Here is a 72,089-nt window from a genome sequence, read left to right on the forward strand (position 1 = left end):
TGTTGATGGAAATCAACTCACATTCCAGTGAAACCATCTTTCTGGTGCTGTTGGGCTTAGGCTATGGTTCCTCATGAGGGACTAATGGAGACAGTCAAATACCAGTCCTCCGAATTGCAGGGACCACACGTACCACTTCAAGGCGTCCTTCTGAAGCCCCCCGGGTCACTTGCCTGCTTTGAGGGGAAGTACTCCTTCCCGTCCTTGTGGTGGGGCTGCCTTAGCGCCAGCGCTCTTCTCTGTAAAGAGCTTCCTCTCTCAGCCCTCTACTTCCTTGTCTTTCATAGGCTGGTGTTTATTTCTCCCCATGCAGTTTCACAGTCTCTTAGGATGTGCGGATGCTTGGCATCAATTCCACCATCAAGGGCCTTTGTGGCGGCAGAGTCTCATTTTAATGTCCTTTCACTCCCAGTCTGTGCTGAGCATCTGTCTAACGCATCGGTCCAGCCTGGATCATGGCGTCTCACGGCCGACTGGCAGGGCCATCAGATTGGGATGCAACTTTGGTAACCGACATGTCTCAAGAGTCTGGGGATTCAAATGGACAAACATCAACCAGAATGACTCACGTCTCATTGACTCATGTCTCCACCTGCTCAAGGAGGGCCTTTTCCTTCCGAAGAGTCCCCTCAAATAGTCAAGAGCCTCTAGACAGTTCATGTTTGGGAAAGGAAGCATGCCTGGTCCTGTGGGCACCCCTGCTGCCCTGCAGTGGCCGTTTACCTGATGGGTTATTTTACACCCAGTACCTACCACATCGGAGGCACCTCAAGATAACAGTGCAGAAGGGGATACCAGAGGGACAAATGCCTCTCTTTCCTTTGGGACATCTATCACACTCTAACCTTTGAATCTGAGCAGTACAGCTTGGGTCCAACATCTTAGTGAAATTTTTTGCACATATATCTCCCTTCACACACTGGTCCTAGAATTCAGTCATGAGTTCGAAATCTCCCTCAATTTGAGGATGTTACCATTTGTTAGGATCCTGACCTTTCCTCCCTACTCTCTGCTCAGGCTCCTGGCCACCCTGGATCAACCTGGCCCCAGTCTCTGCAGAGAACAGTCCCTGGGGGAGAGGAATCTGGAGCAGAAAGCATCTGAGGAACACACAGGACCAGCAGGGGCACCTGTGAGCAGATCTGTGTCCAGAGCTCTGCTTTGGGTAGCTGAGGGGGGGGGGGATACAACTCAGTGGTAGAGCTCATGCTTCATAGCATGCATGAGGTCCTGGGTAGGATCCCTAGTACCTCCATTAAATAAGTAAATAAAAATAAACCTAATTGCCTCTCCCCCACCAAAAAAAAAAAAAAACAAAAAAAAAAAACCCACAAACAAAAGCAGACCTCTGCTCTGGGACAGTCCCTTGAATGTACTGCTGGAATCCTGGCCACAATGAGCTCAGAGAGATGGGAGCTGCAGCTGCGGTGAGGCTTGGGGCCGTGCAATGGACTCGGAATCCAGCTCTGTGCTGGGCAGCCAGTGTGCCTCGCTTCAAACATCAAATCCCAGTGTTCTGCCGTCCGAGACATCCTGAACCTGTCACAGCATGTAGGCGCAAAGGAAACCACATGAAAAGAAATTCCCTTTACCCAGGCTGGGCTGGGCTGACTTGTTTGTTTGTTTGGTGTGTTGTTTTCTTTTAATGCTTTTCAGGATCAAAGCCCTTCACTGGATTTTTTTTTTTGGTGCAGTGGTGAGAAATGTAGTCTCCAAGCAAAGGTCATTGGACCAGACTTTGGGATTTAGTGACAGGGGAGGCTATAATTTTTCTTGCTGGCAGCCTTGGGCCACTGGAGAAAATTATAAAAGAGACACTGTGCCTCCCTGGTGCATGGCTGACACCAGTGAGATAGAATGACTAGAAAGTGACGCTGAGCCTACTTACAGGTAGAGATGTTTGCCTACATGAGGGTAAAACAACTTTCAGGACCAAAATGAACCATCAGGGCAATGAATCAATGGTGCTGGAATTTTTAATATTTATAGAATGTTTTCTTGGATCTGAATGCTAAAAATCATCCCTATGCTCATGTTCTACATAGAACTGTGCTTCAGGAAATTGAACCAGGCCACTTTGCAGTCTCACACGGCCTTAAGTGGGGACCTGGCCCCTGACATGGTGATCCTGGCATGCGCACCATCTACAGTCCCAGGCCCCTGAGCTGGCCTGTTTGCAGCTGGACTGGGCTGGGCTGGGCTGGGCAGGCCAGGCCCAGGGACTTGAGGTAGCTTCTCCCTGATACGGAGTCGGGGCCCAGGCAGAGTAGACAGAAGATATCCTGCCTGAGCAACCACCGCTGAGCCTCCAGGGTGGGACACAGCTGTGGGGAGCAGCTCAGGACCCCACCTGGCCTGCTGCCTCCTGCTGTGGGCGATGGGGGGGGGGGCCCAGGTGGAGACCGGCAAAGATGCAGCCATGGCCAGACTATGAAACAAAGAACAGTCACTGTGCGTGGTTTGGGATGGAAGACTGTGAGTCCTGGGCCGACGCCAGGCACCCAGGCCCCCTGAGAGTCAGTGGCGGCAGCTCCTACCATGAGAAGACAATGCGTAAGGTCGGCTCCTACTTGATTTATAAGCTGGAAACAGATCTGGTGCCCTCAGGGTGGTTGAAACTGCTTTCATAAACCCCGGCCCCCAGCATCAAGTGACTTCCACACAGGCTGGAAAGAGTCTCACGCCAGCAGCTGAGAAGGACTTCAAAGGCTGCCAGCCATCACTGGAGGCCTCTCCTGGGTGCCAAGGACTAGAAAATTGCCCTCTTTCCTGACGGAATGCTGCTTTTCCTCCCATTACCAATTCAGCGTTGACGCTAGCTTCCCGATGATGACATCGAGGCCATGGGGACTTCACGTCCTTGCTGTGGTGGCTCCAGTGATGCTATATATTGGGCTGGAAAGAGCTGAAGCCTGGAAGCTGGGAAACCTGGGACCTGGTCTTGGCTACAAAGCCAGCACTCTGCTCCTCAAACCTTAGGTATGTCTCTTCATCTCACTGGGCCTGGCGGATGACCATGGCCCCTGAGGAGCTGGAGGATGCACTTTGGTCTCTTTGTCACTTGCAATTCCATGTCTGGTGATGAGGGTGAAAGAGGGGTAGGTCTCAGGTTGACAGCCCAGATGTCACAGCTGACACCCCATACCCCAGGATTGTGGGCCCACTTGGCCCGTGAACACGGTGGGGGTTTGTGCTTGCTTTGGTCCAAGGGTCTCATGGGACTCAGGTGAGATACCACATGTGAAAGTTCTCCAACTCCAAAGGGGAATCTCCCTGGTAATAGGAATACTCACGGTGGACCGCAGTCCCAGGAAGGCAGGGTGTGCCCGCTGCTCCTGTTGTTGGAGTGAGTGGCCACAAGCCCTCCTACCCCCGTTGGTGTGCTGGGGCTTATTCAACAGGAAGGGGATACAAGCAACCGTGCATCATGATTCTTGAAGGAAAGTGTGCTCTTTCATCCTCTTTTGCTCTCTCAGTGACCCGGAGCGTGTGGGTGCAGGGCATTGCTATAAGCCAATCCGCCGTGTTTGACAGATAGAAAAGCAAACGCCCTGAGAGTTGTTCGAGGTCACAGGCCACGCTTTGGGGAACACTGGGCCTGAGGCTGACTGCCTATCTTCTGGTTCAGAGCTCTTTCTCTTTCCTCCCCTCTCCTCCCTCGCACCCATTAACCAACAGAGGCTTTGCCAACAGAACATCAAATATGCAGACTTCCCCCAGCAGGTGAGGAGACATTTCTCTTTTTTTCACTCACATCTTACATGCTGGGAAGCCACAGCCAGAGGGGCAGTATCGTGAAACACTCAGTTTCCCTTCTGAAACAAATACATATGTTTGTGCATGTGTGATGGGAAATTTACTTTAATTTCAGAATTGAAGCATCTCCTGGATTATACTAATGATAGGCCTTAGAATCTGAGTTATTCTGCCTTTATTATCACAGACCTCTTTCTTCCCTAGAGATATTTATACGTCAAAGAGTGAAAAAAATGGAAACACTTAGTGATCAAGAATGAATATGGTTTAGGGAGAAAAATAGGGAAGAACGTTTATTCTCAGGGGGTTGATGTCACTACCTGCCCATATCAGCAGGGTGGTGACACAGTGACTGCCCACCATCACCGGATGATGGCTACAGCCTGGGCAAGTCAGCAGCCTTCCCTGAACCTCTCCCAGACTTCAGGAGCAGAAGTGTCCTGGGCTTCTCTGCAGCCCATTTTGGGGGGTCCGGGGGGAAGGGCATCAAATGAACCATCCACACACAGGTGATCATTCCTGTAGCTCCTTACTTTCAGAGCATTCGGTACAGAAAAAAAGGAATGAGTTTTATGCAGAAGCTGCTCTTTGTATCTCCAGAGTCTTGCCTGATACATGCAATTGGATGTGTCTCATTTTCCTTTTAATCTGCAAGTAAAATTCTTCACTGTCTCCCGAGCAGGATGGAGACTGAAAAGCAAAAGTGTGTCTTACCAACTATGAAAACCTGAGCTCCTGGGGCTTCTACTCAGCCTGTCATGACTCAATCCCATTTTCCTGAACGGCTTGTTTAACTTTCAGAGGGTATCAGATGTCCTGTGGTGTAAATAATATTTGAACAAGAGGGAGATTATTAAGTTGCCAACTAAAAAGGCATTTTACAGATACCCCATTACCCTGTCTAAATACCCCTACTATTAGTGCGCTTGGAAACCTCCTCGTATTAAGTAATCATTTTAAAACAACACACATTGTTCAGTGGGAGGCACCCGATTCCAGCTCGACATTTAGCACTTAAAGGAGTTTAGAGACTCCAGACGGCCTTATCAACTCTCAGACAGGGGCACTAAACGTCAGGTGGGCTGCTTCTGCCTGGAAACCACAGGCTAGAGCTTGGATGAACACAGGCTCCAGTTAAGTGCTTAAAGTATTAAGAGACTCTAAAAACAAAGTGCACACCATTAGCCACATTGGTGCTGGCTTTTGATGGTCTACAATGTGTATTTGCGGCTTGGTCTTTGTCAAAAGTTTTTTTAAAAGCGAAGAGGGTGGGGTGGAAGTGACATGCTTATAACCCTTCTACAGGACATAATAGAATAAGAAGGGCCCATTAATGAGTCTGGGCCAGTGAGCATTTCTAAACATCTGATTTTCCCCTTTAAACACAATTAGGTCTAAGAGGCCACCAGAAGGGGGACAAATACAGCTCTAATGAGAAGAAACTGCTGGTATGTATTCACTAGACAATCAGAAAATGTGAATAAAAAAAGCACTGGATGAGAAAGTGGATTTTTTTCACACTTAAAACTACAGAAGCCAAACTTTGATCTCTTGTAAGAATAGTGGATGGAAATTTAATTATTTTTGTCTTCACTTGATCTAGAACATTATTTAGATGGAAGAAAAAATAATCTTCCATGGGGTAAGACACAAGGTTTTTCAAAGTACTTTTGCTCCTACTGTCTTGATTTGAGCCTCAAAAGAGCTCCGTGAATTGGGTACAACTAGGTACATTTTACAGATTGGAAAATAAAGATACCAGGTCTGCAACTCTCTCTGAATGCTCAACTTCAAGCTTGCCTTTTGGGCTGGGGCCGGCGAGAAGTAGCTCTAGAACAAAAATACAGGCGACCTGGCTCCTAGTGGAACTTCAAAAATTCAAACCCAAACCAAAACAAACATCTGAGACATTCTAGGGAGATGCTCTTTTCCTTGGTGATGGACTAGTATGGCTCCCTCAACTCACTCTAACACCCAGGAAAGAGGATCATTCTTTAGGCTTTTGTCCCAATGTCAAGTCAGAGTTCTAGAGTCAGAGAACCTTCACTTAATCCCACTTCAGCAGATGGCACTGACCTTTGGTTTTTCCCTTGAGAAAACTCTTTGCATGATCATGAAGGTTAATTATGATATGGGTAGAAGATGCTTGACACACACTATGGGCTCAATAAAGAATTGGTTCCTCTGTTCCATGGTGGTTGCCCTTGGCTCATGTGGATTCCAGAAGAGAGACCCTAAAAGGCAATGCAGTTTCCTTGTGGTCTGAGACACTCTCATTTTTTTTTTATTGAAATATAGTTGTTTTACAATATTGTTTTAGTTTCAGATGTACAGCAAAGTGATTCAGTTATACATATATGTATATATCTATATTCCTTTTTTTAGATTATTTTCCATTATAAGGTATTACAAGATATTGAATATAGTTCCCTGTGTTCTACAGTAAATCCTTGTTGTTTTTCTATTTTATATATGGTAGTGTGCATCTGTTAATCCCATATTCCCAATTTATCCCTCCCCCCACTTTCCATTTGGTAACCATAAGATTGTTTTCTATGTCTGTGAGTCTCTTTCTGTTTTGAAATAAATTCATTTGTGTCATTTTTTTAGATTTAACACATCAGTGATATCATATGATATTTGTCTTTGATTTATTTCACTTAGTATAATGGTCCATCCATGTTACTGCAAATGGCAATATTTCGCTCTTTTTTATGGCTGAGTAGTATTCCATTGTATAAATATACCACAACTTCTTTATCCAGTCATCCACTGATGGACATTTAGGCTGTTCCCATGTCTTGGCTATTGTAAATATTGCTGCTATAAACACTGAGGTGCATGTATCTTTTCAAATTAGAGCAACAGAAACTCTATCTCTTATTTGGATGGTGTAGTTATGCAAGCAGTCATGCCACCCTGCCCCCACTTTCTGACTGATACCGCACACACGCAGGCCCTACGTGGCATGAGATAAGGCGACATAACCCACTATCCCCATGATCTTTCCACACGGCTGTACTTCCATCTGTGAGAGAGAACATGAGACTTTCACTCCCAAGTCTAGCTCTCTATTCCAAATAATCAAATTTAAATAGATGTGTTATACTTGAGTTTACCCCTTATCACTGAATCAATCTAGTCTTCAATTTAGATATTAGTTTATCTGGTATCTTTTCGTTTTCTGTTTTCAAGACATGCTCTGATAAAGGTACTCTTTTTATGCTCTGTCCCAAAGAGTCAGCCCCATTTTGACCACTGATTCAACAAATACTCCTCGAGCACCGACAGTGCAGGCAGCAGGTGCTCTGCTAGGTGTTAGAAAGAACACTGTGAACAAGATCGCCTGCAGTTCCTGTTTTCATAGGGCCTGCTTGCATTCTAGAGTGAGAAATGAAGAGATAAATAAAATAAATCCAGGTTCTGATCTGCTCTTAAAAATATATATATATAGAAAGTTGAGAGAGTACGAGTTAAGATTCCATGAGCAGTAAATGCATCTCCGAGGGGGGACATTCAAGCTGAAATCTAAAGGAGATTCAGCAACACTCTGCTTTCAAACCAAGCCTGAGCCAGGTACATAGCGCAAACAGCTGGCTTCTGCTACAGTACCCTTAATCCAGCAAGGATCTGGCTATCATTTCAACTTTACACACGCACACACAGAACCTTTAAATACACGCTTTTCCTCTGTGAAGTCATGAACTGATGTTTCTCTGAGATGATATTTTATAATGCAAGACAAATGTCAGTTAGGGCCCAGGACTGCTGAAGCTCCAAGCCTTCCAAAAAGCCATTTCTGGAAAACATAAATCATTCCGTTGGCTTTCATGATAGATGTTAATGTGGCAAAGGTTCATTCTTTACCTCATGCTCAATCATTCTCAGCAGCGTCTTCACTGGCCTTACATTTTCTGTAACTCCAGGCAGGTTTTAGAGACTCTGGAAAGTCCCCTAAATCATGAAGATGCGCCTTCCCTGCTTAGAAATGATTTGTCAAGGATTTCCCCTAAATGGATGGGCCGTGGGAGCAGCAATCTCCCAGCTCCCCGTGGCTCTGAGAAAGACAGCTGTTTTCCTAAATCGGACTCCATCTGAATTAGCCTTGTTGTGGTGGGGAGGTGGGGTGGGGCTGGGGGTCCTGAGACTACAGATAAGACCACAGAGTCAAATCCTATAAGCAGGGGTTTCCACCAGAAGCTGTGTTGTGAGATTAGGCAGATTTTTGTCTATCAAGGCAGTGAGTGAAGGAAAGAGCCAATAAGAAATATATTACTAGGGCGTCTTCTTGTCTTCTTTCATTGCTATTTGTCCACTGATTCCATGGAAATTGTTAGCTTTGGGGCGATGAGGCAAACACCCTGACATGATGAAGGACACGCCTGCATATGAAATAGTATCCCTTTGAACACGTGCTTGAAAAAGGCCAGCTAAATTGGTGGAAGGCCCATGTGTACCAGGAAAGCGCTACTTTGGGGCATTTTTTAATTATTTGACTTCTCCACGGGGAAAAGAGAAGCTTGACTTCTGTGCTCGGATGTTGTATGAAAGGAAAAGATAATGCTCATTTTGTTGCCATATTAGATTATCTGAGGATTGTTTATTTTCCATTGCTTCTCCAGCAAGGCAAAAGGGATCTGGAATCCTGGTTTGCACTGAGCATGTCTGTTTTCCGTGTCTTTGCATAAGACTGCATGGGAAGCGGCCTGCGTGTTCTGCCCTAAATGGACTTACGACACCCTGAACAAGGCTCAAGATCTTTCCCAGGACTGTTTTTGATAGTCACTGCTTGTGACGTCATCAGTGACCTGGGCATCTGATTTGATCCCAGGCTCTCTCAGGCCCCAAAATACCAATCCCAGTTCTTGCAACACAGACAGAGTCAAGTTTTAATGGGCTTGTCCTGGTGCCATATCTAAGCCTGGAATCAAGTTTGACGTTCAAAGCAAAGCTGAAGTCACCATAACCCTATAGAATGACTAAGGCCATTAAAAGTTGCACCAGGATTTCTGTCGCCACAAAGGGCAGACAGGTTTTTTAGGTCTCTCTTTTCAGACAACACACTTGTAGCATGGTAAGTGGAACACAGATTACTTGGCTAGAGGTGGTAAAGCACTGAGTCATCCCTTCAGCAAAAAAACAAACAACAACAAAAAAACCCGAGGAAAGGCTGGGACAAGGAACCTGACACTGGTGGCCTCTCAACTCTGGGGCCACGTCTGCTTAGACCTCGAAGGCAAATTCCCTGTGGGTGTGAGTCCGGCTCCACATCTCCAGTGACGTCACATTGCTAGAGGGTTACCTGGTGGCAGGGATTTAATCAAAGCTGGGGTTACCCCTTGAGGAATCGGAGAACCTGAGCTTTGGAAGCTGAGGAATTTGTTCCTCTTTTTCTCTGGTTCGTAGCAGCCTCGCCTGTAAATTGTAGATGATAAAAATGCCGACAGCTCAGGGAGCACGCGATCGTTGGATCAGATACCTCCTAATAGTAGATCCATCCCCCTCTCCCTTCCTCCACCTCCATTTGGAAAAAAGTATATTGGACGAAGATTCTTTTAAAGCATCTTCTAAGGCTAGAAAACTGATGACTTTTTTAAGAAAATGTCATTGAACAGCATCTCTCTACTGAATATATCCATATATTTGCAACATATAGAAGTAACTTTGCTTACAGTTTCTCATTTACCCTTCCTGAAGCTTCTGCAGTGTGGATATCATAATCATCACATTTTACAGAAGGGAAAGTTGACATTCAAACAAGTTTATCGACTCACAGGAAAATCACACCTTGGATCTCTGCAGGAGCTGGGGTTTGAAGCTAGATCAATCTCATTTCCAACTCTGTATCCCTTCTATAGGCCCAAGTTCCATCTGATAACAGCAGATTGTATATTCTAAAGCAAATCCAAGAGAGGCAGAGTCAGATGGCAAGATCAGTGGTTATCAAACATCACAGCATTTACGAGAAACGTGGGATGCTTACTAAACGAGGAGTCCCAGGCCCCAGCCTGGAGATTCTGACTCAGCATTTTTAGGGAAGGGCCTGGGATCTGCATGTTAACAAACTCCCCAGTGGGGTTCAGTGGTCCACAGTTCCTGACTGGGGAAACACACCTGGACACCCTATTTGTCAATGTGTCCCCACAGCCTGCCTCCATGACAAAAAACCAGGACACACCCAGAACCATATTTGCTCTCTAGGAATGGTACTGAGCTGAAGAAAGACAGGTGCCCCAGTGTTGAGTTCTCTAAACATCTGAGCCCTTGGTTGTCACACGTGCCATGGAAAGTCACGGGCCATCTCTGCCCACTGCAGCCATCCTGCTCAGGGAGGGATTTCCACAGCACAAGCGATTACTTAGTGCTGTAAGTAACTACTCACAAACGATCCATGTCCTATAACTAAGTGATGGACTGAAGAAAATATCTAGATTCAGCCTTTCTTGAAATTTATAGTTGTTTTTCTTTTTCTCAAAAAAATGTGGGGAAGAATGTTGATTCATTTGAACTCCCAAAGCTCTGATCATGAACAAGTCTCCCATCCATTCCAGAAAATATGCAACTCTGTTCACTTCTCTGAATCAGAGATATCCTGGGACCTGCCTGCAGAGGGCTTCGGCTGACTTGCCTGCATTCACAGCCCAGACCATCCTCTTAGAAAAAAATCTGTTTTAAATCACAGGTGCTTCCCAGAGGAGGAGCCAACCGCAGGCTCTTAGGACAGTGGTCCTCGAACTCTGGCTGCCTCAGAATCCCCCAGGAGGTCATGCGAATAGAGACCACTGGCTTCACCCCGCAGATCCAGACTCAGCAGGCCTGGGTAGGGCCCCAGACGCTGCTTTCTCACAAGCTCTCAGGTGACGCCAGTGCTACGGGTCTGGGAACCGCAGTCTGAGAGGCACTGCCTTTGACATTAATTCTGAGCCAAAATCAAGACCTTTAAACTTCCATAGCTGTGAGGAAATAGAAGTCCTTTGCCTCAGTTCCAGCTTGGGGAGAAGAGGCTTACTCAGTTAACTCCTGTTAACTGTGTTTCTATAAAAGCAGTCAAAGAATCTGTGGTAATGTTTCTATGAATGCTTGGATGAGCACGTATTTAGAAAATAAAGGTGTGAATGAATGAAGAGACAAGCTCCCAGTGGAGCTTGCTCATGTCACAGGCTGTCTGTCACTGCAGAGGTTTCAGAGACATCCGGGGGCCTGGTCTTTATTCTGTGTCTGGTTGACAGAACAACCGCGAAAGAATTGCATCTTTTTCATCCAAACACAAGGAGATCTCAATGAATGAAACAACCCACATTTTGGAACTTCCTTCCTGAAGGGCTTCTCCATGTGTGTATTATGCCACATATGGCAGTGCTTAAAAAACAAAAACTGACACTGGAGTTTGGTAAATCTTTCATCATTTCCTATGCATACAGTTAGGCTAACGGGTCTCTGGAGTTTAGAGAGCCCTCCTCATTTGGTGGCCCAACAGCTTCCCTGGGCATCTGTAGGTCTCCGGACTCTGGAACTTCTCACCAAGGGTGGTGTGAGTGTCTTCCATCATTCTTCAGTTCTTTAAACACCCTGGCATAGATATAATAGTGTTTGAGGATTTAAAAATTCCAAATCTTGAGGAAAGGCTTGGCCATCGGTGTGTTAGAAGCATAACAGCTTCCCTACCCCAGCGCTGGGCTGCTGGATGCCTTGTTGGGCTCTCAGCCTCATCAGTGTTCTCCTCTGATGCTGTCTTTTCACCTGAAGACAGTGGTATGAAAACCAAGTTGCAACTGGGATCAGAGAGTCTGTTACAGATTCATTTCAATGTTTTAGGTCGTATCTTGAAATGTCATGAAGTGGCAATTGCTGGAGCAGATGGTCTTGTTTGAAAACGGTATTGACAGGCCACATTTCCTACACTCTTGTAGGCATTTGGGCAAGATTCAGAAGCTGGAAAATGAACAAAGTGAGGTGTTGACACTCTGGGTCTCGTGGTATAAAGCTCTACCCCCACTGCAGACAGGGATCTGTGGACCTTTTGTTTTTAGGAAAACACTCTCTCAGTCTGCAAACAGATTGCATTGTCCCTTAGAATTAATACTCATCCATAAGAAATGAGTGTGCATATGTGTGTTTGTTCCTATAGTTTAACTGTTATGATCTTTTTGTTTACACGTAACAGAAAGCATTCTCCCTCATTGAAATTGGATTAAGAAAAAAAGGAGGGGAAGTAAATGTATTAGCTTGTGTTACTTTATAACTCAGAAGTACGCAGGCTTCAGGAACAGCTTGCTCCAGAGCTCAAATGAAGTCATCAGCATGATGTTTCTCTCTCTTCATTTCTTGGCCCTACTTTCACTAGTCAGAGTGCCAAATGATCCTCTGAATATAACAGTGGAGATCAAATGCTCACCTCTTAACCAACCTCTGTGGCCAGAGGAGCTGAGTTACATGCTGCCCCAGACCACGTGGGCTGAGAGTAAGCAGAGCTGAAACCCAAGGGAGAACTAGCGCCATCACTGGAAGAAGAGAAATGGATAGAGACGTGCAGGCAGTAGCTACCACAAATGGATAACAATGGATGATCAGAAAGGATGAAGACATGGGGAAAGCTCAGCAGGGACTGGACTTGAGGAACCCACAGTACCCTGGCCTAGTGTGCTTCCATGCCTCCAGCATTACTGTGGACCAAAATGTTTAGCCTTTGGTAAATGTGAGTTATTTTGTCTTAAGATTTCATTGCTGGATAGAACTACGGGTAAGAAGTGAAGGTCACATTTCATGGCATTACATTCATAGAGTTAGGATCAGCAAAGCAAATTTCCTCTTGCCTTTCCGATATTATGCAGTAAGATAACTTTCTTTATTTCCTTAATATCATTTTCTCAAGGAAGATCAGATTCATGTTGCACTTCCTTGGTTACAGCTCCGGTCATGAGATCCCACCACTTACTTAGCCTGTGACCCTAATTAAGTCATTTAAACTTTCTGGACCTCAGATTGCTTTCCTGTAAAATGAAGAAGTGGGTTAAGTGATCTCAAAGTCTCCTGCTAAGTAAACAAATGTGGTGGGAATCCCAGCTTCAGCCTAAATTGCCTTCACTCTTGGGATTCAGATGTGACTAGCCATGCCTGGGAAACTAAGAAAGCAAGTCCTGGGGAATCCTAAGGAAAGAAAGAGCCAGACAGAATCAGCTAGAATCATGGTCTCTCTCACCTGGGTTTCCTCACAGACCCCAGCTTCCAGCAACGCATTTGAGAATCTTTTGTATACAGAGAGAGCAGTAAACAAATGAGATGTCCCACTAAACTGTTACAAGAATATGTATCACCCAGAACAGGAAGGGGGTCTTTTCTCTTTCCCACCATAACACACCATACAGTGTGGCACACTGAAGACTCCAGAACATCTGCTCCAACTAAATGTACAAATGGACACACAAAAATCCCTCTCATTGAAAATTTGCAAGCCACCTCTGCCAACCAACTCTTCAAAAATCTTCAGATGTGAACATCTAGTTAAATATAATGGATTGAAAAATACACATTTAACTCTGCTTCTTCCCTAAACACCAGTAAAAGGATGGAAGAGAATTTTCTAAAAGGCCCACAGGGGAAAAAGAATGGAAAAAGAGACCACCACAACCAGATTTTGAAGGCTGGAAAGTGAAAGGATGACTGGTAACTGACTCAGAGGACCAGAGACCCTGAACTCTGAGCCCCCGCGGAGGAAAGACAAAAAAGACAAAAATAACTGTATTCACACCAGGCCACAACCACTCAGATAACCATGTCAGCCAGTACATCTGGAAGTGGGATAAAGGTGACACTGAATGCTTTTTGTTTGGCATTCGCTTTCACCCCATGGATATACCATAATTTATGTAATACTGTTTATTTAATATTTTAACATTATGTAGTTATTTCCTCCCCCTGCCTTTTTTTAATGTCACAAATTATGCTACCTGCAACACCCTGGCACATAAAAATTCTGCATGATTCTCTAATTATTTCCTTACGATAAAACCCTAGGAGTGTTCTTACTTCAAAGACTTTAAACACGTTTAAGGCTTTCACAGCTACCGCCCAAACACCCAGGGAAGGTCCGCGCGAGCGTTGGCTCCCAGCTGCAGACGATGACACCCCCACCTCCTCACACCCATGCCAATTCTAGGGGTCATAATCCTTCTCAGACTTTGACACCCTGATATGAAAAAGTGTACCACTCTTTAATTTGTATTCCATTGAATGATAATGAGGTTTATAGCATTAAATAACCCATTACTGGGTCCTTATAATTTTTGAGAACTGCTGTGCAATATCCTTATGCCATCTCTTCCTTGGATTGTTTTACTCTTGCTATTTTGTGTTAACGCTTCATGTAATACAAACACCTTTTGCTTATATGTAAAAAAGTGTTACATTTTCCCATTTGCTACTTACATCTAAGCTCCTTTTAATGCTAAGAGTTTCTGGCTTTACATGTCTCTTTTCCTCAACATGGTAAAATTCATTCTCATTTTGTTTGGATGGAAATAACATTGAGCATGAGAAGGTAGGTTTTGTCAGTAAGAAGATGGCCTGGACATTCTGGAATCTGGAGTGGAGACGTGGGTCAGAGAGGCATTAAAGGAGAGACATGAGAGTATGCTCAGTCCCTCTCTGTGGGAAGGCAGAAAAGACACCAGAACGTGTAGAATTTCTGAAGATTGAGAGGGAATAGAGAAAAAAAAGGATGTTGGACAGAAAACAAACTTATGGTTACCAAAAGGGAAAGGGTGGGGCGGGGGGATAAATCAGGATTTGGGGACTTGCAGATACACACTGCTATATATAAATATATATACAGTATACATAAAAGAGATAAACAACAAGGACCTACCATATAGCACAGGGATCTATACTCAATATCTTATAATAACCTGTGATGAAAAAGAATATAAAAGATATGTGTGTGTGTGTGTGTATAACTGAATCACTATTCTGTGTACCAAAAACACAACACTGTAAATCAGCTATACTTCAGTTTAAAAAAAAAAAAAAAAGGATGTTGGCTAACCATGAACAGCCTTGCAAAAAGCTTTATAGCTACCTGGCAAGAAAACGGGGGCAATGAGTTAAAATGTAGGGTCCCAAAGAAAAAAAATTAGACATGATGGTTTTCTTAACTTAAAAAAAAAAATCTGACTGATGTAGAAGCAGTTTCTTTAAAAGATTATTAAAGGTGACCTTCCTCTCTTTGGGGACCCCCCTGCACTGCTTGGTCAGTTTATAATTTTGTGCATCTAACTCTGTGGCAGAAACAGTTAAGAGCAGACCCTCTATAGACCCCACTGAATGTAAGTAGCTGATCCAGGTTTGCAACCACAAATTTCATTTGGATCAATTCATTTCAGCATCCCTGAAGGAGTTGTTTTGTTTTATTTTGTTATGTTTTTTAAACTTAAGATTTTGCTAAGAAGGCCCCAAAAAGAGCTTAGAAGAACTGAACCATATACAGAATGAACTATGGACCATGTACTAAGTAACCACAGATAATATAAAGGTGTAGCTAGACCATGCTCATTAACTATTAACTCTGCAGAAGGAGTGGGGAAAGGCCAGCCCGTGTTCCTTTCTTTTGTCAACATCCCAATGCTGTTTTCACCCAGGGGTCTGCCTTTGTGTCTGTCCCACACCAGTCCATTCCTTCCACTGATATGAGTCCCCATCTTACTATCCCTTCCTTTAATTGCAGATGATATGTTAATTGCACAGAGTTCTTAGAATTCAGTCTTAAATTTAATATATGCTATTTAACTCGGTGTCCACTGAGTTGGCAGATACTCTTTCCATTTGCTGCTGAAATTCTGGAGATTCCTTTCATTCTAAAGCAAATGTATTTTCTGCCTCCTAAAAAAGGCAGACTTCTCTCTACTAAATAATGGGAAGAGGTTATCAATCTTCCAGATTTTTGGAGGGAAAACATCACACCTCAGTCTAATCTTCCCCCATTAATTATGCAAAAGCAACTTAGTTGGTTATTTCCCAAGCCCCACTATTTAAAAAAAATTTTTAATTGATATATAGTTAATTTACAACACTGTGTCAGTTTCTGGCCAAGCCCCACTGTTAAGAGTCCTCTCCCCTCACAGAGAGGGAGCAGAGGCTGTTAGCTTGTGTTCACTGGGCTTTACCTACTGCTCTGTATGACAAGTAACTTTTGTTTTACTTGGTTTACAGATTCCTAACTTGTCAAGGTGATAAATTAGAGCATGAAATTAATTCTAAACCCCAAATCCTTCAGATAAAAGATCGTTGAGACCTGAATGGACCTCTGACTGCTCTTGTTCCTATGCAGTCTGAACTTTCTTGTTCCATTAGGTGTTTCAGTACAGAGGGTCAGTGTGACACTGTGATGAGATCTGTCAGATGTTTCCCATACTGGGGCAAAAGGAGACAATGACAGTTAAGGAGAGATATGGTGAGTGATGAGTCAGACATATCAAGGCTCCGTGGAGTTGGGATGAAAGTGACAAGAGGACAGAATGGTGGGTCAGGAACAGTGCTCCCAGCTAGAAAGCCTTTCCAGGAGGATGGATTGTTGTACTGCCCAATATTTTATGGACCTGATCAGATTCTTAATCATGTTCCCACAGACTAAGTGCAGACTACAGGAGGGAGTGGGAGAGGCATTTTATAAAATAAATCAATGGGAAAATTAGATTCACTTCCCCACAGTTCAGCTTACAGTTAGGAGTGAACGTGGGGGACATACTTGCCCCATAAAGTAAGAGCACATTGTGACCTAGATTCCATCTGAAATCAGATCTTAATCCAGAGGTGCAGGGCTGTGGAAAACCCAAGGTAGGGCAGATTTTAATCCACTTGTAACTTTTTTTTGTGATCCACTTTGATTTATTATTGACTTTGGCACTGAGGTCTGTACTCTTGGCTCCCTTCCCAACACGCATCCTATGAGCTCTTTCTTACTAACAGAATCTCTATTTTGCTCTCCCCCTTCTAAGTGGTCAGGTCCTTCATGGGAGGCTGGATGCTACCAAACAGGGAGACCTGAGCAGATGTCTGCTGAAGGGCATTGGAAAGCAGACTTCAGTAAGACCCCGTGCGGGTGCTTGTGATTCCAGAATAAGGGACCCATTGCAAGCATGGGCTCCCAGCCCAGGACCTGGACAACACATTAAGGATGCAGAAGAACTGAAGGCATCTGGGTCCTTGATGACAGTGTTGAGACATCCAGACTTTCACTTATATGAAGAGAAATGTCCTTATAATCTAAGACATGGCTCACTGGGCTTCCTATTACTTTCAGATGCAAGTATCCAGCTACAGTTAGTGTTTAATTTAAACATCATCAGTGGGTAGACTGCTCATCTATTTTATATGTTCATTTGTGGCAGAAAAAAAAATGATTCAAATGTATCCTAGAACACAATGAGATTTTTCAGTGATCTACTTAACAAGAACAGAAAACATACTTTGGTGCCTGCTTTTATCAGATATTTGCTTAATTTCAGAAGAGTGAAATTTATTCTCTCTTGCATGTGGAGTTCAAAAATTACATTTTAATTTTGCTTGTAACTCTGAAGTTGTTAGCATACTGTGATCCAGCATTGCCAGACTGAGCTTACTCAGCTTATTAAAAAATATTGGCAAAATATTAGCAACATCTGATATACTCATCATATATTTAAGAGCTATTTCGTAAATAAGATTTCTTTATTGGCCAAAGGGATTTTTCATGTGGAATTTACACCATAACCTTCCTATGAACAACCAATGTGTATCCACGTTAGTAATTAGGTTGACCCATGTGAAACTGTCAATTTTATAGGTTAAAAATAGTCAATGATCTTCAATTGCACATGGTTCATGATGTCATCAACCTACAAAATTGGAACTTATCCATTCTCCCTGTCATTACAAATCACTCTGAAAAGTCTGAGGTATAAAGACCATGCCTTAATAAAATCGATCATTTCTACACCATTAAACAACAGTTTTCAATGTGTTCAAATGTATCAACAAGTGACTAGTTAAGTTCATTGCATTGACTTTTTATCAAAGCCAGTATTCTTGTGATTTTTTTCCCCCATAACATGTTGGGGCTGCCAATATAAAAGCTACATTTTTTTTTTGCTTAAATTTGTTATGTTTTAAAAGCAACATAAACTTCAAAAGACTTTCCGCTGCATATGCCAGATGTTTCACAATGTAATGATCTTCTCATATTTTCCTGACTGCCCATGTCATAAGTAAAATATAATAATATCCCCAACCTTCCTTCTCTCAGTTTCATTGTCTCAGGCTCTGAATAAATTCATCAAGAGAGTTTCTTGCTCATTCTCAGCTTCTTCTCTGAACTGTATTTTTAGAAGGGTATTAATTATCTTTTCATTAAAGACTGAACAAAGTTTAATAATCCTTCCCCAGGTGGATCTGTCCTATCCTTGTAAAGATGCAATTTACATCCTGCTTTAGGTGCATTTAAATGATCAGACTGAAAGCTGGCTTGCCAGAAGACCTTCAGAGCTGTGCTCCAGTGGACACTAAGCGCTATGAGCTTAGTCACTGAGCCCGCTGTGTTCCCTGCTATACAGGGTCTGACTCCAGTGTGGATATTCAATAAATATTTATTAAAATCAAAGCACAAGTGAAACTTCTCCATGGTACATTAAAATTGGGCCCGCCTATCTTCTTCATTTGAGGTTGAACCATAGGAAATTGCTGTTTTTATGAGACCAAAGGACTGAACACAGGCAATTTCATATGGTTCAACCTAATAAGAAATAGAGACCCAGAAAATTTAAGGTTATAAATTTACAAAGGTATTACATTATTATTGACTATATTCCCCATGCTGTACAAATTTTTGTATGGTGACAAATGGTAATTAGACTTATCCCAGTGATGACTTTATAATGTATGTATAGTATACTGTATTATATGTATAATTTATATACATATTGTAATGTATAATGTTGTGCACCAGAAACTAACATAATGCTGTAGGTCAATTATACTTAAAAAAATACAACCAAATAGACAAACAAACAAACTCAAAGACAAAGAGATCAGAAATGTGGTTACTAAAGGCTGGAGGAGAGAGAATTGAATGAAACTGGTCAAAAGGTACAGATTTCTAGTTTTAAGTATGGAACAGGGATGTCACATACAACATGATTAACCTCATGAACACTGCTCTATGTTATATATGAGAGCTGTAAAGAGAGTCAATGCTCAGAGTCCTCATCACTAAGAAAAAAATAACTTTTTCTTTTTCTTTTATTTTGTATCCATAGGAGATGATGTTCACTAAACTTATCGTGATAATCATCTCATGATGTATGAAATCAAATCACTATGCCATACACTAGAAATTTATCCCGTGCTGTATGTCTTACATCTCAAGAAAACTGGAAGGAAAATAAGATTATGTTTCCAAAGCTGAGACTGGGATACATGCTGTTTCCATGTGGCCTATTTATCCAGGAGGAAGAGGCTGAACCTGCTGTTGCTGTGATCACGCTCGGCTGGCCATCTGTGTGCTGTCTGTAGTGCACATGACAGCAACATGGCATGATGGGAAACCAACAGTCCAACACCCCAGGGAACAGGCCACTTGACTTTCAGGGAGGGGCCAGCCTCTCTGCCTTTGCTCAGCCTGGCTGGATGCCAGCTGTGCTGCCCGCCTCGTGTGTGAGAGAACACTGGCAGAGCCAGCAACTGGCTGTGAAGTGCTGCTAAGGTTACAGAGAACTTAGAGGTCACCCGTCCTTCCTATACCATCTTAAAGATGAGGATGCTGAACCTGGGGAGATGAAGCAGTTTGCTCAAGGGCATGTAGTTGACTCAAGGTCACGTAGTTGCCTCAAGGTCACAGAGCTTGCTCATCTGGGGGTAGCAACTCCAGGCAATGGCCTGTTGTGCTGAGGAACTCAGATTCTTCACTATCTTTAATGGTGTGGGTTTCATGCCCTGCAGACCCAGAGGGATAGCAGATCTGGTGCCCTTCTGATCAGCAGGGTCTGCCTGTTTCCAAAACAGCCTGCCCGTGGACACGTTCTCCTGGCATGGCCACTCTCTCCATCAGACCCTTCCATGGCCCCAGCCAAGAGCCCTCCTTGTGGAATCAAAGCACCTGGTCCTGATGTTCTGAGCAGTTCTCCTGTCTGCTTCTCCTGCACCTCAGGCTTCTGCGCCTCTCCTCTGGGTCTCGCAGTTCCTGCCTGTCGGGTGTGGGCAGCCCCACTCACTCTGCCATCTGATATGTGCCCACAGCCTGTTTTCAACCTGCCTGGCTTCTGTCCAGCTTCTTTTCCTGATTCACGTTCTTTGTCTTTGCCCCAGTTCTGAGTCATTATCTTCCTCTAACCCCTATACCTATTGAACCTGTCAAGCTCTGCCCCTGACTTTCTGTCCCTACGTCCACAGCAGCCTAAACTCCAGTGGATGCCAGCTTCGCCACTCACAGGGATGCCTTCTTTAGAATTCACCTTGATTCCTCCTCCTTGGGTGTAAGCTTAGCTCCACAGAGACATGTGGTGAAACATGGGGGTGTTTGGTGAAATCGAAGAACACCTACATTACACACTCTAGTGTATGAAGCACTTACATAAACACATTCAGTGCCTCCTAGAACTCTCAAGTCAGACTCGTAGTGGGCTTGAGATCATTTGGAAAAAATTCCAATTTGTTGACACTATCTCAAAGTCTGAGTCTGTAGTTCTACAGGTTACAAGTATCCGTTTTCTTAGTACTCCATGTGGTTTTGACCAACAGCCAGGTTTAGATACCACAAATGCAGTCTACCTTCATCTCAGAAGAATGATTAGCTAGCGTCCAAGTAAGCATCACCTAAGTAAGAAAACCTGCTGTTCTGAAAGGCCTTACTGTGGCCATGCTGGGTTGAGTATCTCTCACTGTTGGGATGGCTGTCCTGGTCTGAACCGAAGCCAAATTTGGGCTAACAGATTATAAACAGAATCCAAATAAATATAAGATTCAACAATAGGACATTCTAGCGCTCTTGTCAGTACCATAGAAAAATCTCAACAAATTTCAGTCATCCTTCTCCTGGAGAAAAATTATATTTTTATCATTTGGGGAAATTCTAATATTATAATTGATCAAAGGACAATAAGTCCAAAACTTCATTATTTGTCTCCAGCAGGAAAACTCTTGATGGTTAGAAATGGGAAATGGGGAAATGTTTTTAAGACTTAACATCTTTGATTCTTCTTCTCTTTCTACCTTAAAACTCCAAGCTTCAGAGAGGTCAGTGTTTCATCTACAAAATGGGAGGATCACTGTTTCCACCAAAGCCAAAGCCGAGTTGGCTTCATGGGAAAGAAATGCTCAACTAGGGGTGCTTTGATGACATTCTGAAGCCATCCTCATCCTGCTGGAAGGCCCTCAACACGGGCAGGTGAGTGTCATCTAATTCTGAGATCCCACTGAGGCAAGAAGTTCATGCAGACCTGCTTGGTCATATACAAGTTGATTTTTCATAGCAAAAAGCATTGAGACAAGGCCGACCCTTTTCAGGCACTGTGGGGCTTCGAACACCTGTATTTATATAGCAAAAGGGAGAAAGAACTGGAAAACACACAGGCAAATGCACTCATTGAGGTAGAACCAAATGCTTCTTCTTCTGTTAAAGCTGCAGTGGGACGGCTGCCCCCTAGAGTATACTACTGAGGAACAGGTGCTGAAGCAAATCTCCCATACTACAGAGTGTGACAATTTGCAGTGATGAGGACAGTCATTCCCCAGGTGCCAACCTTTTCTCTATCTGCAGCCTCCACTAACCCTCTGAGCCACCTTGACACTCCTATCTCCACAATGCAGGAAACTCTTCCAGTGAAACCTGAACAAGGTCAAAGTGTCAACCCTCCACCTTCACGACTCCAGCAGCATGGCCAGCAGTGAGCTGGTGGTTAGCAGTTACACCAGACAAGCCTGTTCCTACCCAGTGATTTCTGGAGAGGAGAGCAGGATCTGTGTCAAAGTAAATGTATTCACTTAAACCACCAGGGCTGGGCTGGACACGAAAGAGTCTCCTTGTCAGGTCCACCTTGAGAAAAGGCATGATTTTAAACAGCAGCAGAAGAACCCTTGTGCCCGCAAGGAGGGGAAAAAAAAGATTTAGGGAAGCAGGAAGTCTCCCAATACCCCAGAGTAGCACCAAAAGTGGGTGAAAACAACAAGAAATAGGCTTTATCACAGACACAGGAAGTCAGGATGGTTCACAGCCCTTCAAAGGCAGTTTCTAAAGCAGTCTGGCCTGAAGCCCTTACGTTTCCTGTGCCGGTTGGAATCAGGAAGGACAAGGTGCTTCAAAGGCAAGAGAAAAAGTTTTAAGTAGGTCACTCTGTGTACTGGACCCTGAGTAATGCTGGCTGCTGGCTGCTGCCTGGTGCCGGAGCCCACATCACTCTGCATCTGATCTGAATTTGGTTGCCTCTTTGGCCTGTCAATGAAACTGTGGCCAGGATTCATCCACAGAGACCAACCAACAGAGGCACTGCCCCAGGGCTCGGCACCGTCCATCTACACTCGCCAACATAGAGGATCACAGCCGGCTCAATGACCAGGTTTCCAATCCAATTTCCACTAACTGTAGACATCCTCTTTAAATATTTAAATAGTTGAGAGTATAAATACAGCTCAAACCTATTTCCTGCGTCTGTTTCCCTGTCTCCTCTTACAGCAAAGTGCTAGACCAGCTTCAGTTAACCCAGGTATGAGGAAGGTAACGGGATGGTGCAGGTAAGCGGTAGCTCATTTTCCTGAGAACGGAGATACACACCCCTTCCATCAGCAGTTACCACCCCTTGTGTTTAATTCTTCCCTTTATCCCACATACTACATTTTCTGTAATTCAACCTTCAGATTTATTTAACTCCCTTTTTAAAATTTATTTTTATTTTCGTTTTTAATTTTTTTATGGAGGTACTGGGGATTGAACCCAAGACCTCAGGCATGCTAAGCACAAGCTCTACCACTGAGCTATATCCCCACCCCAGATTTATTTAACTCTTCAGTTCCAATCTGTCCAGCCATTCAGTATTAACTGACTCCTTCCTATACTCCTGGCACTGTTACCCTCCAGGGAACACTTGAGGGAAAGCTAGCTGAAGTAGCTTCGAAGATGCAAGTCAATGGTTTTGGGGAGTTACAGGTAGAGACTGAGATAGATTGGAAATGGAGAAATAAGCTATATGCCCTCCCAGCATCCAGCATCATAATTTGGCTCCATTTTATTGGACGCACTAATGCTGAACATCAGACATAATGACATTCAAATGTTCATATCCAAAAGCAAGTAAACATGAGTCTGGGATTATTTGCCAGTTTGGACACTTCATGCCTTGTTGCCCTTACATTACAAAATAGAAACTTGACCATCATTCAAAGGTAAAAAGCCTTTGGAGACCTTTGGGTGAAAAATACCTTTATAGTATCCAAAAATCATGTATTTCATATTTACTGTTAAAGCATCTTTATCCTTTCCCTGTGTTACATCATGAATCCTCACTAATGGTATAACAGATGTAATTATTTCACAAGAACTGACATGCTTGCTTGCTTTGGAAGCACCCAGAGGACAGACAAGCCGGGAGCTCTGTATAAACCACATATTAAGAGAAGTGAGAAGGAATGAACACATGCACTAAGACTAGGGCTTGTGTTCATACTTGGAATTTGTAAATTACCCATAAGAACGAAATGCTCTTCAGCTAAGGGTCCTTTTACGTGAACATTTATTTCCTGTACATAAAATATGCTGCCACTTTAAAATATTACTTGTTTTCAATGTTTAAAAAAATCACAGTATTTGCCAGTAAGTGGTGGCTATAAGGGCACAAACTCGCCTTTCAATAAAAAGTTCTTACCTGCTACATTTTCTAAACGTGTAGGAGTCTAGGTTATTTGCTTTGGAGGGTGTCTTGAATGCAGCTGGAGTGAGGCCAAGGAACTATAAAGCAGAGAGAGATGGAGGTGGGGACGCGGAGGGGAGCAGATCAGCTCAGTTAAAACGAAAGACGCAGCTGACATGGCTCCTCCCAGCTTCAGGGAAATTCTCTCTCTCTCTCTCTCTTTCTCTCTCTCTCGTGATGTCTCCTCAGCCCCTCCTCAGGCCCTCTGCAGCTGTCCTTCCCTGTGTGTTCATTTCCTACCCATCACTTCTGCTCCCAAGTGTCCTAGAAAAAGAGGGCCAGACCCCAAGTGGACTTCCCTGGTGACATTAACCAGAGTTCAGCTACCCCATCAGTCTCCTAACGTCAGAGTGCCTCAAGGTCTGGGCAAGAAACATGCCAAGAAAATGATCCTGCTGAAAGCATTGCGGCTTCACAGTGAGGCTGCTTCACCCAGACACCCCGTCTCAAATTCCAGGTTCCCCTCACCCTCCCGTAGGCCACATCCCTCCTTCTTGCTTTATTTTTGTCCTGAGCACATTTTGCCGTCTAACCTACCAGTGATGTGCTTAATTATCTTCTTCACTGTTTGGTCTCCCCCCTTAGAAGAGAAGCTCCATGAGGGCAGAGACTTTGGGTCTGTTTATCCACTTCAGCATCCTCAGCACTTCATCCATTAATACATACTGGTTGCATGAATAAATCAATAATTGACTTGGTCATTTTTAACAGAGTTGATCCCCTGGAAGAATGCTTTTGGATGAAAGGATAAGCCGCTTCTTTGGGGAGACTCAGAGCAGGACTCCCCAGCAAGATGTCCCGTCTCAAATAAAGCAACATTTTTAATTGAACTGAGGCTGGTCTTTTAGGAAAACTCATTTCTAAAACTTGAAGACCAAGCCACATAGCAGGAGAGGCTCAGGCCTTTATCTGATGTATCCTCAGCAAACAGGCAAGTAGTCTGGTCAAAAGACAGAAAAAGTTGTTAGTTTGTGTTTTAAGACACCTTAACCATTTCAGAAGATTAAAAAGAAAATGAAGAAATAGCACTTGCCTCCCCAGGAAACTGACAAGCTTTGACAAAGCTTTCCAATATTGTTTGCTTGCTTAAAATTGGTTTTTCTTTATTATCTGTAAAAGCAAAAGCTATTAGACAAAGGAAATTCATGTTGAGTGTCAAAAACCTAGGAAATACATTAATGTATGAAGAAAAAGCAAAAATTGTGCCTAATATTGAATTTTAAAAAGAAAAACTGTTGAAATGTTGATGCACTAACTCCAGTCAAATATGTGTGTAATCTAATGTGCTATATCAAGTATGTTACTTTTTTTTCATTTCCTATCACAGAATATATCATGAAAATTTAGTTGATATCATTTTTTGATGATGAAATTGGGCAAGAGTAAAAAAATGTTAGTGCCAGAGGAGTGTAAATTGGTTCAGATTTCCTGTAAGGTAAGCCTTAAATCTGCTTACAGTGTATGACTTAATAATTTAACTTCCAGAATTTATTCTAAGAAAACAATCAGACAGGTAGACCAATCAATATGTAGATACAGACATACCCAGATAAGGATGTTCGCTGAAGCTGTATTTATAATGGTGAGTTTGGAATAAATTGGATAACAAATGATGGTGCTTTCATATACTGGAATACTATTAAAAATAATGCTGTATATCACTAATTACACCGTAACCTGCTCTTTGCTGCCTCCGCATTCCTGATCCTCCCACCTGCTCTACTGTTTTCTCTGAGCATGAATCCCTCAAACACGCTCTCTGATTTAGTTATTCCTTATGTTCACTGTTTATTGACTGTGTCCATCTGCTAGAATGTAAACTCAGAAAGGACGGTGGTAAACATCATTCTTCTTTGATGAATCTCAAAGTGACTTGTTAAGCACTGTGAAACATGCTTTGAGATGACAGAATGTCTTTCAATTTTGTTCCCCCTTTTTAGGATTTTCAGTAATGTATGTCTGTTCTGTTGGGACTCATAAAGGAATTTTTTTCTTTTCATAATCTCCTCTTCAATTATAGTAACTTAAGACTTTTTTTTTTTAAAAAAAAAAGGTTCCAGGATTTTTCTTTACAATAAATAGTTCTACAACATCTTCTAAAAATCATAACAAGGAGTTTTTTTGAGACTGATTTTTCTGTTGTCATCCTATGTCTATTGTGTTTTAAGGAAATGTAATGTAGAAACATTGCACCATGCAAGCCAAATAAAACCTGCTAGCAAGGCTGGTTTGCAGGGGATAACATTTGTATATTACTTCATCATAATATGCCATTTGATCAAATGTCCTGCTCTTATGCAGAACTGAGACAGTCTTCCTCCCAGTATCTCTCACGGTACGTGCACTGTTATGAGACAATCTACGGGCCAGAGCTAGGAGGCCATGTCAAAAGGCCAGGGTTCAGTGACCACAATTCTAGCAGAACTAAGACTGGGGAAGGCAAAAGATTCAAGGGCTATGGCAGGAGAAGCTGGCCAATAATTTGGAGAGTTCCAACCTGAGGGGCGTGCAGAACCCTGCTCCCACTGCTGCCCAAGGACAAGTTCTGAGTTAGGCCCATATTGCTGGGGGGCTCCGGGAACTTGAACACGCATGTGCAGAGAGCCATCGGTGGTACTGAACACGTGCCCATCATTCAGATCTGAGGTTTTGGAGACTGCAATAATGCATCCGCATATGCTAGGATTTTCTAGAGTTTCTGGGGCACATCAATTGGAGTCCACGACAAGAAGAAACAATAATAGAGTTAATATTTATGGCTTTTGTATTAAGATATAGTAGGTCCTGTACCAGGGGCTTTACAAACACAACCTCATTTAATATTAACGACAGAGTCCTATGAGGTGGTCATTGTGGTTTCTCCCTATCTGTAAGTGAGGAAAATAAAACACAGAGAGTTTAATTAATTTATCCAAAGTAGCACAGGTAATCAATGGTGGAGCTGGGACTCTGAAGGCCTTTGTACTATTGAGTGAATCCAAGCTACTGCGGGGAACCCGAGCTGATGATCAGTTTCCACTCCTCATTCAAAAAGCACACGAGCAAGGATCCACAGTCTACCAGAAAATGGGGGAGCAATTTGCATTTCATACACTTGCCTCTAAAGCTCTTTCCATTTTTTCAAACAGTCCTGAAATTTCAATGAAATTAAGAAGCGTGTAAAGTATGAGCTGGCTCCCGTCTGTGGGACTCTGTTATAGGCGAAGTGGTTTCACCATTGTCACTTGTTAATAAGTCCGTTATCTTTTATGTCCCAGAAAGAAAAGATTCTTTTTCAAACGTGACTTGGCTTCTCACATTCTGCTCAGCCAAAAGGTAATGCTATTCTGCTCGTTCTTAGTGAACTGAAAGGGTTCTGAAAAAAAAGGGACCAAAACCCACACCCATACGCTGATAGGGGCTGAGATCAAGTAAAGCTCCCAGAATCATTCACGGTGTCGCCTGGGAGCCGGGATCTTGCTTTCCCCTCACAGAGCCCAATCAAAGAAACATGACCACACAGATAAAGCCATGCCTGTGCCCGTGCTGACTCTGAAGTCGATGAAACTGGCGCTCTCACTCTCTGGCACTGGTGGGAAAGGAAAAACTCGACCTAGATTATCATGAAATTATTCTTGATGCCACTCGCAGGCACTTCGGAGCCAACTGATGCGGCCAACAAAGAGGGTCTGTTAACCTGGGACCTGCTCCGTCAGTCTGATTTCAGTCATTTTCAGCAGAAGACTGGGCATGGTGGATGGGGGAGTGACTTGGAGGGAACGTTAGCAGGGGCAAAAGAATGAAGAAGCAGCATGGTACTACTTGTAGCCATCCAGCATATTCTGGAGGGTTTTAATACTCTCAACATAATCTGGGACTTAGTCATCTCATAAGATAACTTCTTTATCTTGGGTTTTCCATGATGCATACTGCTGCCACACTAAAGTCCTCCAACAGTGGAATATTTCAGGCCACATATACGAATATGGTTTTGTTCTTGCTGAAAAATATATCCCAACCTGAGCCCACGTGATTGTTCTTTTCCACTGTCTCTTCCCACTCAGTTCCTTATTCAGCCTTATTCTAGGGAGCTCCGAAAAAAAATCTCCTCCAGCTATCTCAGCCCTGCCTGCTGCATATCTCTGCTCTGCAACCTGCAAGGCAAGCTGACTCTCCACTTAGCCTGTAGGAAAAGCCTGGCAGAGCTCCCCAGACACTAATGTGACCATATGCCCTTGTTTGCCTGAGAACACGTATTGTTCTGATGTAACTGTTAGTAGCACCTCTTTTCCCTCTCAAATGTGTCCTAGTTTGAAGATAAATCATGTGGTCTCTTAACCAATGATCCAACTGCCAAATCCATAAGACTCCCTTCTGTTTTTGTATAACGTGACAACCCTGTGGTACTGGGCAGTGTAACTGACTCCCACCACCATGAAACTTCTTTTGTCTTTCACGACACTATCCTCCCCTGTATCCCTGTTTCATCAAAGCTTTCTTTGTGAGCTTTTCTTCCTTTCCTCTTAAATATTGGTGCACCTAAGATCTTATATTAAGGCCTATGCCTTTTGTCCCTTTATATGATCACCTTGGGCAATCGTCTGTGTCCATGTCCTTGTAATCTAGTGACCCAGTTTTATCTCTCTCTCTCTCCTTAGCCAAGACCAGTCTCCTAGGTTCCCGTCCCATGTCTTTTCACTTGAGAGTCCCACAGGTATCATGAGATCAGTGTATCCAAAATTGAGCTTCTCACCTCTCCCCTCAAGTCTGCCCTCCCCATCCTCACAAATCGTGGGGATCGGCACACGTTCTACGTCCACACCAGAGAAATGACTTCATTGTTTCCAGCCACGTGCAGCCTGATCAGCCGTATGCCAGCCAACTCTCAGATCTATGGGGATAAATGATTGTTGTTTTAAGCCACTGAGTTTTGGAGTGATGTTTTTGTAGCAAAAGCTAACCGATGTAGAAATGGTTCTGGAAAAGAAGTGCTCCCGTAAGAAAAACTCATTATGTGTTCTACTGGCTTTAGGGCTAGGTAGCAGGAGGCACAGAAATGCCTACAGGAGGCTGAACAGTGGTGACCACTTACCTGTGGTGGAAAGGCTGTTACCTACGACAAGTTGGAAGATAAACGAGGTACTAACTGAACTTTCGGACTTGGGCAAGATAGTTTTTTTTGAAGTGTTAAAGGCACGAGATGATTACTTTCAGCTGCATATGAATAAAGATCTACAAGAAAGAACTGCCAGCCTGAATGAAATGAGACTGAGAAGTAGCAAAATGTATAGCGCTTCTGGGCCCCTAACCTTCTACAGGGAAGGTGGTGGTCTTAGAAAGCAGGTGAGTTGCCAAAATGGGAATATTTCCAATGTCCTCTCCAGAAAGGGTCAAGAAAATTGTAGAATGGGGAACCAAGATCCATGAAGAATAAAGAACTAAAATGTTGCAGTCAGGAAACAAAACCCAGGTTTAATCAAGGAACATTCCCTACTAAGGGCAGGAGGACCTGACAGCATTTGCCAGGTGAGATTTCAAAATTGCTACAGGCCAGTGCTTGGTGTCTCTTTCTTCCCTTTTCCCAGTGGGAGTGTTTGTTGTGATTATCATGTCCGCATTTTACCTTTATATGTTGGGCATGTCTGGGGCAGATAACTTGTCTATTAGTTCATAGGTCTCTGAATTAAGAGGTGTACCTGGACCTGATACAGGTGATGAAATCTTAGACTTTGATGCAGTGATTTGATAAGATTTGGGGGTGCTGGGACGCCAGTGAGTGAATTTTGCATGTGGGATGGATGTGAATAATTATGGCCAGATGATAGACTGTTGTAAACTGAGTTATTGCCCTCGATTCTTCACGCCTCCTGCAGCCACACCACTGCTGTATCCTCGTGGTGGGAGGAGTTCACATTCCTGCCCCTTGACTTTGTACACAGTCCTACGATGCTCTGGACAATGGCAACAGGTAGAGCAGACAGTGTGCCCATTCTGATCCTAATCATAAGAGGCTTTGTGTGTTTCTTCTTGCCCTCTGGCCCTCCAGCCCTGCCATCAGAAGGATGTCTGTCTAGCTTGCTAAATGGAGCAGAATGATGGACACATGAGGCAGCACTGTTTCATCTAAACCACAGACTTTCTGTGAGAAGCAGAGCTGCTCCCGCTAAGTCCCACCTAGATCAGCCAAGCCACAGCCAAGCTTCTGGATCCATGAGAATAAATAATAGTTGTTTTCAGACACTGAGTTTTCTTATAAAGCATAATCACGGTGATAGCCAATCCTCAGTGCCCCCAAGCCCACCTCCCCCACTTTCTCACTTTAAAAACCACTTCCTGTTGATCCTACAGCACATCCTTTTTAATCCACTGTCCTCGTCTGTACCACTTCACCTGGTTCATACCAAGTTCTCCTTATCCTTCAGTCCAACCTCCTCATTGCCACCAGAGCAATTTTCTACCATGCACCAGTACTATCCCTCAGCTTAAAGCCCTTTGGATCCTTCCCGTTGTGTAGTAGGAGTCCTGGGAGCTGATGGCTTCATTTGGTTCATCCATTTTTTTCTGTTTGCTGCAGATCATACTTTTAAAATACATTAACATAAAGGCAAGCACAAGCCCTGCAGCTTGTCACAGCTGCTTCTACTTCCCGCTTTTTCACCCTCGGCCCCTTCGCCCATTTACATGACACTCCTTGTCGCTACAGATACCTAGGTAAGTGTTTCAGTGTTCCAGGACGGCCACAACCAAGCACCACAAACTAAGTAGTTTACAACAACAGAAGTTTATTTGCTCCCAATCTTTCCTTGCCTCTTCCTAGCTTCTGGTGATAACTGTAAATCCTCAGCATCCCTTGGCTTGCAGGTACATCACTCTAGTCTTTGCCTTTGTCTTTACATAGTGTTTCCTCTTCCTATAAAGACACTGTCATACTGAATCAGGGCCCACCCTAACAACCTCATCTTTACTTGATCACATCTGCAAAGGCTATTTCCAAATAGTGTCACGTTCACAGGTGCTGAGAGTCAGAACTTCAATGTGTCTCTTTGGGAGGTAATTAACTCAATTTAGCTCACAACAGTAAGTAACTGGCATGTAGAATGAAGCACAAAGTACATGCACAGACCTCTCCCGTCAGTCCTCCAGCTGCACATCCACCTTGAACTCTATAACAGAACCACTCCTCCTGTGGACCCAGAGTGGACTAAGCCATCCCTCACCTCAGTACCTTTGCTTGTGCTTCTCTTTTCACTTCAAAAGCCTTTTCTTCCTCCCCTGGTCTCCGTGTGAATTTTCATCCTACCTTTAAGACTTATTCAAATCTTATGTATTAGGCAAAAACTTAGATTTCTCCTGTTCTTTTGGAGAATTAGTTGCTAATTCTGCTTTTAATCTTAGAAGTCCTCAGAATCTTCTGTCACTTGTCATTACATTTCTTTCCTGGGACACACAGTTGGACCAAGGTGAGTTCCACCAGATTTCTTTTGGAGAAGATGTCATTAACATGCCAGTTTTTGCCTTATGTGATGGGTCAGCTGGTCAACCACACTGCAGTGTTCTCAGGCCAGTGTATACTGGGTGCATTTTTATTTATTAGAAAATATATTCTCTGTCTTCCAAGGAGAGCAAGCTAACTAAAGAAATTAGACTCATGTAAACCAAGTAAAGTGCACTTTTATAAACAGACATGTCATTGACCCTAATCTCCCCAGGACCTGCCAAAGAATCTAGGAACCACTTCCATTGCAATATTTAAGAAAGACAAAACACTAGTCAAAATTGTCTGTTTATCCTGACATAACTGTCAGGATTTCAAAACTTCTATCAGGTCTCTGTGCAAATCTACTTCTATTGAAGTATTTAATAAATTCCTGTTTGTGTTGAATGTGTAAATCAGCTTAATAAAAAATTCTGGCTGGAAGAGTTCACTGAACCACACTTCTACTAACTGTGTAGACAGAGCCTACCTCTTTCCTGAAATGAGAAAGGGTGAAAGTGACTTTAATGAATGCCCTCTTGACATAGATGAGAGCAGGATTAAGAGAAACTGACAATAAGAAGTGGTGAAGCACACAGGAGTAGCTACTATTACTCCTAGACAAAAAGAGACGAAAAAGGAGGCAATTCCCAGAGCTGCGGCTATAGCAGATGGCCCCGACAGAAACGGTGGCCTTCAGCACATGAACACAGAAATGCAGCTCCTGCCCCCACGAGGCCCCCGTACACTCTAGGGACAGATAACAGAAACCCTGACCTCTCCTTTCTCCCACCTTCTGATCCCCTCTGGTGCTTTCCAGGGGTTGAACCTAACCAAAAGCCAGAGGGCAATGGAGCCTGGTGATACAATCTTTAAAGGTCAGCCTCTGGCGACAAAAGATAGGGTAGAAAAAGTTGGAACAGATCTGATGTGCATATAGAGAAATCCAGTACACAGACTTTAATCCAAAAGGATTGCTTCTCATTAGACTGGCAGGATAAACTGTGCTGTTAAGAGGAAGTGAACCAGGTTAAAGATTGATAGATTGTGGGAGCTATAGGTTGTGAAGCGCTTAAGGGTCACCTAACCCAGTCTTCTCACTTTACAGGCTGATGAAATGGAGGTCTTCAGAGATTAAATGACATGCTTAAATTCACCTTTGAGTTAATAACTGAACTAAGACCAAAACCCAAGTTCTTGTTTCCCTGTCCAATGCTGGCTGCCCTATCCATGAAACTCAAATTCTTTCTAGCCCTGTGAGTTTCTAGTGATCAGTTTCATCAGGAAGCACCCAACAGAACGCAAAGTTTTAGGAATTTTTAAGGAGAAATTCTCAAAGCACCTCAAAAGACTTTAGCTACAAACTGTGTTCTAAAGACTCACATTTTTCCTACCATTGGCCAAACCAGTTGGTCAGAATAACACCTGGTTTTTTATTTTTCGAATTAAAATGTGAAGCTACTGAATCAGCTTGTAAACAAATCCTTGCTCTGGGTATCTGGAAAAGGCAGAGCTTTGAGTTCTTGGTGATGTTTTCTGTTTTGTTTTCCACTCCTCCCCCTAATTAGGTGCAAGACAAGAGCTGGAGCCATGTATTACCTAGCTACCGAATTTACATAAAATCCTGAGAATCGTTGTATATAACCTCTTGCTTACTATTTTCAGATTACACTGATAGGAAAATGATTCAGGGTATTGTATATAGGCATCTGACTTTCTGGAACACCCTATCTCCCTTGATCTGGCCAGATTCTCATTGACCAATATTCAAATACAGTCCAAAACAAACCCTACATCTAGATAAGTCAGTAGCTTCAAAGATTACTCTCCTTTAACGCACAGCTAAAAAGGGAAGTAAAATGGATTTATTCAGTCAGCAAATGTTAATTTAGACCTTACCATGAACCGAGCTCCATGCTAAGTGCTAGGGATCTAATGAAGCATAAGACACAACCTCTGTCCTAAAGGGATTTCTAGTCCAGAAGGGGAAATAGACCAAGAAAGCACATTACTGAAGATGGATATGAACACATTTAATGAGAACACATGTAAGAAAGAAAGAGACACATTAAATAAGAAATTAGTTTCGGCTGCAATTATTATTTTCCCAAAAGTGGAAGAAATTTCATGAGTTAAATCTTGAAATGTTAACCTGATGTTAAGCTATTTTCAGGACATGTGGAACTGCACAGTGGTTAAAAAAGACTGGGCTCTGGACATGGACCGCCTGAACCTAGACTCCAGCCTGACCTGGCAGAAATGAACCCCGCTATGCTCAATCCTTTCTTCTAGAAAGTAACGATAATTTTTTAAAAGTGCTTTAAATACTATATATGCTCACTCATACGTGGAAGCTAAAACAAAAGAAAACAAAACACGAGCTCATAGATACAGAGAAAAGACTGGTGGTTGCCAGAGTAGGGGATGGGAGTGGGCAAAATGGGTTTAGACTTCCAGTTATAAAATATCAAGTCATGGAAATGTAAGGTACAGCATGGTGACTATAGTTAATAATGCAATACTGCATATTTGAAAGTTGCTAAGAGAGTAGACATCACAAGAAAAAAAATTTTTGTATTTCTTTACGGGGACATATTGTGGTGATCATTTCACAATGTATACAAATATGAAATCATTATATTGCAAACTTAAAACCAATATAATATTATATGTCAATTATGCCTCAATAAAAAATAATAAAAGTGCCTTCTGTATTCAGATAGAAGTAGGAAAGTTGTTCAGTGTTGTTCAGACGGTGGCTGGTCTGGTTTGTGCAGACAAACTATTGAAATAGTTGGCTGAAATGTTTAGATCCCACCCAAAGATTGGCACTGCATATTTGACCTTATTAATGTGTTTGTACAGTCAAGGATTACTTTGAAAAAAATCTGAGAGACTAAAGATTCTCTTTCCAAAAACGTACATATTTCTGGAGGTTCTTATCTTAACCCCTAAAGCTAGGATGAGAACCTTGTTTTATTCACTTACTTATTTTTAATTAAAGTACAGTTGATTTACAACATTGTGTTAGTTTCAGGTGCACAGCAAAGTGATTTGTTTATACATGTATATGTATATATCTTTTTTTTTATTCTTTTCCATTATAGGTTATTACAAGATTTTGAAGACAGTTCCTCGTGCTACACAGTGAATACTTGTTTATTTTGTATACAGTAGAGTGCACTGTTAATCCCATGCTCCCGCCCCTGCCCCAGCCTCTTTGGTAGTCTCTTGAAACTTAAAAGCCTCTTGAAATGTGGCTATACTATGAACTTGCTAGAGTTTTTTATTTTATTCTTCCAACTTTATTGAGGTACTGTTGACATATAAAAAATTGCATCCAAAAATCATATACATTTAAGGTGTTACAACATGATGCTTTGATACACATATGCATTGTGAGAAGAACAAAATGGTGACCACCACCAAGCTAAGTAACATATCTAACATATCTAACACTTCACATGGTTACTTTTCTGTATGTGTGAGAACAATTAAGATCTACTCTTAGCAAATTTCAAGTACACAATAAAGTATTATTTTAGTTGCCATGTTGTACATTTGATCTCCAGAATTCACTCATCCTGCATAACTGAAACTTTGTACCCTTTGACCAACATTTCCTTACTTCTCCCACCTCTGCCCCTGATAAGCACCATTCTATTATCTGCTTCTGTAAGTATGACTTTTTTAGATTCTAGATATAAGTGAGATCATGCACTATTTGTCTTTATGAGTTTGATGTACTTCACTTAGTATAAAGTCCTCCAGGTTCATCCATGTTGTCCCAAATGACAGGATTTCCTTCTTTTATAAGATTGAATAATATTTCATTGTATATATAAACCATATTTTCTTTATTCATTTATCTGTCCATGGATGTCTAGGTTGTTTCCATATATTGGTTATTGTGAATAATGATGCAATGACCATGAGAATGCAGAAATACAAAATTTTAAGAGCTCCAACATTAGGTGCATATACATTTATAATTGTTATGTTCTTTCAATGAATTGACCCCTTTACCATTATGTAATGTCCTTCTTTGTTACTTGTTACAGTTTAATTTAGATTCTATTTTGTCTGCTATAAGAATAGCCATTCCTGTGCTCTCTTGGTTACCATTTGCACAGAATAATTTTTTTTCAACCCTGGATGTTCAGCCTATGTATGTCCTTAAAGCTAAAGTGAGTCTCATAGGCAGCATATCATTGAATCTTGTTTCTTTTTTTTTTTTTAAATCCTTTGAGCCACTCTATGTCTTTTGATTAGGGAGTTTGCTATTTAATAATTAATAAAATATTTTAAATTATTTAAAGTTTTCTTTAAATAATTCTTCCTCTGCTTGATCAAATCTGATTTTGAACCCCTCTAGTAAATTTTGCAATTCAATGATGGTATTCGTCAGCTTCAGTATTTATGTTTGGTTCTTTTAAAAATCATTTCTCTTTATTGATATTCTTATTTTTTTAATGTATCATTTTTCTGATTTCATTTAGTCATCTGTCTGTGTTCTCTTGTAACTCACTGAGCTCCTTTAAGAAGATTATTTTGATTTCTTTGTCAGGCAATTAAAAAATCTTTTTCTTTTGGGTTGGTTACTGGAGATTTGTTTTCTTTTATTATTCATGGTTTTTGATTCTTCATGTTTCTTAGAGGTTTGCTTTGTTGCCTGCACATGTGAAACAGCAGCTACCCTTGTGGTTTTTATGGCCTGAGAGACCTCGTTTCTGACTTAGTGGAAAAGCTTCTAGTGTTTTCCTGCTAAGTAAGATGAAAGATTTGGGCTGATGTATATATATTTTTTCATGTCATGTTAAGAAAGTTTTCTAAATTCCTATGTTTTAACATGGATTGTTGATCAATTTTATTTTGTGTTTTCTGACCATTCTTGGAAATGATCGTATGACTTTTATTTTAGCTTCATCCATATGATGAACTGTGTTAATTCACAGCAAGAATTCTGAGCCCTCTAGAAGCAGCCACCTCTGTCTGCTGAGATAAGTCCCCTCATCTTCAACTGGCAGAAAGAGAAACTAAGAGAGAGGAGGTATTTTTTGAGCTGTTCAGTAATCATGCTGAGTCTTTGCTGTTTCTGGCTTATTTCTTAGATATGTAAGCAAAGAGAGAACTGCCTGGCTAAATGTAACTGCATTTTTATGACTCTGTAAAACACCATATCCCCCACCACTGCCCCCGCTCTCCCTTTGGCACATGCACAATCAGGCTCAACTTTTGAAAAGCAACGGCTTAAAATCCTCATGTCTTAGGAGACCCGTAACAAGTTAAAATGCTCCTCAGCCAGTACTGCAGCGCCAAAATTAAGCACTATTTCTTATTGGACAGCACAGAACAGAGTACACGAGTATATCCAAATTAAATGCAGACATGTCTCAGCTTGGGAGCACCATCCAATTCCAGAAGTGGGAGATCAGCTTTATTAACTAAGCCACCCACAATCCCAGGAAGATGGCGGGAATTAAAACCAGACTTCCCTTGTGCTATAAATTTGACTTCTGTCAGCAAGGGCAATTATACTCTGAAAAATCGAACATCTTCTTGTTATTTTCTCAATCCATAATGTCACCGTCATGAAGAACTGAGTTTAACAAGGTGTTCCAAGTTCTCTTTCAGGTGACAAAATGAAATAAAGGCTGAGCGTTCTGATGTCTGAGATTTCATTTCTTCATTATTACAGGGGAAAGCTTCAGAGAACTCTAGAAGGGGGAAATGGTGTAACCATGTTGAGACTCCACCTCAATCATTTAGCTCCTCGCAAAAGACATTCACATTTGGCGATAAGCCTTAAATTCTTATCAAGACAGGAGTGGAGATTAAATGGTCAGACACATGCTAAATGTCTCATTTATATCATGAAATTAACCAAGATGACTCTTGTGAAAGTAGCAATCAGTTTTGCAAATACTTTCCCTTAACACACACACACACACACACACACACACACACACACACACACACACACACACACACCTCTGAGGCATGGATGAAAGGAAGTGATGTCAGCTTGAAGCCAGCCCTGAAATTCTCCCCATATCTTTTGTCCAAATGATGCACCTTCTTTTAACTGACTCTCTTTGTATCTGAGGTTTGGAAGGGTTCCTAAATATGCTTTAATCATTCTCATATTCAAAATTACAATCCTTTGAAATGAGATTGGGGAAAAGAAGATAAAGTTATTCAAGTCTGGTGAGTTACCATGTCTCTAACTAGCTTCACAGACCAAAGGCCTTCCCTCCGTCAGTGCCCCATGCCCACCACTGCCAACTCCACCATCTCCACCAAGACTGCCCCCCACCACCTACACCCCCAGGCCTTGTGCTTTCTCTTGTATCTATCTCCAGAGGCAAATGGTGTGACTTGGGCTCTAGGACAGAATGGAATGATGACCCAGAGGTCCAAACTGTCAGAAGTGGGCAGAACAATACTGCTTGGGGTATCAATGTGATATTATTGTCATTTTAAGAGACAGAGGTTTTTTCAGGATAAACTTTAAAAAAAATTCCTGGGCTCCCTGCCCTGGGGCCTGGGTGAACTGTCAGATTCTTCCCCCTCTGCACTGGCTTTGCTTTGCTATTTATATTACGCTTAACACATATCCTTTGCGTTGCTGTTTCAGCCCACTTCCTCTTGCTGTATCTTCTTTGGTGGAGATGGAACCCAGCTGGTGACCCAAACCCTTTATAGAGATCTCCGTCTTAAAGATGCTTTTCTCTGACTACAAAAAGGCTACCTTCAAGCCTTCCAGCCTACAAACACTCTCTAATGACAGTGATGAACATGGCTTCTCCACATTATTTTAGGTATGTTTTATTTTTCTGATTCTGAACATGGGATCCTTCATTGGAATAGGGACCAGGGAGATTAGAGGAGAAATGCAAGTGATGGAAAGATAGCCTCACCACTCCTTAATAAATGATCAGAACCCTTCACGGTGCTGTGGTGATTTTACATAAGAGAGGTCACTCTGAGGCTGTCACCTATGGGCAATGGAGGAGTTTCTTAGCACCACACCAGTGTTGAGATGCACCCTGATCTACTGAAATGCTTTCCTCCCTAACTGCTCTCTCTCCTCAACCTACCTCCCTGTCTCCATGCCCCTTCCCTGCTCTGTCCCTGCCCCTTATCCCCACCCGTCTTGTCCTTATTCAGCTGTCTAGGAAGTCATGGGCCAAAAGCAGGACCAGGCAGGATTATGCCCATTCTCTGGAGAAATAGATTCTGGACTAGGTATCAAACTTCCATACATTCTCTGAGGAATCCCAACTGAATAATCTTACCTTTGGGAATGCTTCCATCCCAAGTATTAACATAATCCCTGATTTGAACCTCCTCCACAAATGAAAAGCCCATTTTAAACACAAAACAGATGGGAACTTTCTCAAAGTCTGGTCAGCTAGAATTTCAAGTTCACTCATGGCTTATAAACTTCGTCCTCTCAAGGGTCACCTGGTGGGCTTATGAAAGTAACAGACATCCTCTGTCTATGTTCCCTCCTTCTGGCCTTTGTGCCATTTGGTCACGTTATCCTCATTCTCAGTGATATACAGGGTCCAGCATGGGCAGGTGTGGCTTCCAGAGCATGATGAAAACCATAGATCTTCTGGAATTGGCTGGGAAGTGTTAGCATGTGTGAACACAGACACTTGTGGGGAAATGACCCGCCAAGGGCTAGCCTCCGAGGTTGCTTAAGGTGCTATGAGATTCCTCTCACGGCAGGGCCAAGGCCCTTCGGGTGTTTCCATGGCAGCACAGATGTCTCTGGTCAGGGCTGGAGGGAGCAAGAGTCATCCCCTCCACACTAAGCCCTAGACATCCATCCCTACGGTAACTGATGTTGATTGTTTTTTTTTAACTGTTTAATCTTTTTGTTGGGGTATGGAATTAGGTTTAATTTAATTCTTTAATGGAAGTACTGGGGATTGAACTCAGGACCTTGTGCATGCCAAGCATGTGCTCTACCACTGAGCTGTACTCTCCCCCTTACCCCGGGTGTTGATTTTTAAACTGGGTGTTGTTCAAATCAGACGTTGTTGCCTCTGTGGCTCTGCTTCCTGGTTCCCCCTGGCTGGAGAGGCTGTGTCTTGCAAAGGAGCACAGCCACTTCTGCCCTCCTTACGCCTTCGCCTCTATTTCCACATGTGATCATAAAGGAAAGGTGATGATAACACAGTCCTGAACTGTGACTCTTCAATCTGAGCCAAATAGGTGCACCAGAGAGACCTCTGAGAGCCGCTGTCGGAAGTCTGGGATCAGATGTCAGCAAACCAGGGATGTGTGGGAAAGCACAGCAACGAAGCGCCCAGGATTCACTGCCCCACGCCCCGCTGCCCTAGGCTTCTGTGCTTGCTTTCCTGGGAGCACATTTACTCCTGCCAAGGAGTTTTTAAACTGTTCCTGCAAGGCTCCCATAAGAATACATCCTGCCACTGCCAGGAGCTTAGCCGAAAACTTTATTTCCAGGGATGGGTACCTATTTATGTAGAGGAAATGTTCCTTTACACCCAGTGAGAACACCAAGAAAGTTCAAATGAACAGGTGGACTTTTTTCTGAGCTCTACTTTTATAAAAACAAAAGAGAAATGATAAATGAACAACATGCTCTGAAGGATAAATTCTACACAGTAACTCTGGAATCCGACGTTGAAACAGACTTAACAGTAGATTCCCAGTTTCTTCCACTTTCTTCTTCTACACCGTGCAGGACCTATGAGCACTCTTGAGCACTGTGGAAATTTGAGAGCCTTCTGAATCATAAGATGAGGAACAAAAATCATTTCCAGTGGAATTTCTAAAGTCTTTCATTTACTTGAAATTTTTGGAAATTGGTAAATGCTCTATGGTATGGGTAGGAATTCCTAATGAAATAAAATATCTGGATATGTGAATAACCAGAACATTCCACTATCAGACCATTTTAGAGAAACAAGTGTTTGTCCATCTGTAGAGAGCACACCATTCACAGAGCAAAACCTGAGTGAAGTTCTTGATTTATTTTAAACAGAGGAGGAATATCTCCAAGTTTGATGTATAGCAAATAAATCTGTAACTTTAGCCATCCAATACCTTTAAGTTCTTGAAGGGGTAGAAGAGCTTCATTCTTATATTTCCTCAATAAAATTGCCCTTGCTGTTCTGGAAGGAGGTTCTACAAATCTAGTAGATTGCTCCTGAAATAGCCTATTAAAAATGATGACTTGTTCTAATCTACTGCACTTTCTGGCAGGGAATGTGATTCTAATCAGGAGAGCAAAGGTCAAGAAGAATGAATGACATCTGTTCTCAAGGAGTCTATGAGAAAGTTTACAAAAACAGATAAGAATTTAATATAGGAATTTTTTTGTCTGCCTAATCAAATTTAGATGCCCCAGTGCTGCCTGGAATTTGTGCTATAGATGGTAATCTGCAGGTGGCTATAAATGAGTCATGTGTCTTGGACAGACATTCCTGAAACAGGAAAACTTTTCTTTTTTTCTTTCTTTCTTTTTTTTTTTTTTTTTTTTTTTTTTTTTTGATGGTTCAAAGATTCTTATCAGAGGCTTGCTTCTTGACAAAAATCACTGTATTTATCCTCACGATCTCTGGGTCAGACTTTCAGCAGAGCTCAACTAGGCATTTGTTCTGTTTCATGTGGCATTGACAGGGGACGATAGGTGGTTTTTGGTGGCAGCAGGGCTGGCTTGGAGGGTCCAAGATGGCTGCACACTTGTGCTTGATATTTTAGTAGGAAATTGAGGAAGGCTGGGCTTAGCTGGGCTCAGCTCCCCTCCTCTGCCTGGAGTCCAAGCCTCTTCATCTAGTCTGTCTCACAATACTTGGACTTCTGATATGACAGCTCAGGGCTGCAAGAAACAGAGTGAAAGCTGCCAGGCCTTTAAGACCTGGACCTGAAAACTGGCATCTCCTGTACTCTATCTGATGGAGTCATCACGAGCCTGCCCAGGTTCAAGGGGAGGAAACAGACTCCATCCTTCATTAGAAATGTCTATGCATGTCCCACCATCTTTAACCTGCCCCAAAGTGACTGGACGGAAAACACCCAGAACTAGAGTTTGAGACTCTCTTCAGGCAACTGATGGACAGTATCCAAAGGGCCTCATCACAGTAAAGTCCCTGTATAAATAATTTTTTATTCCACTTCTGCTTGCAATGTGGTTACACAAGACAGTTCTTTCATTTGGCAGCAGTTGTACAGAGAAGGAGCCCCAAGCACAACCTGTGAAAAGAAACCCCAACTCTGATGTCCTCATATTCCTTGCCATTTAAAAAAAAAAAAAACTTATACAGATATTTCTCTGGTCTTTGAATCCTGCTTCCTTAATTATGTTTAAAATGCTCAGAAAATTCACTGGAGAAAAATGCAATTTCTATATGCATGTATGTTGTGTCCAAGCTAAAACTGTCTTAAGTTCACCTCCTGTGGTGACTGCCTTTAAGCTGGGGCCAGTTTTCCATTCTGGGTACAAAGGAAAAGGAACTAACTCATAATTTGTAGCCCCCACCCCCACGCATGGTTGGAAGGCCCCTCCATGTTTTATTGTTGCACCCACTATGTTGCCAAGCCATGAAATGGCGAATTAGGGCTCAAGTTGCAATTTTAACTTTGCTACTTCCTGACTCCTCTACTTCCCTTTGACACTCTTCCAATGTTTGTGACTATAATATAGGGTGTGTGTGTCTTTGAGAATTTCCTTTTATAAATTCCAGCGTAAGTCTGGGCCTAGAAAGAAAATTTTCAGATAAAGGCATCAAAGCAGAAGAGAAGTCACATTCCTACTCTGCGACGTGAACTTCCCTGGGCCCTGAAGTCTGCTCACGTGCCTACCTCTAGAATGTTGTCCTCTAACACCAGCTGGACCTCAGGGCCCTCACAGAGCCATGAATTAATAATGTGGTGAAAGGGCTCTTCTCCTGTGGCAACTTCCTAATGGCTTTAAGTGTTTTTAGACCATTAAACTCTTGACCAAAAAAAAAAAAAAAAAACTGGGGTGGGGAAGGAGAAAGGAAAAAAGTAACTTTCAGCCCAAAATGTTAAGAAATATCATCATTTGAAAAGAAAACAGGCTAAATCATCTCTGAAATGAGAATGTAAAGTCAAAAAAATATGAAAATTATTATCACTTGGATGACAAAAATTTGATGAACACACCACCTTTCGAGAACACACCTACTGCAAAAGCAAGGAACTCTTTGATGGTGAGTGTGCATGTCTGTGTCTCTGTACATGTGGGTTTCTACAAAGAAGCAACCAGATTTGGATGTGGTTAATCACCTGTTCCCTGAGTGAGCAACAAGTCATTGTCTTCTGTACCACTCTCCCCAGAACATGAACTCTGCCGAGACGGCCACAGCCGCTGTCAGGTGTGTAACCAGTGTTGCAGAAAAACGTCTTACAGCTCAGTTGTGACAGCAATCTGGATCCCGGTGAGAAACTTGGAGAGTTGGAGAACTCAGGTTTATTACGCCAGCAGGCCCAAAGGAGTTAACACTCCAAGCTCTGGACCCCATTTGTAAGTTCACACAGGCTTTTATAGGCTGCTGGTTTACACTTTGCAACATCATATACAAATAAGGTATAACAAAAGTTGACTAATTAGGAACAAGCTTTGTAGAAATGGACCAATCAGGAGGGAGACAAATAACCAATCAGAAGTGAGCTCCAGAAGTGAGCAAATGAAGTACTACAAATAGACCAGTCAGGAGTGAGGGAAATGGGCCACTCAGGACTGAAAGAAAGAATCCATCAGGAGGGAGCTCAGGGAACCAATAGAATTTTAGGGGTAAGTTCCACTTTCCTAGAAGTAAGCTGTTTCAGAGGCAAAAAGTGAGATAGAGCCTCTGGGCCAGGGAACCGGATGGTGCTGGCAGGAGAGTAGTGGCCCTGCCTGGGGGTCCTGCCAGTCTTTTTTATGGAGCTTCCCTTCTCAGCAGGACTGAGACCGTGTTTCAGTCACAGGGTGTGTGACTTGCAGAGGTGTAATCATGACAGGTTCACAGATGACACGAATATTGGGCTCTGTCAGTACCTGACCAGCAACCAGCATGCAAAGAACCCCAGATCTAACCCAGCTCTCCTGACTGTGGCAGTGACATTTCAAATTCCCACCATCCATGCTCCCTCTCCTTCCTCTGGGTGGACATGTCAGGGGACCAAAGGAAAACTCAGGCTTCGCTTTGCTTGGGCTGTGCTTAAAATCCTTGTGGTTCGGTTCAGTTCCTGGAGAACGCTCTCATGGATGACTTTGGGTTGCTCTCTCCTTGTCCTCTCTAGGCTTCACCCCACCCAGGTCCTCACAGTCTCCTGGCTAACTGTGTACCCAGCATTCCTTTCCTAGGAGGGGCTCAGCAAAGATTATTGCTTACCATGATTTGTTCAAAGCCTATCACACTAAAAATACCTCCTGACACTCCCAGCATTGTAGACAGCCCTCTTGGGTTTCTTCTGGCTGAGACTGAATGCTCCCTCCCTTATCTGGTTGCTTCCTGCCACTCGGCCACTCTGTATTGCCCCTTCCTCTGCCACATTTTTGAAGTGTGGCATTCCCTACAGCTCCACTTGGGGGTTATAGCTTCATGCAAATTTCTACCTCTTAAAAAGTATAATAAATATTATAAATATTTAAAAATATTAAATATTTTAAAATATTAAATATTTAAAAATAATAAATATTATTAAAACCTCTTAGCTGTGAGTCTGAGTTTTTCCTAGTTATTAGCACTGGATGAATTTTACACCTACCCACTCCAATTCCAACGGTGGAACCCCTGAAGCTACACGTGACAGCATGTCTCCCTCCAGACAGCCTCTCCCCTGCATCCATCAAACACAGCATCCACAAATGACTCACAAACTCATCTCAAGCCCAGGCCTCTACTTTGAACTTCAGTCCTACAAACCTAGCTGCCTACTTGATAAATCTACTTACATCTCTCCAAGATACTTTAAACTCAACGTGTGTAAAATCAAACTCATGTGTCTTCCCCTAAAGCAAGTACCCTTTCAGTGCCTCCTATCTCTCTAAATGAAGCCATTCTGTAAACAGAAACTTCAGAGGCATTTTTGAAACACTCTATGTCCCAAATCCAAAGCATCACTTAGTAGGTCCACTTTTCCTCCCAAATGTCTTGAATTTTGCTTTGTCTCTAGCTCTGCCCTAGTCCCCTTCCTACCCTTATTATTCTAATCTCTTCTCCATAAATGACCGATGCTTTTTCGGAAACTCAGTCTGATTGTGATACTCTCTTGATTAAACATTTCTTTAGCTTATTGTTGGCCTTACCATAAAATACTAACACTGCACCTTCAGGGTTCTGCAAGGTCTGATCCCAACAACCTGGATGACCTCATATCAAGACTGTACTTCCTTAGCAACCATTGATAGATGAATGGATAAAAAAGATGTAGTGTGTGTGTTTGTGTGTGTGTGTGTGTGTGTATATGTATATGTATATGTGTATATGTGTATATATATATGTGTGTGTGTGTGTGTGTATATATATATATATATATGGAATGAAATAATATTCAGTCATTTACTGCAATTTTCACTTTATTGTGGTGGTCTGGAACCAAACTTACAATGTCTGTGAGGTCTACCTATATACCCAGATTTAACATAGTGCCTGGCATGTGGCAGATGCTCAAAAAGTATTTCATCCATGAATGGGTATCTTTTCTACTCTCTGCATCTTTCCGTCTTGACCATTTATCCTCCAATGGATCCTTAGTAAATGGCCCCCATTGGAGAAAGTGACATTTCACTCATTTTTCTGGGAAGTTCATCTGACCGCCTTTCATCTAGTATAGGTGTCAGACAGACCTGAGATGCCTTGTCCCTGACACAAACCTTCTCTGACTGATACACTGGCTGGCAGGAAAACTGAGCAGAAAGAGGAAAGGACATCTGCAACTTTACAAAAGCCTCTTCTGACACAGAAGGATCCTCTTTGGAAAGTACTCTTATGCTGAAAAAGCACTCATCCCACCACTACCTTCCTCACACACACACTTAGAGCTGCAGGTAAGGGGCAGAAAGAAAGTCTCCCCAGGTCAGGCCCCTCTGCCATGCTGAGATTGGTTTGCATTTTCAAATAGTAATAGTTAATGTTTGAATTGTGACTTAAGTGCCTTACCTGTATTTACTCATTTGATTCTTGTGACAGTTTAATAATGTGATGTAGTGTCAAAAATTAGTCTCATTTTACAGATGGGGGAATTGGGCTTCAAGTTGTTAAGTAAATTGTCCAAACTGACACAACCATAAATGGTGGATGTGGAAGCCAGCCTCCAAGATGGTTCCCAATGATCCTCGCCTCTTGGTGTCTATGCCCTATGTGGTCCCATCACACACTGTATTGGGTTTTGTCCATGTGACCAGTAGATTGTGGTGGGACTGCAGTGGAGAGGTCCACACAGCAAGGAATTCAGATGTCTTATCAACACCAGCTTGGGAAGGAGCCACCCCTGGAAGCAGGTCTACCCGCCCCAGTCAAAACTTCAGTTGGCTGTAGCCCTAATTGATATACGAGAGACCCTGGTAAAATGATAATGTTGATTGTGACCTTGCAGCACTAAGTCTTGGGCTAATTTGTTACACAGCAAATATGACTAATACAGTGCCACTGGGATTCAAACCAGGGCAAATTGAGGGCAGAGACCACATTCTTAACCCCTGTGCTTAATTATCTCTCCTACACTAAATCTCTTTAATTTTATTTAGCCTTTACTTAATTCTCAGCCCCTTTCAATACGATCTTTCTTTACCACAAGGAAGAAAATGGCACAGAATGGAGGAAAGGTATTGGGGGAGAGAACAGTAATTAATTAATCAAGGCCCAATGCTAAGCATCAAGATTGTCACTTCCCCTTAGGAGCTTGTGACCTAATTGGAGGGACAAAATCTTCCTCAATATAAGAGATATACACATGAATATATATATGTATGTGCATGACTGGGACATTGTGCTGTACACCAGAAATTGACACATTGTAACTGTACTTCAATTTAAAAAATGAAAATTAAAAAAATTTAAGTTAAAAAAAAAGATACACAAAGAAAAACAGAGTAAAAAAAAAAAAAAGAAAAAAAAAGGTAACCAAGACTCACCTTGGTTAGTGTTGGAGGCATGGGACACAGCACAGAAGGTAGGTTGCAATCCCTGAGGGCGAGGGCAGTCTGAGCTTGGGGGAAAGTGAGGCCTTCACTGGGCATTAAAAGATGAATTAACAGGTACCAGCAGGACAGAGGGTTGAGAAAGCAGTCGGGGGATGGTAGGAACAGCTGGAGGAAACCAGTGGGGCTCAAGGCAGGAACATGCCAGCATGTGGTGCTGTTATGAAGGAACCAGCCTTTCTGGGTCATGAGGTTCTGGGAGCAGGTTGAAAGGGAAGTGAGACTGCAGCTCACAGTGGTGGAGACCACGGGCTCTGTCTCCAACAGCCAGGTCCCACCCCCCCCACCAGCAACGCCACTTCCTTATCACATGACCCTGGGACAGCCACTTAACTTCTCAGGCTCCAGTTTCCCCATTTGTAAACTACCTTCCTCACAGGGCTGCAATGAGTGATTTTTATTCATGATCAAATGTCTTGAGCCCCAACTGCCTGCCTGGCTCTGTTCCAGGTCCTGGGGATAGCTCTGCAAACAAAAACAGACCAAAATCCTGTGGCATCCATGAGTATTAGCAGGCACTAACCCACAGAAAGCACCAAGAGCAGAGCCCAGGACAAAACAAACACTCCAAACATTTCATAAATCTTAGCCATTATTAAGACTGCAAGGAGACTGGGGCTGAATGGTGAAGTGCATTCACAGTAACACATTTTCTGAGTTAAATCATCAGTGTGTCACCTGAGTCACCCCACATAGGAAACCACACTACATGACTGCATCTTTTGCCCAGAGGCCTCCTCGCTTCCTGACAAGCAGGGCAACTGAAACCTCAGCAGTGAACCACTCAGAGGCTAAGTAGGAACGAAAATGTCCCAGCAGAGCCGGGAGAGCCCTGTGGGATGCTTTGCCATCTGACGCACATGGGGAGAAATGCCATTATTTTGGCAAATTACTGTTTTGTTTTCACTTAAAGAAAGAACTTGGGCTCTGGCTGTGAATGAATCGCACATTTTAAGCGGAACCAGATTTCCCAAGTTTCATTATCTTTTCACTCAATAGCTTTGCCCAAATAGAGCTCTTCATTTTCACATGAATGTCTGCCAAGTTTTTAAATGCTTCTCTCTAAGAAATCTCACTCGAGAGGATATAGCATCTTCTTTCTAGTGCTAGAGAGGGAAAGCGTGCCTTTGAGAGGCTGAAAAAGTAGGTGAAGGGGAGGTGAAGATTCCTTACAAAATGTGGTCTCTGTATAGATGCAGGGACAGCCCTGTATTTAGACAGATTGGAGTTAATCCAACCTTCTGGCTTCTGAACATGAATTCTGACTTGGGAAACTTGAATCCCCATATGTTTCTTGAAATTCTTTCTTTTTTCCTTCCTTCCTTCCTCCATCCCTCTCTCTTTCTCCCTCTTCTCTTTCTCCTTCTTAATGAAAGCAATCATTCTCTCTGCTCACCACCCTCCTTCCCCAAATTCCCTCTACTGTAAGGTCTGAGTAAGAATATAGGCAGAAGTCAAAAAGGCTTAGCCAAGAACATTACTGCAAAAAGTCAGAAATATTTCTAGACTGAGTGGGTTCACTTGTGTGTCTGTATCAAGTTCAGGGACCCCCACCAACACCTCTACAGCACCTACTGGACAAAAAAATACATCACTGAAATGGAAGTGAAAGCATCGAACACAGGTATGAGATTCCGTTTCTTCCCATGGCACCACAGGTCTAACTGACAGCGGTGTAGGAGAAAGCAGAGGAGGAGATGGGAAGCCACCTATTGGGATGTCTGTTGATAGCGGGAGAGTTAGGGGTTAGGGTCCGGAATGAGTATCTGCAGAGCAGGAAGTGGTCTACAGCTGGCTCAGCTGAGGGCACAACGGCTCCTTCAGCAGATGGCACTAGACTAACCTTGCTGCAGCTGATATGCTTTCTGGGAAGCAGGGGTTAATAAAATAACACTTTGAATTCTTCAGCCAGGTCCACTTTTCGATTAAGGGCTACCTGAGGGTAGAACACGTACAGCCACTCTAAAGCAAGAGCAGGGGACTCCCACTCTTGGACTTTCACTAAATTCCAAACATGGCTGAGCACACTACAGGCTTTCAATCCTCCCAACAGGCCCTCAAGGTCAGTAGTACCTCAGTTTACCAATGAGGAACCCAGATTCAGAGAGGATAAGTACTTTGCCCGAGATCACACATTTTGTTGGTGCAGAATCAAGACTGGAAGCCAAGCCCTGATCTTTCCACTCACCACCTGCTCTGTGAACAGCAAACAGCCCATCCTCTTACCAAGTTCTCCTTGAGCAGAACTCAGCTAACTTGAGTTGAGGCCTTCTAGGGACAAAAGTCTGCCCTATAAGCCAGAAACTCTTTTTAGCCTCTTTTTACAGATAATGAAACAGGCTCAGATCAGTTGAGGAATTCGCCTGAGTCCCACAGCTCACAGGTAATGGCTCGCTCCCCTGGATCGCCCGGAAGCTGTGCTTGAACAGCTCTGCCTGGAGGTGAACAGCAGCCCAGGCCTCCCAGGCAGGTGTGAATGTTACCAGCACAGACCAGGGAATTAAGATTTAGGGCTTAACTTCACCTCTAATCACAGGAACCACTGGGACAGGTTCCTTTAGACAACTCCCCAGTCAGCTTTCTAATCACCAAACAGCCTCAAAGCAACCTTGTTTTCTCCCACTGTAAGGAAACTAAAGAATGACTTACAGTGAAAAACGAAAACAAAAGCCACACATCGTGGATGTTTGAAACTGCTTATATTCTTTCAGAGAGAGGCTCTAAAGTCATATGAACTTATGATACCTCACAAAGGCAGGTTGGAAGTTCCAGCACTAATTAGCGCTTCAGGCTGGAACGCGGCAGAGGGGCACATCACTGAGCAGGGAAGCCCGGGGCGGCACTGCTGCTGAGAACAGAGGCTTGGACAACGTCCTCCATGTCTAGACAAGCTCTTCTGACCCCTCAAATAAACAGGTCCCCTGTGATACCTATGGCCCTGGGCACCTGCAGATGGAACAGGCAGAGAAGGGGCACAGGCCAGATCCTTCCTGTGCAAATCGTCAGGTCCCAAAGAACAGCAGACTGAGACTCAGGTCCAGTGTCAAAATGGGGCTCGGGCGTGCACATGTGAGTGCTCGTGTGTGTCCGTGGGCACGTGCACCACACTTTCTACTGTAGGGGTTAAAGGGAACAGCAAATTAAATGAAGAGAGATAGAATTATTTAATCTGTTCTAAAAACCAAAAGGAATTAGGCCACCACATTCACCATCTTTAAGTCCTAAGAAAAGCCTCTCCTAAGCTGCTTGGTGAGTGACAGTGGTGTTCAGAGAGAGAATGTCTTAAATGCATGGTGGAGAAGACAATAGTAGCAAAGGAAACCTTTCAAGAACTTGAGGCCTCCGAACACATTGTTCTACGACAATGATACACTTGCAGGCCTTCCTAAAAGCAATCAAAAAGCTTTATAAAGTGGAACATAAATGTTGTGGTCGTCTAGTCTAACTGTTGAATTAGAACATGTATTTTTGCTACTAAAAAACAGGAGTCAAATTAATTTTTTAAAAAAATAGCAGTTTACAATTGAGAAATTCCCAATGGTCCCAGCACTTTTGCATTCTAACAGGCTATGTTACCTGAAGTGTAAGAGGCACCCTTATGACTCACTGGTTATTTGTAGTGTTTACCATATAAAGCACTGAGAGGCCAACCAGATTCAAAGTCAAGAGATGGAGGCTCTCAGCTCTGGGTTCCCAGTGGGCACATCCTGCCTGCTGCCTGGGACCCAGGTTCCTCCTCTCTATAACTCTCACATGCAAGTGTTTCTTTGTTAGTATTTTAGCAGTTTGCACCAGAAAGTCTTTAGAGCCAACCAAATGTAATTAAGTGTATTTTTCCAACATATAATGTTGCAACAAAGAGGCGAATAATAGAACCATTTTCCCCCAAACCATTTAACAGCCTCCAGGGAGGCACAATTTCCTTTCAAAGTAAACCATATTTCAATTCATAGAATGTTTTTATTACCCAAATTGGACCAAGTAATTGACTGTTTTGGAACCGACTCCATTGTCTCAATAACAATTAGCTAATGAAGCATTGCATAGTAAAATGATAACCTGAAAAGATTCAGGTAACATTTTCCTGTAATCATTTGCTATAAAATCCATCTTGCCTTCCCCAGTTTCTCTTTGACTACTGGAGATATGATCACTACATTTAAATCCATCCCATACTTGGCACTTATACCAGCTTGCAAATATACAATGTCCATCCTATGAAAGGGAGCAGAGGTGGTACTTTTACACTGCTTTATGGGAGCATTCTAGAGCACAGTCCCCACAGGGGCACAATGTAAGCACCATTATGAATCCAACAAATCACATTTCTTCAATATTACATTTTATAAAGGATGGAGCTGAGCACTTTTTCCTTAAATTCTCATCTTTGTCTCCACTTCTATTCCAATTAACATCAATCGAAACATTCACTGGCACTTAGTAGTGCAAAGTATCACACCAGAAAGAACCGAAAGGCAGTTGCTCTTAAAAAGTACACAACATAGATAAAGAAATAATATATACATACACATATATAAATACCTCCCACTATGTGCCCAAAGCAGTCCATTTTAGAGTCAGATTTATAGTCCAGAATCTGTTTCCTCTGAGTTAGCATAATCAGGGTCAGGGGACAGGGGAGCAACCACTTGTGCTGAGAAATTGGTAGACTCTAAATGGTGTCAGTATATTCCTAGAAAGGGGATGGAACATGATATGGTCATTTCTAATTTTCACAGAAGATTGATGCATGGGTCTATTCTTAATGTGTATTGATGATGAATGTCTATTATTTCTTTTCTCTGACTATCTATTCTCTATTTTCCTATGCATCTGTCTCTCTAGAATTTTATCTCTGCAAACTTGTCAGCTGTATCTCTGTACTTGGACACAAACTTGAGTGGTGACCACCCCAACTTACTCCACTTTTCAACAATAGAGTTACCCATTAGCACTATTTTTCCAGAAATGGAAAATCTGACAGAAAGACAGAAATGTGCTCAGCGAACCTTGTTTATGTGTCCCTCTTATCAATACATGTTTTTCACTGTTGGTAAAAGGTATGTGAATAAATGGACAACCCTCATGGATGAGTCATCCCGCCCTTCAATGTCCCAAAGTTGTGAATCCAGTCAAAACTAACATCCCTCTAGCCATAACAATAAGACAAGAAAAAGAAATAAAAGGTATACAGATTGGAAAGGAAAAAAGTAAGACTACCCCTATTTGCAGATCACATGATTATCTGATAGAAAATCCCAAAGAATCTACAAAAAAAAAAAAAATCTGGAACTAACAGATGAGATCAGCAAAGTACAGGATACAAGAAAGACATGAAAAATTGTACTTCTATAAACTAGCAATGAACATATGGACACAGAAATTAAAAAGATAATACTATTTACAATTGCTCAAAAAATTACTTAGATGTAAATCTAACCAACACTTGTATAAGACTTTGTATGCTGAACACCACACAATGCTGATGAAAGAAATCTATTAAGATCTAAATAAATGGAGAGATATTCCATGTCTGTGGCTTGGAAGTCTCAACCTAGTAAAGTTGCCAATCCTCCCCAAATTGATATACAGTTTAATGTCATTTTAATCAAAATCTCAGCAAGACTTTTTTGTAGATACAGACAAAATTATCCTAAAATTTATATGAGAAGGCAAAGAAAATAGAATAGGCAAAATGGTTTTAAAAAGAAGATAAAAGTAGGAGGAATCAGTCTACCCAATTTCAAGACTTACTGCAGTAATCAGGACTGTGTGTTACTGGCAGAGGGGCAGACACATAGGTGAACAGAACAGAATAGAGAGCCCAGAAACAGATCGCCATAAATATTCCCAATTGATTCTGATAAAAGTGCAAAAGCAAGTCAATGGAGGAAGAATAAACTTTTCAACAAATGATGCTGAATCAATAGGACATCCATAGGGGAAAAATTAACCTCAAATCTAAGTCTAATATTTTTTACGAAAATCAACTCAACATGTACTTAAATGCAAATCTGTAAAACTTTCAGGAAAAAAACCACAGGAAAAAAATGGTCAGGGTCTAGAGCGAGACAAAGAGTTCTTGGATTCGACAGCAAATGAATGATTCACAAAATAAAATGCTGATAAACTGCACTTCATCCAAACTAAAAACTTCTGCTCTGCAAAAAAAAAACTGTTAGGAAGATGAAAAGACAAGCTACAGCGTGGGAGAAAGTATTTTCAAACCATCTATCAGACAAAAGACGAGGATTTAGAGTACACAGAAACTTTTAAGCCTCAACAGAGAAGCAGCAAACAACCCAATTAGAATGTTGCAAAAACACATACACAGACATTCAGTGAAGAAGACACACAGACAGCAAATAGGTCTATGAAAAGATTTCACATCAGCAGCTGCTAAAGAAATGCAAATTGAAAGGAGATATCACTATCCTTCCACCAGAATGGCTCAAATAAAAACAGCAACAACACTGAATGCTGGCAAGGATGCAGGGAAATTGGACCACTCATGTATTGCTGTTGGATATATGAAATGGTCCAGCCACTCTGAAAAACATTGTTGTAGTTTCTTGAAACTCTGGACATGGGACTATCATGTGACCCAGAAACTGTACTCCTGGGCATTTATCCCAGGAAATGAAGATCTGTGTGTACACAAAAATCTATACACAAGTGTTTATAGCAACTTTATTCATGATGGCCCCAAACTAGAAACAATCTAGATGACCTTCAGCAGATGAACGGATAAACAAACTATGGTACATTCATTCCAAGGAACATTACTCAGCAATAAAAAAGGAATGAACTATTGATACACAAAACACACTAGATAAGTCACCATAAAATTACGCTGAGAGCCAATATCATGGTTGTGATATTGCACCATATAGCTTTGCAACATGTTAACATTGAGAGGGACTGGGTACAGCATATGTGGGACTGGGATCGCTCTCTATTATTGCTCACAACTGCATGTGCATCTACAATTATCTCTAAATAAAAAGTTTAATAATAAGAAAAAGAAAATCTGTCCCATAAGGAAAACCTCTGTGTGACATTTACAGCACCATTTCTCCTGATCACCTTCAAGACTGAAGTCTCACTCTGGGAATACAGAGCTCGTTAAAATGAACTAGTTAATAACATCATCATAATCATATTTATGTGAAGGAATCATCTTTACTGACTGTGAATACATTGTCTTTGCTCTTAAACATTTCTCTAGGTGAAATTTGAAATGATATATTTTGAAATGAGTTGTATCTTCCAGTTATTGAAAAAGCCTTTCTCAATCATAGGGGGAAAAATCAGTTATCCTCAAAACAAGTTTAGTTCTACAAGAAAATGAACAAATATTAAGTAGTGTGCTCTTGGCATGATATTTTATATTAATTCTTCATTTTATGTATGTGGGAATATACATGCCACAGTTTTATACTGGAATCTTTGCCAAAGTTTCCTTCTTGTCTGAGGTCCAATGTTTCTGGTTGGAGTTTCATAACAAGATATGCATTGTTTCCACTGGGGTTTATACCAGAAATAATTAGGTAAAATGGTGGGATGATGGAAACAATACAGCTTTTATAATTCATTATTTGCATTGTTGCTAAACTTCACAACTTTCTGGGTTTAGAGAACTGTCCTAAGTTAATTTAACTGCTGCAAATTACCAGGAGGAATCACAACTGATATATAAGCACCCTCATTAGGATTGATTATCATAGTTTCAGAAACCTGTGATCCAAGAATCAGTTGAATTTTGCAGACTCTTAATATTAAAAGGGAAACTGCACGTCGATGCAGTAACAGATGTGCAAAGTTCATTGCCTGATTCAAACACTGCTTGGAGCTTAACTCACTCCCCTCATGTTTCCTTATGTGGACACACTTCTGTTTAGCAAAGCTCTCTTCCTGCTTTCTGCTCCACTGATTCCTACAGGGCACTGACATCTCTGTATCTCAAGTTTGCTGTTCTCCACATTTAATTTTCTACTTAAAATTCTCCCTGGAGTAGATTTGAGGGTTAACAAAATGCTTGGAAAACACTTCCAGGTTATCAAAGGAAAGTATAAGGGAAACTCCCTGTAGCCAGAATACCAACAATGTTAAAAGAAAAAGATTTAAATGTATGTATTATTTTTCAAAACAAATGATGTTTAAAAATTCTCTAAAGCACTGAAATCTGAAAAAATCTTCAGAACTGCTGAATTTTTTTTTTTTTTTTTTTTGTTAAGATTTAGTTTGGGTTATTTGACTGTATCTTAGGTTCTTGGGAGACTGGTTCCCTAACTATGTTGTCTAATTCAGTGCTCAGAGAGTAGCCCATGAATCAGTATCAGCAAAGCCAAGGAGCCTGTTAGAAATGCAAATTCTTGGGTGGATCTATTAGATCAGAGTTAGATCAACCAAACAAGAATCCCTGGGGGCCCAAGAATCTGGGTTTCATCAGGTCCTGCAGGTGATTCCCATGTGTGCTGAATTTTGAGAACTATTAATATTAAATCAGTGCTGCTCAAAGGCAGTCCATGTACGTGCCAGGGACTGAATTGTGCGCCATCCGAAATTCATTTGCTGCAGCCCTAACCCCTAATGTGACTGTATCTGGAAACACTCTTTAGGAGGAAATTAAGGTTAAATGAGGTTATAAAGTTAGGGTTCTGATCCAATAGAACTGTGCCCTTATAAGAAGAGAGAGAGAGTTCATCCCTCTTTCCATCCACCCCCCAACATGTGAGAACACAGCCATCTGCTAGCCAGGAAGAGGGCCATCACCAGAACGTGACCACACTGGCACCTTGGTCTTGGATTTTCAGCTTCCAAAACTGTGAGAGAAAATACATTTGTGCTGTTTATGCCACTCAGTCTATGGTATTTTATTGTGGTGGCCTGAGCAGACTATGGCAGTACATCCGGGGATCTTACTAAAATTCAGATTCTGATTCAGTAATTCGGGAAGTGGAGGCAGGTCTCCAAGGTGATGCCATTTTCCTCATCCATGGATCCCACTTTGAATAACAAGGATATAGATGACTTTCCATTTCATGTAGAACAAAATTCAACCCCCACCTTTTCAACCTGCAAGACCTTACCAGATTGGGGACCTATCTACCTCTCTGACTTCATCTCACATCTTACTCTTTCCACCAACACCCCTGACCTTTTCCCCAAACATGCTGAGCTTCCCCCTTCTTCCTCCTGCCTCAGGACCTTGGCATGTACTCTACCTTCTGCCTTTGCCCTCAGCTCCTCTTTGAATAACCGCTCCCTTCCTATCCTTCAGGCCTCAGTTCGAACATTGTTGTTTCAAAGAATACAACTACCTAAAGCAGCACCTCTCCTGTCCCTAACTCTGTCACAATTTAGTTTTTCCCAGCCTCCTTTTAATCTGAAGTGATTCTGTCCCACAAGAAAGCAGACTCCACAACAGCAAAATCTTGTTCACCTAAAACTATTTGTTGATGATGAAATGATGTAAATCTAACCCCCCTGCCAAGATCTGAAGACTGAAATAATAGGAATACTCTCTTCCTCGTATGTGGGTAAATGAAGACATCAGATTTATTCACAGGGTGTTTACTGAAGTCCTTGACCCACCCGGCCCTGGTCTGAGAGTCACTTCAGCTGGCTCCCCCTTGTCTGTGTCTGAGCCAGGTCTGACCAGGAGAGGAAGGCCATCCATAGCATCAATCACTGAGCATTAGTCACTGGGTCATAATGCTGGTTCAAACCAGCATTAGATTAGATTAGAGACGAGGGCTGGAACCCCTGCAGACTCTTGTGTACAGTGTTCCTTCCACTCTTGGGTGAAATTTTGCCTGGAGCCCTGACATGCTATCTGTTTATGCTTGGAGACTACCTTGGAGCACTGGATTCTTCTCCCTTTGTGGCTCCTGCCTCAAGAAGTGGTTGTGGCCCTGCCATGAATGAATGAATGGATGCAAGGCACAGAAGCAAAACTGTCAGCTCACATAGGCTCACAAGGGCCCATACTGCACATTCTAGCTTCCCATTCAGTGACCTCCACGGTGGTAGCTTGCAGTGAACCACAGTAGGGGTATTTACACCAGAGAAATCAGCAAAGGCCTCACATCAGGATTTTGTGAAGTCCCCAAAGACCTGGCTGTTAAAGATTTATGAGCACCCCACTGGCTGAAGTCCACCTGAACTGGAAAAGCTCTGGCTCGCTGGACAACCCCTACTGCTCTGCTGTACCACCCAGAGATGTTGGCACAGTGCCCTCACCCATCCCACATGCACTGGGCCTGAGTCAGCTTTGAGAGCTGCCTCTTCAGAGTTTCTGTCCCTTGTTTCTGCAACCAGCTCATTTCATCCTAGTCTCCTCTCCCTGTGCCCTCCCCGCCATACACACACACACATGCACACACACACACACCCAGAGTGATGTCTCATTGGCTTGGAATCTTAAAAGTATGTTGACAAATGCATTAAGGATTCTGAAAGGTGTGAAGAGAGACACAAAAGTAGGCATGTCCTTGACTTTGACCCACAACACAATCTCAGTGGAAAGTTTCCAAAAGAAAATCATGAAAGCTGGTGTTCATTCTCGTTCTCCCTACATTTTTGGGGGGATGCTTTTCTAAGTTTTCACAGACCAGAGATAAACATGATTTAGATCACCGACAGTATCAAAGGTGCTGGCACAAATATGCAGTCTGTTGCCCAGAGGAGAGAAAATAACTCAGCCTGAGTGCACGGCCACATGTGTGTGCGATTAATCACACTCGGCCTGGAAACACTCTATATTTGTGTCCAGCCTGATATTTAAATGTATGCTTATCAACCTGGGAGAAGGATGGTGTCAATCAGCAGCATCTCAGGGGCTTCTCCCAAACTCTGAGTGAGCAGCAGCCTCATCTTCCAGTAGCCACACACTTTTCCAGGACAATCTTCCACTTTAAAAAGTGTAATTCCTTATTTTACACACATATATATATCTTATTTCCACCACTGGACTGTAGGTGTCTTCAAGATAGAGATGGTGGCTTACACATTATTTTATTTCTTCCAGGATACTGGAACAGTTCAGACAACATTAAAGTTAAGTTTTGTATATGTCAAAAAAAAAAAAACACCCACACTGTAAATACAATTTAAGGGCAAATGATTAAAAAACAAATTTTTTTTTGCAACATGCCACATCTGTAGTAGAATTTTAAAACCACTTATAATTAATTAGGGGGAAAATTCACTTTCCTTGCCCAGATAGCCAAAAAATTAAAAGTGGGAAATTCACAAAAAAGCACAGATAGGCAATAAACATTTGAAAACATGGTGAGCCCTACAGATCATCAAAAAGATGCAAATTTAAGCAACAGGAAGTTGCTTCCTATATCTATTAAATTGAATTCAAAATTGTTTAAATGATTATACCCTCTGTAGATGATTTTTGGGGAAACAGGAAATGGGTGCTAGCCTACATTTTTGGGAGAAGTGTACATCACCATAGTATTGCTAAAAAGAAACTGGAAACAGCATGAGTATGTGACCATAAGAAATTAAATAGATTATAGTATATACATAGAGTGAAATACAATAAAGTGATTTAAAACATCATAGAAAAATATTTAATGACATGGAAAAATGTTCATGAAATTTGCTAATAAATTGTGTAATTGTAGAAAAAATATTCAAATATACAGAAATATCATAAACACCTTTTTTTTAGTGATAAGGAAAGAAGGCAAATGTTTAAGGTTTTGACATTTAAAACGGAAACATTTTATTACATTTGTGAATCCTGTCTTTTTTGGAAAACAGGAAATAACGGAGCCCTCTTTCAGTTCTCTTGTATTAATTAGGAGTAACTCTCTGTATGATGAGCAAAGATTTTTTCAGGCAATTTGTATCAATAGGCAGAGAGAAAAGGTTACTTACTAGACAATCAAAATAGAAGAGCCAAGATATCAGTCATGGCTACACAGTGGTGACAAAAAGTGCCCCTCAGGGGCTGGTTCCAAATGTTCTAGTCTTGAATTTCATTGTAGTAGCATCCTACACAGGCTGTTGGGTGAGAAGTCTGAGGACAGTGAAGAAAGACGGTGCAGCAGGGCAGGGAGGGCAGGGGGTGGAGGCAGATCATCAGAGCTGACCTGCTTTCGGCTCCTCTGCAAGAAGAGAAGGAGCACAGAAGACCTGGAGAAGACCAGTGACCTCCAGCCGTGGCGCAGCCTTGGAGTAGACTTTCTGTCCTGTGCTACACAAGCCTCATCAGAAAGATACGTCCTCAGGCAGCCAGGCTAAAACTCACCAGCTGCATTTCTGTGTTAACAAATCAAGAGCTCAGCCAGCATTCACGTTTCAGCAGCAGAATCCAGAATGTGTCACGTCTACTCGGTCCTGGCCCGGAGTTTCGGAAGGGCTGAGAGAGTGCTTTCCATGTCACTTCAGATTGTTAATTGCCCTGAGCCTGGAAGCATGAGTTTAACTGCATTTCTGAAAGTGCTGACATTTTTTCCATCCCCTCCTAATATGAGATGCTCTCCTGTTTTTCACCCCACCCAATATCCCCTCCCCTCACCAAACCATAAATTCAATCTAGATCCTAACATGTATGACATCTCTCCACAGAGCCTGTAAGCAGTCTCCATATAAGGATCTGCTCTAACGTTTTACCTGATTCACCACCTGCTCAGCCTAACTGGTGGCTCAGTTCATCCAAGTGGCTAAATTGGAAAAACCAGACAGGGACACATGAGTCCTTGAAGTCCAGCTAGGTGGTGTCTTAGTCTGTTTGGGCTGCTCCAACAGAAGACCACAGGCTGGGTGGCTTGTAAACAACAGACATTGATTTCATGAAGATATGGAGGCGGGAAGTCCAAGAGGAAGGTGCCTGCAGATTCGGTATCTGCCCCCTTTCTAACTCCAGCTGTAACCTCAAGTGGTGGAAGGGGCCAGGGAGCCCTCTGGGGTCTCTTTCATAAGGGCACTAATCCTATTCACGAGAGCTCCACCCTTGTGACCTCATCACCTCCCAAAGACCCCACCTTCTAATTCCATCACATACATAGGGGGTTCGGATTTCAACATGAGTTTTGAGGGGACACAAACATTAGAGTCATAACAGGCAGTGTCCACCCACAGCCCAGGACCTGAGACTAAGCTTAAAAATCACTAGGAGCAAATGCCAAGCATGGACAATAGCTTCATCTTTTTGCTTCATATGCTATGTTTCTCCTGGTGCTGGAAGTGCCAGAAACTTGAAGTAACAAAATGCATTCCTTGGTACTACTGAGGTGCCTGGAAATATAAAATGCTCATGGTCTGAAGGGACCTGAGGGATGATTTTTAACCACTTTTCTTCTAATGCCAGCACCCTCTTTCTGATCCCCCTAGTGGCCTGCTGCAGCCTCTTGCCACATGGCCCACCAACGTCATACTCCCTGCCTCACAAGGTGGCCCAGACCATGGGGCGGCTCTGATGCTCAGGAAGGGTGTCCCTCTGTTGAATTACATCTACATTTCCAAATCCCACCTGCTGCTGCTAGCTCTGCCTTCATGGAAGACCAAAAGGTAGAAAATCTGATTTCTAGTTATGCCATTAATTATAATGTTGGTGTGGTTTCAGGGATAGAAAAAGGTAAGGAAACACTTGCAGAAGGGATCAGGCAATTTGTAGGATGATCCACGAAAAATCCTCATCAATTCCATTTACTGTTTTGTCACAAATGCTCAAAAAATGAGGAAAAAAACAACTCATGAGGCCATGGGAAATAGGCCCTGACAGTGAGACTGAATACTCTAAACACGTAGCATTGCTTTTCTCAGCTGTCATTCCTCAAGATGTGAAGGCACATAAAAAGTCAATTCGTATAAATACAGTTTTCCGATTTTTCTTCTCAAACAAGAGAAAGGTTATGGCTTATAAATGTTACCATAGTTAAGAAACTGTTAAAAAGAGGTATACTTGTCGCTGTTTCCCATTTACAGCCTCACACTTATTTCTAACAATCAACGTGGACATATGGATCAGTTGTCCACATGAGGCTTCATAGGAGCCTGGAGGGAAAACAATAGAGAACAAGCCACAAACACTGGGCAGAGCTGCAGGCCCACCCAGGGAGCGCCCAGCCAGCCTCTGCTGGGAGCAAGGGGGGCTCCTCCTTCCCTGGGAGCTTCCTCTCAGTGACTTTTGATCTAAAGGTTGAGGAGATTGTCTCTGTATTACTGACAAGTCTTCAAAACAAAACCACACAAGAACCAAGCAACCTCTCACCGTGAACTGTATCTCTATTTCTAGGGTTTATTACTCAGCTTCTTGAAAAGGTTCAGGACAGACACGGAGGCAAACAAGGCAGATAGACCCTGGCTGCTCTTCATCTGTGTGTTCAAGGTCCAAAAAGCAGTAAAAGCAAATTCACTTCTTTACTGAAAGGAAAAGGCTCAGAGGTTTCTCTGAGTTTAGACCAGACTTTCTAGCAGCGCTCCCATTTTTATTAGAATCCATGTAAACCATAAATGAATTTCTTCTAATCCAATATTTTGTGCCCAAATCATTTCCTCCAGCCTCAGCAGGGGCACAAAGCCTTCAGGGCTGGAAAGTTGTTTACTGTTAACATGGGGGCACCATGATTAAATTTGCCAGCATTGGTGCTTCTTGGTGTTTGCATGCAAATAGCCCCTCAATTGCATTTTTCTTTTCTTTTCCCCTTTGGTAACTTTGCAAGTTCTTTAAGGACACAAGGCTTGAGCACAGACCTCTGTGCTCCCAGGGCAAGCACAGTGCTTCCCAGACAGTGGGTCAGCAATAAATATTTGTTGAGTGAATAAATTCCTGAGAAAGGGAGCATTTACACAATGCACATTATTTGGGGGTAAAAACTGCAAATCTTTCAAATGAAATATGTGTTTGCAAATCCTCCTGGGGTGAAGAAGCACATACAGGGCTGCAGGGCTGCGAAGATGCCCAACTCCTGAGGACCCCATTCTCATAAATCATTTGGCCTTTTAAAAAAAAAAAAAATCTTACTGGGATTAAATAAGAAGAAAATGTAGAATTTTTTCATGCTTCCATAAAGAAGCCACTGCAACTCTGACATCAGTACACTTGAGTTGTTCAATCCATGTTCTCATGTAATGAAATATCAAAGCAAATACATGTTTTTAAAAAAATCTCCATGGCTTAATTGGTAGACAAGATGACCCCTGAAGATAGATAAAGCCAGAGCCTGTGAGAACAGTATCTCCATCAGGCAGCCATAGTCAATGCCTGAAAATGCACACAGGTAGGAACTGTTTAAGTGACTAAGGTCTTCATGCCACTTATCCTGGAGACATGACTTGAACAAGTCCCTTTCAGAGACAGAACACAAAGAGGCAGTGGAAACACTGCAAGGAAGAATCTCAGGTGGACAGCGTCTCCACCTAGGTGTGAAGAGAGGACACAGGTGTGAGAAGAAAGAATCACAAAGTGTGGGCAGACGACTCAGCCAGGCTGCACAGGTGGACTGACACAAAGCTCAACAGGCCCGCCTCCGGGAGCTCAGGGAACACAGGGAGAGGCTCTCTGGAAGTGGACCTGGCTTAGCACGTGACACCAGCAGCATGGGCAAGCCTAAATGCATAAAAATACACCTCTTACTTGAATGAAATAAGTGCCACAGACCTTGAGCTTTCTCCTTAAAAATATCATGTATATGGACACTCAGTCCAAATAAAGAAAAACAAAAGAAATGATACCCAGTAAATGTATACATGCATGTTATATCAAGTCATTTGTAGAAAAGCAAGGATGTTTGAGATTAAATTAGAAGTGAATGCAAAGATGGTAGTTGCAAGAGGCAGTGCAGTTGTGCTAACGGACAGAATAATGTCTCTTGAGACTCGTAAAAACATCAAGACAGTCACAATAGATTGTGTATCTACAACACCTGACAACATCACAAACCTGACACTAGTTTTGGAATAGTGACTGCCTTACATATCCTTACAATACTTTTCTTCCCTCTACTTTTAGCTGCCTACTCTGATCTTTATAAGACATTTTTTATATCTTTTATTTTCTATATAGAGAATAGAAAGATCCAATCTCTTTCCTCTGACACAGTTGGTGGTAATTTGGCTTATATCATTGGTTGTTTGAAGACATTCCTTTCAGCCTCACAGCTCTGGATTGGAAATGTCCTATAAAAGTCGAAGACGGCTGTCAAATCTGGGGAACTTCTCTCAAGTCCTTCCATAACCAACTCCTCTGCTCATAAAATGACAGACAGGTCTGATAACCTGAAGAACCTTCCACAGACTAGCTTCCAGCTCCAGTCCTTTCAACCACGTTTCTCCCCCATTAGTCACATAGTGCTGGTGCCAGGAGCTAGAAGACAAGTTTACATTGTGACATAACCTCTGATTATGAAGCTTTACGTCACAGAACTGGTGAGTCACAACAGTGGGTGACAGGAGTATTTTTGGAAGCCATTCCTGCATGAGGAGTGCTGAAAATAACTATGAACCACATAAAAACATCTCACAAAACCCAAATGAAATGTATCCTGAACTCAACCATCCCTTAGCCAATTCCCAAAATGCCCTTGGCTGCTTCCACACCACCTAATACAAGGAGAAATATGACAGGAGATCAATGGAGAAGAAAAGGAATTTTAACCAGTTCCTTTAAAATAGCTTACTTTTTGGAAATGTTATAAAAATGTATGACCAAATGAACACACTGTTAGGGCCCCATGCAAATGACAGGCCCTGAAGCTTTAACGTCCTGAGATTCAAGGTAAGTGTGCTTCTGGTTCCTTCCCTGACATCCTGTGTACACTTCTATTGTGGCCCAATCACTTTAAAGTTATAATGGCTTATTTGTCTGTCTGTTTCCTCACTGAGTTGTGACAGAAGTGTGACTCGTTGAGGGCAGGAACCTATCTGTTTGTATTGGTATTTCCAGCATCTGTGCCTGGTGTACAGTAGTTGGGGTCAGAGAAGCTCCCTGCTGGCCACCAGGGGGCGCCGTTGGGTGGTACTGGATGCCAGATAGGTTGGGTGGGGTAGATGCAGGTAGAGAGTCTATAGGTAATTGGCAGTTCTTTTAAAAGATGCTTGAAATCATTTTGTGTCTTTCTGAAGACACAAGAAAGGCAAGGTGGGCCTTGCACAAGCAGGCCAAGTGAGTCAAGAAGTGGAGGCTGAGGGAGAAAAGCCTTCTTTGCTTGGGAGAATCACTGAATTGGCAAAGGGCCTCCATTTCCAATTTCTCTATGAGCTGAGCCTTTGATGAAGGCTGGCGTTGGGAGTATTCTGGAAACACCACGCCCAGGTCTGCCCCTTACATTTATAGAGCTTTTAGCACAAAGGCATTTTCATCAAAGCACTTTAAGAGCTGGGCACACCCTGTCACACACACAAGCTCCATGAAAGGAACTGCAACTTCACAGCAGCCCCGAGGCCTGAGCTGGCGAACAGGAATGTTTTGGAACACACTCCCTGACCACGGGCGGGCAGCATGGCCTGAAACTGGTGGGAAGGATGATGTCAGGTGGGGCCAGCCAAACCCCTGCTGAGGGCACCCTCCCCCCACCAACCTGTGTTTCTGGAAGAAAACTGAGACTTGAAGCACCCTGACCACAAGCTAGACCCTTGTGTAGGCTCTTTATATATGCCATCTCATTTAGTTCCGACGTGACCCCTTTGCGCAAATAAAGAAATTGAGGCTGAAGGAAACAAAATCACCAGCCGCAGGACAATCACAGGAAAGTGCCAAAGCCAAGGTTAAAATGCGAATCCATCTGATCTCAACAACCAAGGGCCTCTGCGGCTGTGCTAATACGTGATCCAAATTTATTAGAAGAGATGCAGGTTTTAAGATCAAATGAGCCTGACAAGGATCTGGGTTGACTTGTAACTTGATTTTGAGACCAGTGTGGTGGCCTCTGAATAATTCAAACTGCTGGGGAGATATGAGTCCCCATGAATCCCTGTTCAAACTGGGGTTGGGGGGAGTGCTACATGTCATTACTTATCACGGCCACCTATGGGATAAAGGGCTGTAGTCACCCCAGTGTCATTTGCCCCTGACCTAAGACCCTTGCTGAGAAGCCAAGAAACATCAGTTCCAATAGGCCAGCCTGACAGGAGGGCACTTACCCCTCGTTACAAACATCTAGGATACAGATAGCCTGATATGGACCTTGTGACTCTGGGAAAGTCAATATACCTCCTTTCACAGTCTCTTCATCTGGGAAACAAGGGTGTTCGATTGTGGGGCCTCTGTGGTACCACAGTGAATATTCTCCCTATTATTCTGAGTTCCCAAGAAAATTCAACTCTTCATGGAGACCTCAGACCTTCTCCTCCAGTAAAGTCTGCTGAAGATTCCTCCCTGTAGACAGTAGATTTAAGTCCCATCTCTGCCTCCTATTACCTCTCTGAGCCTGGGCAAGTTTCCCAACTTCCTCATCTGTAAAGTGGAACTAATGCAGCTCCCCTCACAGACAGTCATGGCAGTGAATGACACGAAGGAAAAAGGATGTGAAAATACTAGCTCCATCAGATGATAAAAATAAATATGATAATAATGTTATTCTCTGCTACTATTGGCAACATCTTCTCCTCCTGGGCCAGGTGTCCTAGTCCTGAATCAATTGTGCTTATTTAGCACCTAATGTGTACTGACCCCACCCCAAGAACTTACAGTGCCATCAAAGACGTTCAGGGTCAGGTCAGTGATGACTGTGCACCAGTCTGTGGAAGGAAGGGAGTTTGAAGGTGGGTGGAGGGGATCAGATAAATGAAATAGAAAGTTTAACTATGCTCGTAAGACATTAGCTGGGTGTCTAAGCGTAGTATTTAATCAGGATAAACTGAGTCAGATTAGAGAAGAAGGGAGATGCTGGAAATTGTAGTATGACTTCGGGTCTGATGAGTTCTTTTATCAGAAGATGAAGACTTTAGTTCATTCAGAGGGAACCATCCATGGTAAGGGTTCATAAAGTGCTGGCCACTACTGATTTGTAGCTTTTGCTGATTTCCACGGGGTCCATACTCCTATCATAGCTGGTTTCAAGCTACCGATAAAACTGAAAACAGATCCGGGGAGAGATGCTGAATGGTCACCATTATTTCCACCATGCGATCACAGTTGATGGCAATAACTTCAAGAGCACAGATAATAGCTAAATGGAGTAAAGTTAGAAAGTTTTGACTTTTGAATATGTATTACCTTAGGTTTTCACAATTTAATGATGTTTATGTTGTTTAGTTTTTCCAGCTTTATTGTGACATATAACACTGTGACCTTTAAGATGTACAATGTGGTAATTTGATATATGTATGTATTGCAAAATGATTACCAGAATAAAGTCACTTAACACATCTTTCATCTCACATAATTACCATTTTGCTGTTGTTATGGTGAGAACATTTAAGATGTAGTCTCTTAACAACTTTCAAGTGTAGTATACGATACAGTATTAACTATAGTCATCATGCTGCACGTCAGATCCCAGAACTTATTCCTCTTATAACTGGAAATTTGTACCCTTTGATCAACATTTCATTTCCCCCACTCCCCAGCCTATGGCAACCACCAATCTACTCTGTTTCTATGAGTTCAGTGTTTTTAGATTCTGCATTCAAGTGAGATCAGGCAGTATTTGTCTTTGCCTGATATATTTCACTTAGCATAATACCCTCCATGTTATTGCAAATGGCAGGATTTCCTTTTTATGGTTGAATAATACTCCACTGTGCATTTAGACACAGAGATAGCATATTTTCTTTATCCTTTCATCAGTCAATGGATATTATTTAATTTTCAGTCATAGCTGTACTTTAAAAAGACCTGCAAAGTTCCTGGAAATTTAATCGGCTCCTGTGATTTAACAAGCTGAGGCAGGGGAAGGTGGGAATGGGTACAGCTCAAGTGGTAGAGCACATGCTTAACATACACAAGGTCCTGGGTTCAATCCCCAGTACCTCATCCAAAAATAAACAACTAAATCTAATTACCTCTCCAAAAAAATATTTTTATAAAAAATAATAAAAGAATATAGAACATTAGAAAATATTTTTTAAAAATTTAAAAACTTTTTTTTTACCTTAAGAAAAAAAAACACCCACAAGCCAAAGCTGTTGCAATAATCCAGGGGATACTTGTAGCTTTGGACCAGGGTGCTAGTTGGGAGGTGGTCAAAGGGGCTCAGACTTTGGATACATTATGAAGACAGAGCTGAGGTTTGCTGGGGGACTGTACATGGGATAGGAGAGAGAGAGAGAAATCAAAGGTGACTCAGGGGCTTTATTTGCCTTGCTCCCTTGTCTCCCCACAAGCCTGGGGTGCTGAACCATCAGACTCCTCTTCTGATGAAAAGAGAGCTCTCCATCTAAGTCACACTCGCCTCCTTCCTGACGGCAGCCCCAGCTCCACACCACGCAAAAATCTGAGATTGAAGGCCTTCAGTGACTTTCCTTTACATAAAGCAAAGAATTTGACAGAATTCTTGCTTTCCACCAAGCCATGCTTCAAAAACTACTATTTTCTTTGTGTAAAATAGTATCTGTATTGTATTTAAACATACAAAGAGGAAAGGGTGGGGGAGAGGGGAGGGGAGGGAGAGGGAGAAAAAATGAAGGAGGAGAGAGAAGAAAAAAGAAAAAGAAGGGCAGGGGGAGGGGCACTCCCTGGTGGCCCAGGAGGGCCGTGGAAGTACATATGTCCCAAGGGATGGATGGTCCCTTTGGTGTTTTGCTCTCTATTCTCTTACATAATTTAAATCCTTTGCAACAAAAATGCATTAATAGTTGTATGATAAAAATCTAAAGAGAAATGGGGGAAAGTGTTAAATAAAAATATATATATAACTAAATTCAGCTGCAAACAGAGAGAGAGCGCTGTTGTGCAAGGCAGGGCTTGGAGCAGGGACCCCTGCACTCCACTGCAGGAGTCTGTTAGTCCACGTAAACCTGGAGACATCCTTGAACCCACTGTGCCCTGGATGAGGAAGTGCTCACCCGCAAAGTGGGGGTGAAAACAGCACTTCCGGGCCTCACACGGGCCGTACTGTGACGAGGACCCAGATGAGGGGTCAAAATCTGGACATGGAAGTCACACTCTATACATGTGAGCCTCTGCTGGTAAACTGGGAGATCGCCCTGAGTGCATGCAAAGCAACACAGATAGCTTTGTTTTTTAAGAAATTGGAAGATACCAATAATACTTTTCCATGTGAAAGGGTGGGATGGATCCCAAGACTGGGCAGAACTGGGGGCATCAGCTCCTTCAGAGACGTTTGTCACCTACGTGACCCTGTAGTCTTCTGACTCTGCTACTGATTCTGTACCTGACAGGCCTTATGACAGTAACCCTGCCCACAGGGAAGGAAGCGGGAGAGGGAGGCTGAAATAATGGCTTCAGTCTGGAAAAGCTCAGCATCCTTTCTGTTTCCAAAGCCTTCTCTTTGGAGCTCACTGCTGGGAGAGATGGCAGAGGATAGAGATGGTGGCTGGGTTCTGGCCCTCTGGGCAGAGCACTTTCATGATCAGGCACATTGGTCCCTGGGCTGGAGTCAGTGGAGTGTCCTTCAGGCTCGGCCCTCGGATGCTGCCCAGCTCTGAGCAGCCACAAGGGCCTCCCTCAGAGGAGACATTCCGTATTGACAAGCTCGCAGGGCTCCTGATGGATCAATAATAGCCTTCTTCCTCTGCCTCAGGCTAAAAGCTGAAGAGACAGGTTGGTGCATATGTGATCACTAGAATTTAATTATATATCACATTGATTTTTAATTAGAACTCTAGTGAGGGCTTTGTCTATTAAAAAAAAAATATTCCAAGTGGTAAATGGGTTTTACCCAGTCCATCAAGTAATTTGAAATGCACTGCTACTTCTGACCTTTCACCTTCCGGAGGAGGAGGAGACACCCTAAGGACCCCTCGCCACGAGGGTGAAGACCTTTGGACCATCCAGCATTTCTCCAAAACTGTTATTCAAGTTCCATACTTCGGCACGTAAGAGACGCCAGGGGAAACAATGGCACGGGGCTTCTGTGTTGTTATATGTAATTAATTCCAATTAACACTGGAGAGGGTCCCACTGGCTGTGATCCCTGCACTAATCTCTCTGAGAGGTAGGTCCAAAGACATAGTCTGGCTCTAAAATCAGACCTGGCACCAAAGTTTGCCTCTTCTGACCCTGTTTTCAAGAGGAGCAAGGATGCTTCGACACTCCCAGAGCCTCTTTACTGAGCTTCTCGTGGCTGCAAGGCAGGAGCTTTGCAAGATGGAGTGAGACCGTGGATCCACAACCAAAACTCAGACCTTAGACAAGACCCAATCATTGCTCATGCTTGCTCAGAGGGCCTTAGGGAGATGTCAAGCTTTGCCTTTGAGAGTCCCTAGGTTTCTTGTCAAGGTTGCTCTGGGACCCGACAGTCCCACAAGTCACTAGTTGCTCTTGGTGACCAGAGAGGAAGAGAAGGCTCAGATGCCAGCACCAGTCAGAACTGCTGACCACACAGCATGACCAGGGTCCCAGCAAGGAGCCCCCTGATGAGACGTACGCTCACAACAGCAGCAGCAGTACCTCCATCCCAGGCACTGGGCCGTGCTCTTTACAGGGCTTGTGTTTTTTATCCATGGTCGGAGATGTTGGCGGTATCTTCATTATATAGTCGAGGAAACCACAGCTTAGGGAGTCTCGGTGATGTGCCCAAGTTCACATGGGTGGCAGAGCGAGGACTTGAGCTCTCATCCTCTCTGCTGCTCTGCCTCTCGAGTCAGCAGGGTGTGCTCCGCCAGGAGTGGCCCAGCACCTCCTTCACACCTGCCAAGAGCGGCCGCAGGAACCCAGCCAGCCTCGCTGAGAACAGAGCAGCCAAGTCCTCACTTCCTTTCCCTTCTACTCCAGCCGTCCTGTGAGCCAAGTGAGTCATGCGGCCCCACTTCCTTCCTTGTCACTTAGACCATACTGACTTGCATGAGACTGTCCTGCCTGCAAGCATTTTCTTCTGCCAATCTTCTGCCCAGAATGTCCCACTTTCTCCTCTCCACTCATGCATTCAAGCCAACCCGTTTGTGGAGCTTCTACTGCACGCCCAGCACCAGGCTATGCGTTGACTGTCTCCAACAGGGACAGCCAGGTAAACGGACTATTAGAAAGGATGTGAGAAGGACTAAGACGGAAAAGCAAAAGGAGATTCTGAAGAAGATGGGAGGGATCCTCTAAATCAGTCTTGGGTGGGAGAAATGGTCATGAACAGGTTCCTAAAAGAGGCCCATCCTTCCAATCCCAGCCCAGATGCCATCAAACAAGAACGTTTCCATCTCTCATTCTCCACATGTCACTCACCTGTCCTCTACTCTCCCCATGCCAGGGCAGGGATCCCTTCTCATGCACACATTTTAGCACCATGGGCAGACTAAGTTCCAGACAGCCAGAGACATCCTGTAATTCTGAATCCTTCAAAGTACACAGTGCACCACTGCACACACAGGAGATTACGTGGAGACTTTATGTATAGTTAACACACTTTGTCCAGATCAAATCCTAGTCTTAGAAACCCTAGTACAGATCATTACAAAATGTAATCCCTCAGTCTGGCTGAGAACTACAGCTCCTAAATTGGGTTCATTGTTATTTGGAATTAAACTGTTCTTCAGAAGAATGGTGATCAAGTTCACATCCCTGAAATCTGAGGGCCAGGGAAACAAAGGGAGTGATGGTCAGCTGACTCACGGCCACCAAAAAGTCCACATCCTGATCCCTGGAACCTATGAGTGTTAGTTTATATATGGCAAAGACTTGGATGATATGGCAAAGTTAAGGCTCCTAAAATGGAGAGGTTATTCTGGATTATCAGGGTGGACCCTACACATGAGCATGAGTGTTATAAGAGGGAGGCAGAGGGAGATTTCAGACAGAAGAGGAGGAGGCCATGTGACCACAAAGACAGAGACGACAGCGACGATGTGACCACAAGTCATGGAATGCCAGCAGCCACTAGCAGCTGGAGGAGACAGGTACAGATTCTCCCCTAGACCTTCTGGAGGGAACACAGCCCTGCCAACACCTTGATTTAGGCCAATTTAAACTGATTTTGGACTCTCAGCCCCCAGAACCATGAACAAATGCATGTGTGTGCTAGGCCGTGGTGTGTGGTTGCACGCTGTAGCCCCAGGAAGCTAATGCAGGGGTCCTGGCACACAGAAGTGGCAGTGGCAGTGGCTTGAGCTCATGCTACAGGGCTCCCGGGAGCTTCCCCTCATACACTCTGGGGACAAGGGAGTCCTCCTTAGGCTGGAGATCTGGCCTCCATCCCCTGCAAGGCACAGTTTGCAGCTTTCTTACAGGAAATGGGAAGACTTTGGGTTGTGTGTCCTTCTTACCTTCCTTACTTTCTCCCCCAAGTATACTGAGGTCTTGGAAATAGCAGAATTTCTAAATTATTTCACTGTATTTAGAGTTAGTTAACCTAGTTAAGAGAAATAAGCAGGACCCAGGTCCTTCCCAGGACCAAAGAAGCCCAAAGCTCACTGAACGGAACCCAGTGACGGGATGTATAAAAACCTGACCCGACCCGTTCCCACTCCCTCTCTCCAACCCCCAGCTCCTTGCTTTCATGTTGTCTGAGAAGTTCTACATTTTAGTGTTAGGATTCTTTGTTTCTTGCTGTGTTCCTTGGCTGATTGCTACAGGACAATGCAGTAGAAGGAGAAGGAAAAGAAGGCAATATTGATTTAAAAAAAAAAAAAGGGCAGGGCTATGCAATTGGGGGCAACAATTGGTATACCGTGGGATCTGTGGACTTTCACACACTTAAAACAAAGGTGGTTCCAGTTCCTTCACTCCTCGGGGGAGGTGATTTGATGCTCACTCTTGTGTTGCTGAAGAAACATTTCAAACAAATGAGCCAAAAATTTAAATACAACACGTTACTCCTATTGGGAATGTGGGACTGTTGAAATACAGCGCTCAGCCAGGTTCTTAATGAGACAAAACACCCTTAAGTGTTATAAAAACAAGGAATAAGAGGGCAGTGAATTTAGTTAATCCTATTGATTTCCTAATTCTTCACCCTCACTCCCGAAGTCTAGGTTTAGAAATGAGATGTAAGACTGGGAATGTTTTTCAAAGTCCTTGTTCAGGTGGGTCTCTTGCATATCCCTGCTCCATCCCTACAACGTACCACTGTAAAATGTGGACCTAAGTGAATGTGGCTCTTGGGGAAACTTTCCAGGCACATATTTAATAAATGAAGGTATTATGCTGCAGGAGGTGGGGACCCAGAGGCACTGGAGTGGGAGGGCGTTGGGTCAAACTCTAAGGCTGCTGTTCTTAAATGCTCCCTCCTCTCGGCACCCTGGGTGAGGGGTTAACGAAGAGGAAGTGGAAGTGGTACCCTTGGTTATTCAGCTGCATCCGGGATTTGGCAGCACAAAGCTATCAGTTTGCACCGACCCCATGTTTTCAAAAACATTACAAATATGCATCTAGGAAGTTCAAATCTGGTTTTACAGTAAAGTGAGGGAAATTCCATTTAGATGAAAAATACTATAAAATTCAGGTCAGGAGCTTTTGGTATGCACATTATTGTCAAGGCTGCAGGAAGCCATTCCAGTAATCTTTTCCTACAAGAATTATTAATTTTCTGTGTGTCTACTTTTCACACCAAACACCCTTAAATTTCATCTGCTTTCAGATACTGCAAATAGCATTTGCACTGCTATCTTTCTGCAAAGGAGCTGTTTTTTCAACTTAACCTCTGGTTGCAGAGCATTTGAAACTCTCTTTCAATATCTAGCTTTCTCTGAC

This window comes from Camelus bactrianus, chromosome 35, assembly GCF_048773025.1.
Source record: "Camelus bactrianus isolate YW-2024 breed Bactrian camel chromosome 35, ASM4877302v1, whole genome shotgun sequence".
NCBI lineage: Eukaryota > Metazoa > Chordata > Mammalia > Artiodactyla > Camelidae > Camelus > Camelus bactrianus.